Source organism: Lycorma delicatula, chromosome 5, assembly GCF_047948215.1.
Source record: "Lycorma delicatula isolate Av1 chromosome 5, ASM4794821v1, whole genome shotgun sequence".
NCBI lineage: Eukaryota > Metazoa > Arthropoda > Insecta > Hemiptera > Fulgoridae > Lycorma > Lycorma delicatula.
Window position 1 is genome coordinate 906,407 of NC_134459.1, and position 63,528 is coordinate 969,934.

Below are 63,528 nucleotides of genomic sequence, written 5' to 3' on the forward strand. Positions count from 1 at the left end.
GCTATCTGACACCGGTTGCTCCATCTCAGGTCAACTGCAGTCTTCCAGTCAGCCTGCCCCTCTCCTCTGCTGCTTTGTTTCAAATTATAGCTGACACCATAGTCGTTACTCTCGTCCAAGCATCTCTGTCACCCAACAACACACTTATGACATTAACCACATTTACTGCACCAAGGCCCATCATGGCAGCCCACAAGTCTCTCCACCTCATTCAAAAAACACTACGTGTTCAGAGGTATCCTCCTACCCATAAACACAGCAGCATCTCGTGGTACTCCTACTCATATGGTACAAGAAGTCTTGAAAGCACCTGTGCCCTAATAGAAACTGGGTGAGCTCATAACTGGTATCACCACACTTCCACTCTACCAGTTCCTAACGTCACTGTGCCGGTTTGTCCACCGTCCAGTCTCTACTGCATTCCAAGCTCTGAACATCTCATCGACAGCCACTTTCCTCTCACCCCTCAAAGTAATAGAATGTCCCAGCCTGGCCTGCAGATCAATCGGGAGCACACACCAGCTATGACTGATGTCACCTCTGTATCTATCATCCAGTACTCTGCGATAACCTGCAGACTGAGCCACCACTGTTGGCCTAACAACCTCCTTCTGTTGCATGGCCTATCAAGGGCACCAACCCAAACAGACGCCCCATAGAGCACTACTGAAGAGTATACACTGGACAGTAGCCTCCTCTTGCCAGCTGCCCTGGCATTCTGTATGTTGTGTAATCTGCTGGGTATTTTGGGTAATCTTTAGGGTATCATCAGTGACCCTAAAGATTTATAAAGTGGTTGACATAAATATTGCTCACTTGAAGTTGGTGTTTGGGCAGAAAGAAGGGCAAAATCATTTTACCACAACAAAATCTAACTTTAAACTTGAGAAGGATATTCATCTCTAATACCTTATGAAATTGGAAGAAATCACTCACAAAGTGTTTGAAACTGTTGCAAGAGGTCTGTAGTGGTCACATTCGCAAATTAGGATCTGGTCAAAACTGAAGGCAATACCAATAATTATTTGTATATCAATAGCACGATAATAGGAACCAATAACATTGGTCAACATTGATTTTTGTATCATGAGTACCAGTAGGTGTACTTATCTGTTTTTATCAATTTTCAAACTGTATTTGGAATTTCTCCATCAAACAGGTTTTTTTGTTACTTTAAATTAAAAAAATAAGTCAATTATTATCCACAATGTAGTTTTAAATTTTATTGCAATACAAATAGGAACCTTACATGTACATCATTTTTCAACATAGTCCCCTTACATTTCAACGCACTTGGTCCATCGTTGCACAAGCTTCCTGATGCCCTCATAAAAGAAGGTTTTTGGTTGAGCTACGAGCCAGGAATGCACCGCTTCTTTCACTGTTTCATCTGAGGTAAATCAACCTTAATGGCTCTTTCAATGGACCAAACAAGTGGTAGTCAGAAGGGGCAAGATCAGGACTATACAGATGAGCCAGTACTTCAAAGTTGAGTTTCTGGAGCGTTTCAGCAGTGTGGGCAGCAGTATGTGGACGAGCATTGTCGTGCAATAAAACAACACCTTTCGACAACAGTCTCGGTGTTTACTTCAAATTGCAGGCTTCAGTTTGGCAGTAAGCATCTCACTATAACGTGCACTGTTTATTGTTGTGCCCCTTTCCTCATAATGTTCCTGTACTGGGCCTTGTGAGTCCCAAAAATCCGTAAGCATCAGTTTTAGATTTCTTCCTGAAAAATCTTGGTGCAGTGAGTGATGAACACAGGGAACACTTTCAACAGGAGATTACAGCTATGGAAAACAGGTACGACATATGGAATCTTAATATGCTAGGAGGCAATGTAAAGATTGCCATCATCTTGTAAAGATTATTTCAAAGACTTCTGGCCACTAAGAACATAAAATAACAGAATCCTATAGTTATTTGGTTTAGAAAAATCAATAGCTTTTTAGCAAAGAAGGGGATATTGGTATATTTATAAATACCACTTTACCAAAGCATCAATAACTCAAGACATGTTTTGTCTACACAATTTTTCCCACTGAAATTCACCAAAATTTTATCCTCAAGTTAATGAGATAATTGGGGTGAACTGTTATGCACATGTACAATGTAAATTAATATTTTGTATAATTGTTATGTAAAATGTACATCACTTAAAAGCTGTACAGGTAAATGCAATTGGTCATGTTAAAAAACCACATGAATAAAAATAGCCTAGAGAGACCATAATTGTTAAAACTTTAACCATTATAACAGGAGGAACAAGGGCAAAAGTATTATTACTAAAGGCACTAAATTACCAAACCCTATTTATTTTATTTCCTAACATATTTTAAGAATTTTTTAGACCACAGGCAACACAAAAAAATAATTCTATTGAAAAGATCATCAGCCTGGATGGCTGATGTAATTTTTCAATTCCTTGATGGTAGAGCCAGCTAAAAATGATAATATAACCTCCAGAATGGAATGGTAGCGCCTCAGTCTTTTATCTGAAAGGTCCTGGATCCAAAAAGGCATGGCACTTTTCATAAGCTTCAAAATTCCCATTCCATATTCCCACACACAAGTTTCAAGATTTTGTGAAGAATTATTCATCAAAAAAATCTTCCAAATTACTTTGCAATAATGACATAAAGATCCTACTTACGAATAGCGAACTTGTTGGTCAAGAACAATACAAAAACAATGTTATGAGATTAAAGGGCAGTTCAATAAGTGTGTTCATTATAAAAACATGGAGATTAAAAAAAATAGAATAAGGGTCTTTGTTATCTGCATCAGAAATATCAGTAAAATGCTAAATATTTGAAATTTGCCCAGTGATCTTTGAGTAAAGGGTAAAGAATTTTATAATACATCAAAAATAAATAATTCTAAATTTCTTAAAATTATCTACCAATTTTAAATTAAATTGGTTAGATTTTTATCAGTTAAGTATGAAAACAATCTCAAAAAAAACAAATTAAGCCATAATATTATTACTTACAATCTAAATCTCTATAATATAATCAGCAAACTTTTTAGTAAATAATAAAAAAATATATATTTACGTATAAAAAAATCTAACTACTCAATTTAATAATTAAAATATATTTAGAATTATAACATTTGTTTTTCTTTTTAATAATGATGCTGAATATGAAAATTAAATTTTTCAGAAAAGATTACTATTTAAATTTCTAGCGTAAACTACTGTTCTCTCATGTTAAAAAAAAATATTATTATTTTATATTTTTAATGAAAATGGTATATGTTGTAATGCTAAAATAGGAAACTGATATTATCAAGAATTTATCTTATGTTATATATCCATAATCAGTGCAAGATGCTTTTAATGAAATACAAAAAAAAATATATACATTAGCTTAATTATTGCTGTTCCATCACCAAAACAGAACACAATTTCATATGTTACCACAGTGTTTTCGATATTAAAGTCATAAATTATCACTACGGAATGTTAAATTTCACACTGGCAGAAAAAAGTATAAAAATATTACTTAATAATCCAATAAAATCATATATCAGTATTAATAAAAAAGACAATAAGTAATATTGGATGTCATTAATGCAGAATTGTATGTACATAAAGATTTTCAACATTTAATTATTCAGTTATTATTAACACTTAATTGATCTACCTGTATTCTAGAACGTATATTAAATTATAAAACAAGTAATTGCAGTTATAAAAGATACACAGAGAAAAATATTTAATATAAAAACAGATAACACAAAATATTACTCGGGTTGTGAATGATGCAGTTACTTTACAATAAATATTCCAACCTTTAGAACAGTCTGTCAGTAATGCATTACTGACATGATAGTACATCTAGTTCATTAACATAAAAAAAAAATCTGTTACCTTCACATGAAACACTCATGGGTTAATAATGCTGTTTACACTACTGGAACTAGTTATAAAAAAAATTTTGCATTCTAGAATTTCCTATGTGCAGTTTGGAAGCAAAATCTTGTCTGCAATCAATGCAACCACCATGCTCTATAGAAAAATCATAATTACAAACTGCATAATATATAATATCTGGCAACTTGGCCACTGAAATAAAGCACAGCCATTCTTTCTGTGGACTATAATTCTCATTGGTTTATATTTATTTTATTTAAACTAATCCATATCAATTAAATTTCAACACTTTCACTTGTTACTAGTTACTTTTTTCAATTGTTTCTTTTTTGTTCTTATTTTAACAACTCTGAAACACACGATTCAATCCAAAATAAATAAACAGTTATCCAAAAAATAAATAGTTATCCAACATATATAGATAACATAAATATGTTTTTTTTTAAATTTTATTAATATAAAATGTGTAACAGAAAATTATTTCAAACTACCTATTAAACATTATTTTAATTACTACCTATTAAACTGAACAGTTTAATTTGTTCAACATTTTCGAGAACAATTATTCAGAAGAAAATCAAAATTAATCAAGAATGAGAACTGTTTAAAAGTATACAAGAGATTAATTGAATTATCTCACTATAAAATACAGTTGCCCACGCCATAATACTATAATTTTTGTTACCCATGCCAAATGATTTAAATGTAAGATCACTTTCAATTACATTGTAGACTGAAATTATTAAAAATATACCAACATACAGATAAAAAGCATCAATTTAAGGTAAATTTGATTTAGTTACTTTATATAATTTTCACTATCAATCATCATAAACAGCAAGATGCTGTTGAAGGTGATCCAAATGGAGAAGAACCATTAGGGGTAAGAATTGCAGTTTAAGTTTTCTAAAACATAACTTCATAAATTCCTATTAAGTGACAGCTATTAAGTTTGCTCTCCCACTTAATCTAAAACATAAGTTTTTTTATGATTATTCTATACCTATAAAAAGGAAAACTTAACATACGCCGAAACCAGTGGTAAATTATGATGTGCAGAATCGGCAATGACGGCAGTCAGATGTTTCATCGTCCAATCAGGATACGCAAGGATAAGGGCAACGATAGTACTTTTCACGTACGATCTTGAAGGTCCATCCGAATAACGTGGCAACGTTAGTTGCAATGTTTTACAAATACCACGTACCACATTCTCACTAATACCTTTTTAACAGAAAAAAAAGAAAGAAAACAGGTTAACAAACAACAATGCATAAATTTGAAAAAAAAAATAATTAACATCTACAATAAACAAAAGTTCAGATATTTAATCCACCGGGTTGGTGCAGTGGTAAATACATCCTCCCCAAATCAGCTGGTGATTTGGAAGTCGACAGTTCTAATCGTTCAAACCCACCGGGTTGATCTAGTGGTTAACGCGTCTTCCCAAATCAGCAATTTTGACAGTTTTGATGTGTCAAAATAAGTTTCTGACTTCAAATTCGTGTTCTCCGACACCAAAAAACACTTATTAACGTTGTCTGTAATGTCAAACATTGATTTTCCTTCATAAAAACGCTAGTTGTCAATTGATTGACAGCAATTTTGACAGTTTTCATGTGTCAAAATAAGTTTCTGACCAAATTCGTGGTCTCCGACCCCAAAAACCCTTATATACGTTATTTTTGAAGTTTTGTGATGAAACATGCAAGCGCTATATCGTCACGACATGAAAATAACCTAAAACCCATGTTAAATCCCCTTTAAAATTCAAGTGGAGTGGGGGATGACGTTTTTCGAACGGAAAGGGTTCAGCAACGCGTCAAAAATTTTGTTTTTGAGAGTACTTTTAAATCAGGAGGTGCACGTTTTTCAACAAAAAATTTGCCCTATTTGGACAATTCTAATCCATATCTATTTATTTGATCAATAAATTTATTTTAAAAAAATTTACCGTTTATATTTCATTCATCCTCGTAATAATTTACGTTACATACGTATTAACGCCACCGCAGCTACAGCTTTATTTAAAAAACAAAATAGTCAATCAGATTTCGGTGGTAAATGGGCCGAAACAGATTCAAAACAGAATATAAATGCTTATTTATATTTATTTATTTTATAAAAATAACTTTTTTCCCTTCTCCCCCAGACCGGTTATCCATTTAAGTATACTCGGTCTGGGAGAGTGTCCTTATACTCTAAGAAGGCCTACCCGTCCACCGGTTATAATTCCGGCACGGCAGGTCGCCCCCCCCCCGATCACACCGCGTTGGTCTAGTGGTTAACGCGTCTTCCCAAAGAGTTACAGTGTTCAAGTCCTAGTAAAGCCAGATATTTTTACATGGATTTGAATACTAGATCGTCTATACCGGTATGTTCTTTAGTGGTTGGGTTTTAATTAACCACACATCTCAGGAATGGTCGAACTGAGACTGTAAAAGATTACATACACTCCATGTACACGCATACGTATCATCCTCTGAAATATTATCTGAAAATTAATTACCAAAGGGTAAACAAGAAAAAGAAAGAAAGTTCAGACATTTAAGTCACCTGTTCTCAAATGTAAATTTTGTGAAAATTTTGTAAAAGTGAAAATAAATATAGGATTTTCTTCCGTAGTTTTTATTTCGTTGCAGCAAATAAAGGAAGTATTATTATTTTTTTTTTCTTCAGTCATTTGACTGGTTTGATGCAGCTCTCCAAGATTCCCTATCCAGTGCTAGTCGTTTCATTTCAGTATACCCTCTACATCCTACATCCCTAACAATTTATTTGACATATTCCAAACGTGGCCTGCCTACACAATTTTTTACTTCTACCTGCCCTTCCAATATTAAAGCGACTATTCCAGTTGACCTGTATCTTTTTAGAATTTCAATTAACAAACTAAATTCACATTCATTCTTTACATAAGTTTTGTAATCTTATAGGGCTGAATTGAAGGAACCTTTATTTATGAATAACCAAAGTTTCTGTTTTATATTATATTAAATGTAGAATTAATTCCAATTTTATACTTAATTTGAAAGCAACAGGATACTTCATTATGTTGTATTAACTTAAATTTGTATTGAAGCTTTACATATCTATGTATTGCAACTTATAAAAAACGTTTTGCTTCTCTTTTAACAAAGTTTTGTGAAAATTTGATTCTATCTAATTAATAAATGAGTAGTCAAATTTATTCGTGTAAATTAATTTGAATAATTTTTCTATTTGTCAAATATCAATGGTTTTTTTTTACATTTTTTTATTGCTGTAATATATGCTTAGTTGACCTACATCTTTTTTACAATTCCAGTTTACAAACTAAATTCAAATTCATTCCTTACATAAGTTTTGTAATCTTAAAAGGTTGAATTATAGGAAGTTTAATTTACGAATGAACAAAATTTCTGTTTTAACTTTCATTATTTTTTTTTTGTCTTCAGTCATTTGACTGGTTTGATGCAGCTCTCCAAGATTCCCTATGTAGTGCTAGTCGTTTCATTTCAGTATACCACCCCCTACATCCTACATCCCTAACAATTTGTTTTACGTATTCCAAACGTGGCCTGCCTACACAATTTTTTCCTTCTACCTGTCCTTCCAATATTAAAGCGACTATTCCAGGATGCCTTAATATGTGGCCTCTCTTCTTATAACTATACTTTTCCAAATGCTTCCTTCATCTGTTTGTCGCAATACCTCTTCATTTGTCACTTTATCCACCCGTCTGATTTTTAACATTCTCCTATAGCACCGCATTTCAAAAGCTTCTAATCTTTTCTTCTCAGATACTCTGATCGTCCAAGTTTCACTTCCATATAAAGCGACACTCCAAACATACACTTTCAAAAATCTTTTCCTGACATTTAAATTCATTTTTGATGTAAACAAATTCTTACTGAAGGCTCTTTTAGCTTGTGGTATTCGGCATTTTATATCGCTCCTACTTCGTCCATCTTTAGTAATTCTACTTCCCAAATAACAAAATTCTTCTACCTCCTTAATCTTTTCTCCTCTTATTTTCACATTCAGTGGTCCATCTTTGTTTTTTCTACTAAATTTCATTACTTTTGTTTTGTAATCACAAAAAATTTCAGTTTTCAGATTTCAACGGAAATATCCATTTTGACTAGTTTCAGCATAGACGTACGTAACATACTGTCACTGAATGGATGGCTTCAACAGCAAAAAGCACCTTAAAACCTTATTGTAACCCTGACAAGAGCTGTTTGCAGTTTCTGAAGCGGTTGCCCTGAGAACCGTTTTTGCGGCACAGAAGGGTACAGAAGCCAAACCCACCGTTGGTCTACTGGTGAACGCGTCTTCCCAAATAAGCTGGATTTGGAAGGCGAGAGTTCCAGCGTTCAAGTCCTAGTAAAGCCGGCTATTTTTACACGGATTTGAATACTAGATAGCGGATACCGGTGTTCTTTGGCGGTTGGGTTTCAATTAACCCAACCACACATCTCAGGATTGGTCGAACTGAGAATGTACAAGACAACCATTTACACTCATACATTTCATCCTCATTCATCCTCTGAAGTATTATTTAAACGGTAGTTACCGGAGGCTAAACAGGAAAAATAAAGAAGGTCGGCCCCCCGATCGAATCTTTTGTTACTTTAAATATTTGCCTGCCTCAAATCCCCAGGTACGAATCCAGGTCCAGCAAAGCTGTCCCCAGCCCACCCCAGGGACCGGTTCTGTCTTTTTTATGCCTGCCTCAAACCTCGCAGCCCCGCCTATGCCATTACGGACCTCAACTACAAGGCCGGGTCTCGGTCTTAACTTTATTATTCTCCATAATTCTGATGTCCTATCCCGTTGAAGTCACAAATTACTAGTATCCTATTCTACTACCTCCGGGTATCCTCTTTCAATTTCTCCGGGTAAATTATGCCTTTTTGAAATTCTGGAAAAGTCAATTAAAGGGCAAATACAATTGTTTCTTATGGTTTATGAGCTGAAAAATAGAAAAAAAATAGGTCCCAGAACGGTATCTCTCTTAATTTCTAAGATATCCCATGTAAAACGCCAAAAATAGCGTGAATATATATATATATATATATATGTACAGAGTGATTCAGAACGATAGGGCAATACTTTGACAACTCATTCTAGAGACTAAAAATAAGAAAATTCATATAAATATAAATCCATATTTTTGGCGTTTTACACGGGATATCTTAGAAACTAAAAGAGATACAGTTCTGGGACCTATTTTTTTCAATTTCCCAGCTCAAAAACAATAAGAAACAATTGAATTTGTCCCTTAATTGACCTTCCCAGAATTTCAAAAAGCCTTAATTTACCCGGAGGAACTAAAACTTGGGCGAAATCTTTCACCCTGTATAACTCGCTAACGAAACTTTTTTTTTCGGACCTATATTTATATTAACTTTTTTCTTATTTTTAGCCTTTAGAATGAGTTGTCAAAGTATAGCCCTATCGTTCTGAATCACCCAATACGTGTATATATATATATATATATATATATTCACGCTGGGGAATACCAACGGGGATTTAGGCCATGGAGAGGTTGCCCGGAGCAAATAATATCCCTAAATTTATGATGGACTTATATAAAAGACGGAAAAAACAACTAATAATCACCTTTGTCGACTTTAAAAGGGCCTATGATTGTATACACCGACCATCCATGCTGAATATTCTGAGAAACCTGGGCCTTCACCCTAAACTCGTAAACATGATAAAATTAACTTTAACCAATACCCAGTCCAGAGTGAAATTCAGAGCTGAACTGTCTCAACCCTTCTACATAAAAACTGGATTGAGGCAAGGAGACGGCCTCTCACCACTCCTTTTTAACTGCACCCTCGAATTTGTCATGAGAAAATGGTATGAAATAAATCCCAAAAATATAAAAATGAGTACTAAGAAAAACTCCATCACACTAAATCGCCTAGGATTTGCAGATGACCTCGCTCTTTTAGCGAACAATATTCAAGAAGCCAAAACACAAATCATGAGCCTTCAAAACCTAGCACAAAGGATAGGGCTTTATATCTCTTTCGAAAAAACTGAACTAATGGCCATAGATCCTATGGTAATAGAGCGCATTACGGTAAACAATCAGAAAATTAAAATAGTAAAACAATTTAAATATCTAGGGGAAATAATAACTTATAATTTAAATGAAAAAGTGACATGGCAAAACAGGACAAATAAAATGATTAAATCCCAAAAATTAACTCGGTCAACATATAACAAAAAATGCCTTTCTGCTAAAACAAAACTTTATAAAATAACATTATAAAACTGTAGTACAGCCAGAAGTCACCTACGGAAGCGAGACCCTTTTCAAAATCACTCAGAAAAACCGAATTGAAAAAATTCTGAAAATAGAGAGGAGAATTGTCGGAACGTGTATCAATAAAAAACACCAAAAAGAAGGCCGATGGTGGATTGTGCCAAATGAGGTGGTGTATCGAGAAATAGAGACTGTTACTGATACTATGCGGAAAAAAAGAATCTCTTTCTTTGGTCATCTCATAAGGACACAAGGAAACAAGACCGTCAAAAAATATCATTGAAAAGCTCTGGTTCCAAAAGCTAGAAGTAGGATGGATCAAAGAAATTAGAGAAGATATGAAAGAATTGGGAATTTCCCTGACCGACCTACAGAATAAAACTGGAAAAATTACAAAGCTAAAAGATAAAAGCATTAGATTTAAACAAAAGTCAGACAAACGACAAAATACAACGAAGAGGGTGTTTACGGATGAAGAAAAGAAAGCAAGATCTGAACGGATGAAGAAATACTGGGCAGCTCGGAAGAGTAAAATAACACGCTTTTCTCAGAAAAGATCCAACTAAAATTGACTTAAGTGGTCCCATGTTGGCCGTAAAAGCATAATATAATAATAATATATTCACGCTATTTTTGGCGTTTTACATGGGATATCTTACAAACTAAAAGAGATACAGTTCTGGGAGCAATTTTTTTTAATTTCCCAGCTCAAAAACAATAAGAAACAATTGAATTTGCCCCTTAATTGACCTTCAGGGTCTCGGTCTTAACTTTATTATTCCCCATAATTCCGATGTCCTATTCTGTTGAAGTGACAAATTGCTAGTATCCTCATCTTCTATCTTCATGATAGAGTAGGTGAATTTTTCAAATTTCCTCCAATTTTCATCAAAAGATAGGAGGAATTGGGCAAGTCCACGTCCGATATTCCAGCTCGTAATCTCACATCATACCAGTTAATACATCTGAAGATGGTGTGTTCAGGCGTATCCTCGTAATTCACAATACATACATTTGTGGCTATTTCTCAAGCCAAATCGGAAGAAATACGCCTGGAAATTTCCGTGACCCGAGAACAAGTGTGATATAGTATCCGATTTCTCTGAATTCCGATTCACCCATTGTCTTAAACTTGGAAAAAGGCGTTTGGTCCACAGGGCGCCCTGATATTGGTCCCATCTTTCCTGCCATTATCTGGTCCCTTTGCTTGCAATTTCTCCATACCTTGGGAACGCAACCATCTTTCTAGCGCCCTAAGTTCAATGGGTGGATCAGAGGCAAGAACAGATGCCGCTTTGTACGATATGGTACGGTATCCACTTGTTACTCCGATCAAGCCACGTCTATGAATTCCCTCAAGTCGCCTGTCATTTCTAGCAATAAGTATAGCCTAATACCATATCGGCGCTGCATACAATAATATAGATGTGCAAGCAGAAACTATGACCTATTCTTCTGGAAGCTCTAGGAGCAGTCTTGCCAGATAATATTCCAGACTTTTCTTCCGCACCACATCTGTCAGCTATATGCGGACTGAAGCTCACGAGATTTATCAAGGATAACTCCAAGGTACTTCGTTGTTTGTGTAACTCGACGTATAGGATGATTGCCCACTTTCAAGTCTAAGTTTCTGATGTGCCTTTTGCCTGTTAAAGAAATGTATTCACATTTGTCTACAGGCCTTGTTCGCCCAACCAGGCGTGAATCAACTCCAGGACTCTATCGCCACTAGTCTCAATTTCGATCTCAGTTTTTGCTGCAATTAATATAACCAAGTCGTCAGCATATGATTTCAACTCCATCTGGTAAAATTCAGCCTCAAAACATCGTCAAAGGCTATTAACCACAGCAATGGGCCCAGGACAGACCCCTGCGGTACACCACCAAAAATTTGATGTTTCAAGCTTCCCTCCAAGGTGTTAACAGTGCACCATTCAGATAATCGCCAACATTTCTCTGTAACCAATTACTAATGCCTCTTCTAGCCAGGGCATTCCTTATAGTATCCCATTTGACAGTACCAAAGGCGTTTTAGATATCGAGCGTAATTAATAGCGGTATTCTTCGCGTTCTCAATGTTCCGCTACGCGTGGAGAGGGCCCATTTATATATCCTGTCCAAAGCCTATAAAGTAGATCCGCCCTTTCTAAAACCGTACTGATTCCTGTGTAATCCATCATTACGTTCGAGCTCTTCCATAATTGAATTTGTTATTAATCTTTCTGCCACTTTTCCGATATTATTTATAAGGCTAAGCGGCCTGTATGTAATATTCTGTGTGCGACTCCCTTTTTGGTAATAAAACTACCTTGGATTCCTTCCATATGTCAGAAAACAACTTATTTTGTACTCCATAGTTCACGATATCTGTAATTTCCCAGGGAACTCTATTCACGAGTCCTTTAAGGATTGCAGCTGGTATGTTATCCGGACCAGGGCTTTTCTTGTCTTTTAATTTTCGAATAGCTGTGGCAACTTCGGTCTGAGTGAATCTTCTTCCATTACAATCAATCAAATCAGCTATAACAAGGTCATCAACCGGAAATAAGACAAATTAATTGTGCCCTAGCATTCTCCATAGAGTTAGGGTAGGCAACCGTCGCCCCAGTTTTCCTGTGACCAGCTTATATGCCTGTCCCACGGATCGTTATCGCGTTCTGTGCATAGTTCTATCCACTTGTCTCTTTTCGCCTGCTTAATTAAATAATTGAGGGTACTCCTTACTTCAGCAAATGCCACTGATGCCATTTCATGCGCCGGGCCGCCGTTCCTTAATGTCCTGTGCTTCTTTCTACGACAAAGTTGATGCTTCCTCCTCTGCTCGGAAATCCCAGCGTTCCACCAGTAGACTGGGCGACGTGTATTGGACAACGGTATTTTTGCCATTTCACCAATTATAATATCTTGTAGAACTGACGGTGTGACTACCCTACAGTCAGACAGTTTGTTGACAGCTCTGTCTACAATTTTATTTATTTATCCACTGGTGAAACGCGAATACCCACGAGGACAGGCAATAGGCGGTAAGGCTTCCTTCATTGTCATCAGTGTTACAAAGTGATCGCTGGCGGTCTACTCCCTGAGGACTCTCCATTGGAAGAGTGACGGGTCCCAACGACTCTCAATCAAAGTGAGATCAAGCACAGATCTATGTCCTCTTGCCTCAAATGTGTAGGAGTTATCGTTAAGGCATACCCAACCTACAGCCATCATCATATTTCCAAATATTTCTCCTCTTCTATTTGTACGGTTACTCCCCGAATTGAAATCTCACATTAGGACGAATCTTTTTGTTGCCGCTAATACTCTGGTGAGTTCGAAGATGTATTGCTCATATGTATCTAGAGTAATATTCGGGCTTATGTAACCAGATACCAAGACCATATCAGGCAAAAGCACAGCCAAAATTCCATCTCCTCTATAGAGAAGCTGGTATCCTAGTTTGCTACTGACGTTATGAATGGCCACATCGCCAGATGCGTCGGCAAGCTAGTCGTGACGGGCCGCCGTCCTATAATTTGGCTGTTTTTTTTTTGTTATCCTCCATCCATTCATCTATTGTTCTAAGCGCTTGGTTTGCCTTGTTCTCCAGTTCATTAATATCTCTGTCTTCTACTAATATTGAGATATCATCCGCGTATCCTACTATCGATACCCCTTCGGGGTAGTTCAGCCTGAAGATTTTATCATAGAAAACATTCCATAAGGTTGGGCTAAGGACAGATCCCTGCGGCACCCCTCCGAATACCTGAAATATCGCTTTCCTTTCTAGGGTTTTGACCTCTATGAACCTATTTTGCAGATATTGATCTATCTGATTTACTAAGTATTTACTTATTTGCATGGCTTGAAGCGCCTCAATGATGGCTGTCCAGGAGACCGTACCAAATGCGTTTCTAACATCAAGCATTATGATCATGGGTTTATCATAATTTGGCTCAGCGGTCACCACAATGTCCACTCTTTCGTTTCTGGCTATTTCCTCCACTAGAAATCATGCGAAAGGAAACTTCGATCGGCATTTGACAGCAGTAGTTTAGCCATCCGTTCTCTTGTCGCATCCTACGCCTCCATTGCTGTGATCAGAACTACAGCGATCCAGACATTTCATTTGCTCCCTGCAATCACTTATTATATCTCCCTTTGCGCCGCAATTAAAACACAACGCTGACCTGTCAGGCCCCAAACAGTCAATTTCTCTGTGGCCAGTCGACCAATATCTACGACATTTCTGGGTCTCTGTGCGGATATAGGCCCGACAGTGGACCCATCCGACTTTGATTCTTTTGGCCACAAGTCGGACCGCTGCCTTATAACTGGTAATAATCGTGGCATTTCTTGTGTCGCCATAAGCGTGTCTAATAGATGAAATTCTAAACGATTCATGTTTACCAATGATTGATGTATTGCTTCTTGTAAGTCTTCCTCAGTCTTTGATGTGTACTACCGAGCGTCTATCCCCTCTAGATCTTACGTCCACCTTAAGCACCGTGGTGAATTGCCCCGCTTTTTCCTGGCACCCTCGATCCTGACCTCCAATTCGTTGTTCCTTCCTTTTCTTAGAGAAAGTACTTCTCCAGCTTCTTCCTTGTTTATTTTACCTTTCATGGTACGGAGCAGATCCGCGTAGGACTTTCCCTGTCCCTTGATGACTACTATCTTGCTCCCCTCAACCGGAAGCGTCGAGCGACGTGCCGAGGCGGATCTGGATCGACCACGGCTTGAGTTTGATTTCCTGGGTACTACCAATGTTGCAGGTTCCTAGTTGGTTCTATGCAAATAAATAAGTATTTTTCTCAAAATATTGCCGTATTCACCAGTCGGTAGAATATAGGTCACTTTGCGTACTCTGACTAGTACCTTTCTTAATGCACTTACAATGCATCTGGCCGCAAGCTTTTCCCCTTTTTCAGAATCGAAGAAAATAGTAAATTTATTTTTCTTAGTAGCCTCCATTTAGAGACCCTCCATCATTGTAGAGGAGTCTAATGCGATCATGCCTGCTTGGATCTTCTCTGTGGCCGCTCTCTTCTATTTACTGATGTCAACAAATTGACATGTATCCCCGTCTGTCGGAAGAATAACGACTTTCGCCTTGTTCATTGCCCACGCAGACCACCTGCGCGGGAGTAACTCGATTAGTTCATCATCAGACAAATCAAGATTTAAGATTTCTGCCTGATCCGTGTCAGAAGCAGGATCCAGTCTGGGTGGACTGCGTGTTAACCTCTACGGGAAAGGGCATATCAGACAGATCAGTTAAGCCCTCGTGTATTCTCCTCAGCTCCTGCTCGTGGACCGCTATACGAGGTGCGACAATAAAGTAATGAGACTGATGTGAAAAAAATGTCGCTTACCGTTTTAGTCATGTTTAGTGTTGCCTCCTTCAAAGTAGTTCCCCTCTGATTGCACACACTTATTCCAACGGTTCTGCCATTGATGGTAACATTTCTGGAACTCTCTTCCGTAATATCCTCCAAGACCCTCGTCACAGCTTTTTGGACATCTTGTGTTGTTTGAAAATGGTGTCCCTTGACCGCCATTTTGATTCTTGGAAATAGAAATAAGTCGCACGGAGCGATATCTGGTAAATAAGGTGGCTGTGGTAGTACTGAAATTTGTTTTCAAGTTAAAAATTGCCGTACTGACAGAGCAGTATGGGATGGCGCATTATCGTGATGCAGAATCCGATTATCAGCAATGTTGGCACGGACACGAAGAACTCGTTCAAGTAGTCTTTCTAGAATTTCTTTGTAGAAATATCGGTTAACTGTTTGTCCAGAAGGCACCCGCTCTTTATGAACAATTCCCTTGGAATCGAAGAAGCACATAAGCATGCGTTTTACTTTTGATTTTGACATGCAAGCTTTTTGTGGTCTGGGTGATCCCTTTGAGCACCATTGCGAACTTTGGCGTTTTGTCTCTGGATCGTATTGAAAAAACCAACCTTCATCACCAATAATAACACGGCTCAACAAATCTGGATTGATTTCCGTTTGCTCTAACAGATCGGCTGCCACATTTTTCCGTGTTTCTCGCTGTTGTTGTGTGAGATTTTTGGGGACCATTTTTGCACAAATCTTTCTCATACCAAGATCTTCAGTTAATATTAGACGAACCGTTTCACGATCGATGTTGAGTTCTTCTGCAATCATTTTCACGGATAATTTTCAATCAGATCGTACGATTTCACGCACCCTGGTCAACTTGACATCTGTCCGTGAGGTTGATGGTCGTCCACTGCGGTTTTCATCTTCAACATTCGTTCTGCCTTCACTAAAAATTTTATGCCACCGAAAAACTTGAGCACTTGACATAACCTCCTCTCCAAAAACCTTCTGAAGCTTACCGTAAGTTGTCGTCGTGTTTTCACCCGATTTAACGCAAAAATAAATGATATACCGTTGCGCAATATTTTGCGGTTTCATTTCTGTGACGAGAGACACAAACACGTGTTCACTTATTACAGCACAACTCACGACTGAGCATTTGCATCAATGCGCCGCTTGAACTAGAAGTATCTTATAGACCAAGGTCAAAGATGGTGTGCCTACGCAAGCTGCAGGGTTGCCACATCTTGCAAAGAAAAATCAGTCTCATTACTTTATTGTCGCACCTCGTATATCTAGTCAAACCTGACCTCGTGTGCTGTTTCAGGGTATCAATCGCTTGTCCAAGCTGGTGAACCAGACTGCCAAATGAGTACGGCGACCCATCCTCTTCTTTAGAGGAGCCCTGACGGGCTCTCTTTTTCCCTTTGATGTCCATTTTCTTGACTATAGACGATTTCGTCGTGCCACCACTTTCGGAGGATGCCCCTTACAAAGGAAGTGACCCACGCCATCTCATGGTGTAGTACTGGACTAAGAAGATCATTCCGACTCCAGCGAATACCCACACGCCCTAGTGACCCAAACAATTTGGTAGGGGGGGGTTGGGGAGGGGTGTCGAAGTTTGGGATTTTTTGTGATCGGGATTTATATCAAGGAAATTTTTGGATAGGGTAACTATAGCAGAAGTTATGAAGGAAAAGGAATTGCCCCTACTAAATTCACTTCGTAGCACTTAGAAAAATTTCCTAAGTCCTTGTTTACGGAGAGTTGAGTAGTGACTCGGTCCGATAAGCAGCTAGATTCGGTGTATCCCGTACGGGTGATAATATCAGTGGTTTTTCATAGTTTTCGGTAGTTATTAGTGTTTAGTGATAAAATATAGGTTTAGACGAGTGGATTAAGGCATAAAACGTTCAAATCGGTTAGAAATGACAGTAGATATAAGGTTTTTTAGTTTAAATATGGACCGCATGGCGGTCGTATTAAGTGGAATTTTAAACAATGCCAATTAGCGTAGAATAGTTTGTAGTTGTTAGTGTTTGACAAGACGATCATTTTAAGACATCAACCGTGGAAATCGGTTCGTGGGAAGGCGTGATATTAACGTTTTTCCCTCACCAAGTGTCCACGTGGCGACACTTCGGCGCCAGCCCTTTAAGTTAATTTATACATTAGTAGTGACTCTTTTTTAAGTGATAGATTATCAACCTTGTTTGTTTTGTTGATGATAATAGTAGTTTAAGACAGTTAGATATAGTTTTAATTAAATAATAAGTGTTTTTAGGAGGTAACCTAAACGGGATTCTCGCCACGTGCTTTGTGGAGGGAAAAATACTAGCATAGCAGGCGGGATACTGTATAGTGGTATCAGCCGCCATTGTCCGCCATTATTAGGACAAGTTAAAGACAAAGAGGTTGCAGCAGTGTTGCCAACCTACTTAGTGAATCAGTTAAGACTCGTTTAAGTGAACTAGACTAATAATTAGTTTTAGGACCGTAATCTTATTTAATTAGTGTGTTATTTTTGAGTGGTGCGAACTCTAGGGCGTAAGTCCTGCATCATTTAGGTTATTTTGTTAATTATTTTATTAACGAGCTACAGTAAGTGTAGTATAGGACTAGTAAGTGGAATCTGTGGGGTTTTCCCGTACCAACCGGTGCTGATGGAGCGAGCAGTCGATATGGAGCAAGAGCTGATGATTGCCGGCGATGCGGGGTGTAGTGCAGCAACGACAGAGGAAGAGAGGGCCTTCCGACGGTCAAGGAAGACGTTGCGCTCACCGCGCCCCCCGCTGACTTCCTCCACCGACCAGTCAGAGGAGGAGGCAACGGACGAGACGGTTTTGGGCAAGCTCAGGGCGCGGAAGCGCAGGAAGGAGGTGAGTGAAGACGCGGAAGAGGCCCACCACCCGACCATGAAGTCGCTTCTGGAAGAAATTCAGGTCCTGCTGCTTCTATGTGAGGCGAGCCCAGAAGTGAGCGACATTTTCAAGGAGACGGCCGGCAGAGTCATGGAAAAGGCGCAAAGGGTTGCGACGACGATGCAGGGCACTCAAGGGACTGCGAACCTGGACAATAAGCATACCCAGACGGCAGGGTCGGATCTCGCCGCGATCCAGGCAGCGCTGAAGAAGGGGGAGGTCCAAGACCTGAAGGAGCTTGCTGAAAAAAGGTGGCCCCAACAGGCCTTCGAGCTAGTCGAGGAGGTGCGGGGCTTACCCAAGGCGGATGACGAGCGTGCATGTGTCTATGTGCTGGACCTTGAGGGCGACAAGAAGTCAAAAATAGCTTGCCGGGTCTGCGACCTGGCACCCGGTATAAAGAGGAAGCTGAACAGTGGCGCTATGCTCCCAGGCACTGTGGTGCGACATGTCGCGGCCACAGACGTTATTGGGGAAAAAGAGGAGATCGACCCGTCGGGAAACCTGTACGTGATACCAGTTAAAGGGGAAGACATAACTGCTGTCGACTGGTTGCTATCTGGTCTGGAAACCGTTTCAACGTACGAGGTACACCCGGTGACTGTTGCGGCGCCAGGGGGTAAACTGGGTAGCATAGTTAAAAACACCCTGGAATTCTGGGCAAGAAAGCATAAAAGGAAGGTTACTATGTTTCACTCAGGGGACCCGACCGAGGAACGGCGTGAGAGGCAGACCGAGACCGTGGTCCTACGGCAGACGGGCAAGTCCTATGCAGAGCTACTACGCCAAGTGAAGGTAACAGTGGGAGAGGAACTGGCTCCTAACATACTCTCAGTTCGTAAAGGCAGGGGCGAGGATGTCGAGGTACGGGTGCGGGCGGGGACCAACTCTGCCCAATCCCTACGAGAGAAATTGGCACAGAAGGCGCCATAGGTGAAGATTGGTGGGAAAGGGCAGTTGGACAGAAAAGAGGTTGTCCACATTAGAGACCTTGACGCTGAAGTGACTAAGGAGGAGGTGATGGCGGCGGTACAACGCGCGCTGGAGGGAAAGACGTCTGCTAGGATCACGTCGGTCCGCCAAGCATATGGACAAACGCAGAACGCCACTGTGGTGCTGCCGTTGGAAGAGGCGAAGAGGCTTACGTCCACCGGGAGGCTCCTTGTAGGGTGGCAATCGTGTCGAGCGGAGATACGAAGACCAGATGTTAACTGCTTTCGCTGTTGGGAGACGGGTCATGTTGCGGCACACTGCACGGGTCCCGATAGGAGAACCTGTTGTTACAATTGCGGGGCGACGGGGCACAAGAGGGCAGAGTGCCGGGAACCCACCAAATGCGTGGGTTGTGGAGTGATTGGGCATAGACTGGGTAGCAGGGACTGTAAACACGTTCGGAAATGAAGTGTTTACAGCTCAACGTAAACAGAGCCGTGGCTGCCCATGACTTGGCATGGGCGGCAGCGCTGGTTGGAGGATACGACCTACTGCTGGTCGTGGAACCTAATCAGCGACTGGTTAACTCAGGCCACTGGTATGTTGACCAGGATGGCGATGCTGCTATACGGAATGTCACCGGCAGGTTTGCAGTCACGAAGGTAGTTAGAGGTAGAGGGTTCGTGGCTGTAGACATCCATCAACTCACGGTGATCAATGGGTACATCTCTCCCAACAGCGGAATGGATCGACATGAAGAATTCATCGGAAACCTGGAGGAATGCATACGAAGGGCTGGGTTCCCGGTACTTTTGACCGGGGACTTCAACTCCGAATGCACTGAACTCGGAGGGTGCCGGTCCACGCGGAGAGGCTACACCCTAGCTACAATGCTTGGGGCCGCGGGACTGGTGGTCATGAACACGCCTAGGGTGCCTACATACGACGCAAGGGGTGATGGATCGGTGTTGGATCTGACAGCGGCCTCAGATAGGGTGGCAAGAAGGATAGTGGGCTGGCAGGTAGTAGAAGATGATTTTGCCAGCGACCACAAGGCCATAATTTTTGAAATACAAGGAGGCGGAAGGGGTCTAGAGGAACAGGACCCTATCTGGAGGCCGTCGGAACAGCAGGCTGCGACGGTAGCGGATAGGACGGCGGCAGAGGTGGCCCGTAGGCGTGTTCACACCCCCGAGGAATTCATGGCCATCCTACAGGGGGAATGTGTGAAGCAGCGGCCACAGCCTGGAAGACGCGTAAAGAATGTTTACTGGTGGAACAGGGACATTGCGAGACTACGTGGTGAAACCAAAACAGCAAGGCGGAGGATGCAGCGCGCACGACGGAGGGACTCTGAGCGCCTACAGGAGGAAACGGAGGTGTTCCACGCGGCACGAAGAAGCCTTTGTAGAGCCATTAAGGCTGCCAAACAAGAGGCGTGGCAACACCTCGTGGAAGACCTGGAGCAAGATCCGTGGGGCAGGGCCTACCAGATCGTCACCAAGAAGTTTGGTAGGCGCCTGACCCCATTGACAAGGGAACAGTCTCTCACAGCGATAACTGAGCTCTTCCACGTCGAAGAGGAGGAATGGGAACCGATAGCTGGTGATCAACAAAGGCGCTTCACTGTAGAAGAACTACAGTGGGCGTCCAAGAAGATGAGCCTGCGGAAGAGCCCGGGCCCAGATAACATCCCTGGGTCCATCGTGAAGGTGTTGGTGGATAGGCACCCGTGGACGGTGTTAGACATGTTCAGTGGGGCATTGTCCACGGGGAGTTTTCCCGGCTGTTGGAAGGAGGCCAGGTTGGTCCTCCTCCCGAAACCGGGAGCCGAAGAAACCAGGAAATACCGGCCGATCTGCCTCATCAACACGATGGGAAAGCTGTATGAGAGACTGATCGCTGAAAGACTGCGGTCGGAGATTGAGGCGGGCGGAGGTCTTTCCCCAGACCAGTACGGCTTCGTTCGGGGAAGATCGACCGTCGACGCCGTCCGACGGGTGCTAGAGTGGGCCAGAGTTCAGTCGGCAGGCACGTGGCGACGAAGGAAAATCCCATTGATCATTTTCCTAGACATCAGGAATGCATTTAACAGCGTGCCATGGGGAGTGATCATGGGAATACTCCGGGAGAGAGGGATCAGCGGCTACTTGCTCGCCGTAATAAATGACTATCTGCATGAGAGATCTCTGCGGGTACGCACAGAGGAAGGAGAAGATGACTTCAACATGTTTGGAGGCGTTCCGCAGGGGTCGGTGCTTGGGCCTCTTCTCTGGAACATCGCGTACGACGGCCTTCTGCGGGAAGAACTCCCGGAAGGATGCCAGTCGGTCGCGTACGCAGATGACCTCGCGCTGATGGTGTCGGGACGGACGGAGGAGGAGGTAGAAGATAAGGCAAACTTGGCGGTGGCAGTCGTCAGCAGATGGCTGGGGGAGAGAGGACTACGACTGGCACCGCACAAGACGGCAGCTGTCCCGATCACCGGCAGAAGAAGACTGAGAGGAATGTCCTTCATGGTAGACGACGTACGGGTCCACACGTCCGGTTGCGCTAAGTACCTGGGCGTGTGGATTGACAAGAATGGGCTGTCTAACACCCACCTCAGAGAGGTCACTAAGAGGGCCGAGAAGATACAAGACGCTCTACAAAAACTAATGGGCAACAAGAGCGGACCACGGGCGAGCAAGCGACGGCTGATCCTTTCAGTGGTTTCCTCCGTCTTGCTGTACGCGGTCCCGGCCTGGAAGGACGCACTTTCGAGAAAGAAGAACGTACGGATGCTAGCCTCCCTTACCAGAAGAGCGGCGATTCGCATAACATCGGCGTACCGCACCGTATCTGGATGCGCAGTGGCAGTCATCGCAGGGGTGCCTCCCATCGAGCTGCGGGCCACGCAGCTGGTCTCCACATACGAAGGAACGCCGAAGGCGGAAGCCGGGAGGCAGCTGATGGTCAACTGGCAGGAGATGTGGAGAACGGCTACGGCTGGGGCATGGACCAGGAGACTGATCCCGGACTTGGGACCGTGGGTCAGGCGGAGGCATGGGGAGGTAGATTACTTCCTCACGCAGTTCCTGTCTGGACACGGGGAGTTCGGGGTCTACCTACATCGGTTCAAGAGAAGACGGACACCGAGGTGCTTCTACTGCGGTCAGGATGACACGCCGGAGCACACCTTTTACGAGTGCGAAAGGTGGGCTGTGGTCCGGCAGAGGCATGGCACAGATGGCCTCACTCCAGAAACAACTGTAGCTCACATGCTGAAAGGGAAGAGAGAATGGGATGCGGTACAGAGCATGGTGGCTAGCATCCTGAAGACGAAGGAGGTACATGGAAGAGAGTGGGGAGAAGACTTCTAGGCGCGGGTAAGCAGCAATGTCCCTAGCAAGTATACTGTGTGTTTCTTCTACTATATATATTATTTTTGTGTTGTATGGTATTGTGAATTCATTGTCTCCATTGTCACTGTGGTTGGTACTCTACGGCCGGCTCGAGATGACAAGCACGATCGCTTCGACCGTGTGCAGGAGGGCCACGGCTAGAGGTGACATCGCCGAAGAGACAACATGAAGTGGGTTTCATTTATTATGTATTTTCCTTGTATTGTATGATTGTGGTATTATTTTATTTTATTGATTGTGTTCCTTCTAACGGTTACGAGGGCACTCACAGCGAACGTGCCCGCGGATTGCGGAAGGAGGAATAAGTTCAGACGCCAACGTGATGGGCTGCAACTGAAGGGAGGAAAAATAAATAAATAAATAAAATACAGGGGGCGAATCGTGGTCGCCGTGCAGGGCCAGGGAGGCAGCCTGGATGCAGAGGACGCTTTGGCTCCTTCATATGCAAGAATGAAGGTCAGTTGGGGTGCTCCAATGATGCATTTGGGACCCTCAGGTGTGAGAGGGGGACGCGGCGGTTTGCCGGCTTCGCGCAATGCGTAGCCGGCAACCTAGTGTAGGGACGGGAAGGGTAGCCTCTAAGTGGAGGGATGTAGTGGTTGTCCAGAAGGGAGGGCTGCTGCATCCTGATGAAACTGAGAGGACCCCGATGGGACGCCAAAGAAAAGGCAAGACAGGGGGGCAGTCGACTGCCACGACACTCCGACATTCCTGCGCATAGCCTAACGGCGGAGGCCGGGGATGTTGGGGGTGTTTAAGAAAAAAAAAAAAAAAAAAAAAAAAAAAAAAAAAAAAAAAAAAAAAAAAAAAAAGTCCTTGTTTACGTTAAATGATTCGCCTGTCGAATCTTGTCTTTCGACTTAGAAAATTTCAGTATAAAAGTAGTATTCATAACCAAAAAACCAAGTTGTTATACTTGTTTATAAAAAAATCAAAAAACAAGGGTTGAACTACACAACCTCATCTAGGAACTCCCACACAGTCCGACAATGCGGCTCTCGCCACACTGACTCGCCGTCAGTGTAAAGAGATTTCAGAAAGAACACTACACCCACCTTGCGATACTAAATGTAGGTTATCTTGCAGTGATAATATTTCACATTTACATAGGCAGGAGTTATTACAGTCCTATTTAAGGTTAGGTGATGTTATTCGTCAAAGGGATTACATATATCAAAACAAATGACAATAATTGAGCCAAAATATAGATATGCCAGAAGCGAAAGTGCTAGATCGTTAAATTATGCATATTCCTTCATAGTTGAAGATAAATATATTAGAGTGAGTAAATTATTTTTCATGAATGCTCTTAATATAAGTAATAAAGTTATTCAAACAACCGTAAAGAAAACCAAGCCAGATGGTCTTTCTTTTTCCTGTTTAGCCTCCGGTAACTACCGTTTAGATAATTCTTCAGAGGATGAATTGAGGATGATATGTATGAGTGTAAATGAAGTGTAGTTTTGTACATTCTCAGTTTGACCATTCCTGAGATGTGTGGTTAATTGAAACCCAACCACCAAAGAACACCGCCGGTATACATGATCTAGTATTCACATCCGTGTAAAAATAACTGGCTTTACTAGGACTTGAACGCTGTAACTCTCGACTTCCAAATCAGCTGATTTGGGAAGACGCGTTAACCACTAGACCAACCCGTTGGGTTAGTTTATATAATCTATCAATCGCTTCCTCACCTGCACTGCACAGTTATTCTGTCTATTCCAGAAGCCTTTTTGCCATTCAAATCTTTGGCAGAATAATAGTTTAAAATTATAACCAAATATTGGAATAATAGGTTACAAAATTTAGTTAATAGTTTATTTGTAATAGATTTTAAAATTAAGTAGGGTTTTGTGAACAGCGGACAACCCTGCTTATTTTATACTGTGCCGTCAAAATGAACTCTACTACAAAAACTGAACTGTAATAAACTGAAAATTAAAATTAAATGCTAGATGAAATTTTGATTATAATAGACTGCAGAATGTTTAGACAGTTCCTTAAATAATCTTCTGTACAAGTTATACAATAAGTAGGTCTCAAGGATGGACACCAGACATCATTGACTGATGATTTAAAAGGCATTTACTCTATTTCCATAAGTATTATTTTTTTACTTCTTTGGTACTTTTCAACTAACAGATGACAGTGGAGTAACAATTTTGAACATAAAATTAACAGTTTGAGCTTTTTGGCAATCTGGTAACTATTTCTTTATAATACTTTTTATGTTGTTTGATTAGGTTTTTTGCTGTTTTATTGAATCGCAGTTAGTTTGTAACCGATAAACAGTAAAGGGTTTAAAGTAATAAGATTTTAATATGCTCTGTTAGGTCTTTGATTTATAAAACTCATTAAAATAGCTTTTTCACAATTGTGTAGACCTTTTTAGTTCCAAAATCCCAAAAATTAAAAGCTAGCCGTGTAGATATTGACAGATATGAACATGCGTGCATATTAGGTAAAACCACCAGTAGTTGACACCTTAAGGATTTATTTGTCTGTTTGTTAACATTTCTTCAACCGAATTCACGGTAGGGGAAACTTAAAATTACTCATAGCTGCACAAACTATTCTTCTATCATATTGTCACAAGAATAAAATTAATAAAATGAATGTGAAAAATTTATTTTTTTTTTAAAACAAAAGAGGACAGGTTCAGTAGTTGACACCAAGCGAAAACAAGAATATTTAGTAGTTACACTTTTTATTTTCAGTAGTTGACACTCTATACAAAACTCTTTATTTTTTTACACTCTTTATTCATTTTACATATAAAATTATTATACACTATTATGATACACTCTTTAGTAGTTTATTTGTGTTCTGAAATGAAAAAAAAAAGGTTCAATAAGTGAATTTATGCCTACTTTGTATAAATACAGGAATGAAATGTATGGAAGTTGTAGAAAAATACAAAAATTAAATGTTAACATATTAGGTAACTTATGCCTATTCTCTAGTTAATTAAGTTAAGCAAAATTAAGATAGGTTGTGCAGGTTATTGGAATGCAAGAAGTAAATTCCATATTATAGAGGTAGAAGAATTTGTTTATTTGGGAAGTAGAATTACTAAAGATGGACGAAGCAGGAGCGATATAAAATGCCGAATAGCACAAGCTAAACGAGCCTTCAGTAAGAAATATAATTTGTTTACATCAAAAATTAATTTAAATGTCAGGAAAAGATTTTTGAAAGTGTATGTTTGGAGTGTCGCTTTATATGGAAGTGAAACTTGGACGATCGGAGTATCTGAGAAGAAAAGATTAGAAGCTTTTGAAATGTGGTGCTATAGGAGAATGTTAAAAATCAGACGGATGGATAAAGTGACAACTGAAGAGGTGTTGCGGCAAATAGATGAAGAAAGAAGCATTTGGAAAAATATAGTTAAAAGAAGAGACAGACTTATAGGCCACATACTAAGGCATCCTGGAATAGTCGCTTTAATATTGGAAGGACAGGTAGAAGGGAAAAATTGTGTAGGCAGGCCACGTTTGGAATATGTAAAACAAATTGTAAGGGATGTAGGATGTAGAGGGTATACTGAAATGAAACGACTAGCACTAGATAGGGAATCTTGGAGAGCTGCATCAAACCAGTCAAATGACTGAAGACGAAAAAAAAATTATTATTATATTCTCATAACTATGAAGTACAAGGATGTAGGGAGCTGAATTCCGGCTAGACAGGAACATTGAATGAAGCTACCTCTGACCAGCTAGTCTTCCATAATTTCTTGACTTTGTAATATAAAAGGCTTGGTTTCCACAGTATTTCAAGTAATTCTTCTTTAAGTAATTTCAAGTAATAGTTGGAGGCATTTGAAAATGAAAGAGGGAGTAATTCAGAAGTTGACACATTGTGACTCCAATAGTTGACAGGCGGTGTCAACTATTTGGTTTGAACATTTTTTAGAGGTTATAATACACGATTTTGCTTTGAAAGAAGTTAAATAACACTCAAATAAAGCAGAACTATCAAATTATATTATTACCCACAAGTTGACACCAAGTGTCAACTACTCAATATTATGTCATGTAAAGTTTCAGTAGTTGACACGACGCCCAACAGCCATTTTTTAAAAATTTTTTGGTTATTTTAAATAACTGTATGTACATTTTTGAGTCTAAAACAAAGTACTAAATACCTTCTTAATCAAAATTACAATTGGTGTTTAAATTTACAACGCTTATTTTTCAGCCTGTTCTTAGCAAACTCTACAACAAAATCGCAACAATCAATTAAAACACATGCACTGTTATCATCAGATGATTGTGGTGAGACTGCTGCTAAAGATGGTGGGTACAGTAGTTCACATACACACCATTAGAGAGCTACACTACACAGACAGACAAACATTAATCATCTAACACCTTTGTTTCTCTTGTTATTGTATTTTTTCGTTGTAGGTGTCAACTACTGGTGGTTTTACCTTAGAGGTTCCAACTTGATGTGTACATGCTTTTTGTAATTTGGTCTGCTTGCATAATATTCAGTGTGAGCTTCATGTTCAAACTATGATATGTTGGAACACGTCCTCTCAGCAATAGTCATAATGGGAATTACAGAAAGTCGGAATGGACTCATTGCTTCCTTCATAGACATGCTCTTGCAACAAAAAATATACTGGAAAATCTCAAAAAAATTCTTTGTAAAACTGTAAAAGTAGTTAATTTTATTATGATCAAACCATTACAGAACAGGCTATTTGGTAAACTATATGATGAAAAGTGCGAAAAGAAAAAATATCTTCTTTTCCATAGAGAAATCACATGGTTATATCAGGGGAAAATATAAATAAACCCGGTTATTGAAATTGGAAGATGAATTATAGTATTTTTCCAGAATGGCTGGCTTACTTACCTGATGTATTTTCGCATTTAAACCACTTGAATAAGAATTTACAAGGACGTAATTAAAAAATTCTATTAACCAAGTTCACACTTTTATTAAGACGCTTGATATCTGCATTATTTGTATTCAAAGCCAACATTTTCATATGTTTATACTCACTTCTTATAATACTGAGAAAAATTTGGATGAAGATGCATTTGTGTGAGCTAAAACTTCAGTTGGCAGAATATATCCCAGAAGATAAAAATGATTTCTCAAAGAGATCCAAACATGGCACTGCTTGGTATAATAACTATATATATATTTTTTTAAAAACAGCTTACCAAATTCCAATTTGTTTTCCTTGAGTACTTTTGTGTCAAAAATCTTAACTAGAATTCTATACAGAAGAATTTAGAGAAGAGTGGCAAAAGTATTAGGAGAAGACCGATTTAGTTTCAGGAATAGTATAGGGACAAAGGAAGCAATTTTAGGCCTCAGATTAATAGTAGAAGGAAGTTTTAAGAAAAACAAACCAACATACTTGGCGTTTATAGACCTAGCAAAGGCATTCGATAACGTAGACTGGAATAAAATGTTCAGCATTTAAAAAAAATTAAGGTTCAAATACAGAGATAGAAGAACAATTGCTAACATGTACAGGAACCAAACAGCAACAGTAACAATTGAAGAACATAAGAAAGAAGCCGTATTAAGAAAGGGAGTCCGACAAGGATGTTCCCTATCATCGTTACTTTTTAATCTTTACATAGGATTAGCAGTTAATGATGTTAAAGAACAATTTAGATTCGGAGTAACAGTACAAGGTGAAAAGATAAAGATGCTACAATTTGCTGATGATATAGTAATTCTAGCCGATAGTAAAAAGGATTTAGAAGAAACAATGAATGGCATGGATGAAGTCCTACAAAAGAAAATAAACAAGAACAAAATAAAGGTATTAGAAATAACAAAGATGGACCACTGAATGTGAAAATAGGAGGAGAAAAGATTATGGAGATAGAAGAATTTTGTTATTTGGGAAGTAGAATTACTAAAGATGGACGAAACAGGAATGATATAAAATGCCGAATAGCACAGGCGTATCAGAAGTATAATTCCTTTACATCAAAAATTAATTGAAACGTCAGGAAAAGATTTTTCCTGACGTTAAAGTATATGTTTGTTGTGTCACTTTATATGGAAGTGAAACTTGGACGATCGGAGTATCTGAGAAGAAGCTTTTTGAAATGTGGTGTTATAGGAGAATGATAAAAATCAGATTGTGGGATAAAATGACAAATGAAAAGGCGTTGCGGCAAATTGATGAAGGTAGAAGCATTTGGAAAAATATAGTTAAAAGAAGAGACAGACTTATAGGCGACATACTAAGGCATCCTGGAATAGTCGCTTTAATATTGGAAGGACAGTTAGAAAGAAAAAATTGTGTAGGCAGGCCACATTTGGAATATGTAAAACAAATTGTTAGTAATGTAGGATGAGGGGGTATACCGAAATGAAACGACTAGCACTAGATAGGAAATCTTGGAGAGCTGCATCAAACCAGTCAAATGACTGAAGACAAAAAAAAAAGAGTACCTTTGACTATTCTGCCATCTTAAAGAGAAGTATAATTATGATTAATATATATATATATAAATTATAAACCTACATAATTAAATTATATATATATATATTAAAATTGATTGTCATTTTGTTAAAATTCGTCAGAAGGTAAAGTTTGAAGTCTAAGTGACTACGTCTGTTTTGTAATAGTTTCTCAATTGTTATTTCTTCTAAATTGTTATAGATATCAATTGACAAACTATTAAAACACAGTGAAGGAAAACACTTACGGATAGTGCTATCGAAGAACGCATTACTTATCAGTAGACGCGTAGGTAGATGACTGTATTTCTTATCTACGAAACAAATTACCACACGGTTTTGCTTTTTTTGAACACAGTAAGTTTGAAGTGTGCAACTCCTTGCCCATATCCAAGATTCATCACCAGTAATAACATATTTTAGAAAAACAGCAACGGTTTCAATTCGCCCTAGAAGATCGCGTGACACATTTCCACCCTATTGTTTTTCTGTTCAACAGTGAGATTTTTTTGGGATCTTTTTTGCAGAAACATCTTTCACGTCCGATTTGTTTGTCAAAATTTGATGGACTGTGTTGTAAGGTTGAAATTCAATTGTTCAGCAATCATTGTCGTCACTTTTTGTCGTTAACGGGTCTTACAGTGCGTGGATTGTCTGTAAATGATTTCCGGCCATGCTTTAAACCGCCTAAAAACTTGGGGTAGTCACAGAGCATCATCTCTTCATTTCAATTTTTAATTTTGTTAAAGTTTCAGTAACATTCTCATACAGTTTAACGCATAACCTGATCGCACAACGTTGCTTATAACTTTACAGCGTTGCCAATTTGGCTGCCAAAAAAACTAGTCTCATTATTACAGATGTTTTATATCGCTTAACTTTTTTTTTTAGGGTCAGAATAAGAAGCTTGTTGACCCGGTGTCAAATGAAAAACTAGAAAATAGTAAAAGATCTTTCTGCAAGGTTCCTTTTTGATGGCTATACAATAAGCCAAATAGTTAAAGAAAATATAAAAATATTTACCTCGATAACTCCATATTCGTAACTGATTTCCATAGGATAGAGTCGGTGATGAATTCTACTCTCATCAACAGCTTCTTTTAACGTTCTGTTAAACCACGTGTAACTAGTAATCACCTATTCAATAAAATACAATTAATAACCGAATAAAATTTATTTAATATTTTATAAAATATACGTTAAAGCTAAACCTAGTCGACAGAAATTGTTACGCAATCATCATCAGTAGACTGATGGAAAAGTACATGTGATACGGTCTATGAAACCTGAATTCTGTAAGTCGGCACGCGTTATTTTCCAGAACAGCAAAAATTAACAAAAAAAAAAAATTGATTTTTAGGTTTTAACATCTGTCAAACGAATTCAATAACTAAATTCAAATATTTCCGCTTTTAAAATACCAAAAGCGGATCTTGAAGTACACACGGTGCATTTTAGAAACCACGTCACAAGTCAGTAATGTGACTTACTGAATTTTGTTTCTTCAAAGCATGTTGCGATGAAAGTACCGTAATATTTTTATTATGTTAATCCATTTATACGAGACTTATTTTTTAAATAAAAAATATTAATTACTAGTTTCAGTCGAATTATTTAACACAAATTTTACTACTATTTTTATAAAGTTGGTAATGACAGCCAGATGTCTTCATTTCTTCAAAATTTTTACAATTTTGTGTTTTATTAGAAACTGTGAAAACTAGAAATGTGAGTTTTCCTACTTACGGCGTGGTTTCATAGACTGCATCACATTTACAGGGTTCGGCTTATAAACCTGACGATTTTTCAGGGATAATAATAAACTGTGTTTCGTACTATTTAATACATCTAATTAAGATCAATTTTTCAATTTATAGAGAATTTATATATATATATATATATATATATATATATATATATATATATAGAGAGAGAGAGAGAGAGAGAGAGAGAAAGGGAGACAGTGACAGAGAGAGACGTAGATTTTTTTTATTTGAATATTATGTCATCCAAATATTTTCCATCACTCCTCACACACACATAACCTTGTACTAAAATTTGACATTGCACGCTCAATCATCGCGATGATTGAGCGTGCGAAATAAACGCTGTGTTACAATAACTGAGTCATTAAAATAGACTTCAATCACAAACGTTTGTTGTTTACCGGACCATGACATACCGGCTACTGAAACAGCATGAATAGACCTGTCGATGTACAACACTTCCGTCTTCTCATTGACAGTGGTGCCAACATAACAATTACTACAAAATCGTCAGATTTATATGCCGGACGCTATAAAAAACCTATAAAAATTGAAAAACAAATAATTGCTCTTGTTCTAGACAAACCCGATACAAAAAATGTGAATATAGTTTAAACATATCTAAACAATTTAAATCACTAATCCAGATACCCTTCTTCTTTTTCCTGTTTAGCCTCCGGTAACTACCGTTTAGATAATACTTCAGAGGATGAATGAGGAATTGTTTACATACAATTCAGAAGAGTGAGTAGAAGATACTTTTTTGTGTTTCATTATATACTATTGAGGTTATAATAGTATAATATTATAATATTTCTTAGCGAAATTTTTCTAAGTTAATATACAGGCTCATACAGGCGTGTTTATTGTAGTAAACAAGGACTTGTAATTATTCTCTCGTATTACCGTCGTACTAGTAGAGATTTTTTCTAAGTCCTCAGAGCTGTTTTAATAGGGAATTACATTTCTACTAATATCTCGAGAACTACCCACTCGATTTCCTTCCTACCTGGACATAAATTCGTCCCAAAACCTTCCCTAACCCCCTACCACCACGACCCCCCCCCAAATTTTTTGACCCCATTTTCGGTCACATACATTTTTCTTACCCCCTCAACATCCCCCAAATTTTTTTTGGGGGGCCCCTTCCCCGAGTGGGTACTCGTAGAACTTGGGACGGCCGCCTGAGTACAGTACTATATCATGCGAAGACGCGGTTCACTCCCTATGGATGGGACATCCGCCCAAAGTAGCAGCAGCATGACAAAATCGGCGACGGTCAAGAAAACTGATCTAAAAGGGAAGAAGAGGCTCCGTCAAGGATCTTCCGAGGAGGAAGAAGAGGCACCCGATACAGTGAGCAGTCTAGCATACCGATTGGGTCTGATACTGATATCGTTGAAACAGCATTTAGGCCCAGGTTTGAATAAGTACATTGCGACCCATGAACAGGATCTAAGGCGAGTATACGAGGGACTGAATGCGCTTTCCGAGCTGTCCTCTCCAGACACAAAGACTTCCCAAGCTACCCAAACGGACCCTATTGCGGGTGACGATTACATGGAGTATATTTTGACCAGCGATTTGAGTGATGAAGAACTCATTGAGCTCCTTCCTAAAAGGTTGCCTAACTCACTTAGGGGCAAGCTAAAGTTGGTTACTGACCTTCCACCTGAAGTCAAAGACATTTGTACTCTTAGAGATTTAAGGAGAGTAGGTGAGCAGGATATAGGTAACAAGCTCGCAGCTGGTGACATCATAAAAGACGAAATAACTCTAATAGGAGACCAAACCGTTGAAGAAAAGAAGAAGAAATTTAAGATACATTATGACTCGGGAGCCCCGGAAAAGGAAACCCTTTCTTGTTTATTGAAGGCGTTCAAAAAGATAGCTATACAGTCACCAAATTCAGCGTACATACTGCCTTCGGGCAATATGGGAAATTTTGCCAAGAAGATCATATCCTATATCTTCAGAGCAAGGGAAACACCTGTATATGTGTTAACTCTCCAAGGGGATGGTGGGACCAGGCACATCGGTAATAATCAAATCCCGATAAAGAAGGCTACTCCACCGGCGGAGCAAAGCCGAACAGTGATTGTTAAGGCGGAAGGAAAAACGTACGCGGAGCTCCTCCGGTCCATGAAGGATGCTGTCACCAGCGAGGAGGCAAATAACGTCATCTCATTGCGAAAGGGCCGTAACGAGGAGCTCCACGTTAGGATACAGGGTGCAGAGAAAGCGGAACAATTTACATCTATCCTGAGGGACAAGGCTGCCGACCTTCACGTTGATATAAAAAGCAGAGCTGGAAGGAGAACTGTTGTGCACATCCGAGATATCGAGCATGACACAACAGAGCAAGAGGTTATGGCTGCCATTATAAAACGCGTGGGTTCTAGCGAGGAAGTCAAGATAACATCCATGAGGAAAGGTTTTGGCGAGACACAAAATATTACGGTCATGACCTCTTATAGAGCGGCATGCAAACTGGTCGAGGAAAGAATAAGAATCGGATGGATTAGTTGCCAGGCGTACATCCGGGAAGATGAAGACAGGTGCTACCGTTGTTGGGGCACGGGCCATAGAAGGCACGAATGTAAGGGCCCAGATAGGCTCGATTTGTGCTTCAACTGCGGTAGCAGAGGTCACAAGATAGCGGATTGTCTTGAACCTAAGCAATGCCTCGATTGTAAGAGCGGTGAACACAGGACTGGAGCATGGCAATCTAAGAAAAAATTGCATGATTAGGACTATGTTAGCGAATGCCAATAGGAGTATTCTCGCTCACGACTTAATTAGTCGTGTTGTTGCAGACAAGAACGTAGACCTCCTTGTGGTCACCGAACCCAATAAATATGAAGCTGCCAAACTTGGATGGACTGTTGATATGTCGGGAGATGTTGCCATTATGGATGTAAGTCATAGTATACAATGGAATTTCAAGGTTAGAGGTAGTGGCGTGGTGTCTGTTGAAACCGAAACAACTCTATTCGTGGGTGTGTACATTTCGCCCAACATTGCGATCGCGGACTTTACTAACTTCATCGACACTTTACAAGGTGTGATTACTAATTCAACCAAGAGGATCGTAATGTTGGGTGATTTTAACAGCAAAATGGTGGCGGCTGGCAGTCGACACACCAACAGGAGGGGACAGATCCTTGCCGATCTCCTGGAAACTGCCGGCTGCATCTGCATTAATGACGATACGCCCACGTACGTAGCGAGAGGTCATCGGTCGGTGCTTGACCTCACCATCCTGGACTGTAGGTGGAGGAGGAATCAGTACCAGTGGATGGTTCTCTCAGAAGATATAGCGAGCGATCACTGCGCCACTATCTTGGATCTGAAAGACGTAGATTTCAGGCGTGAAGTGCACTCCCCCCCCCACCGAGATTCTCATCAGTACAAATAGAGCAAATCGTCAACAGGACTGCAAGTAGACTGTCTGATAGACATCAACAATCACCTGAGGCTTTATCTAATATAATAAAGCAGGAAATGGACAGAATGGCAGCTAACAATACAAGGAGGCGCTCCGTATATTGGTGGACTGCTGAAATTGAAGCAATGAGACAAGAGCTCCAGTCCCTTAGGAGAAGGAAACAACGTATTCTTAGAAATAACAGAGAAGGGTACCAGGAAATAGCCAATAGATACCTCGAGGCAAGAAGAACGCTCAATAAGGCTATTAAGAGACGTAAAAAGGATTGCTGGATCAGGCTCTGCGAAGAGCTTGACAGCAATCCCTGGAGCCAGGCATTTAGCGTAATTTGGTTAGCTGGCATTTCTCCCGCCACCACCCCATTCGGTCGCCCTAGAGCATAGACCAAATGTACTGTGCCAATAAACGGCTACTGAGCCTCGAAACAGATTTGCGACCTCGTTATCCTAATTGCTCCTAATGAGCTCCTATCTTGCGTGAGCGGTTAAGCTGGGCGCCGTACAGCACCCGCCTATGTGTCCCTACCGCTCACTTGTCACATTAAAACTAAATCGGGGAGGCGCACCCCTTGTTACAATTAAAACAATAAAAGTTACAAATTAAAAGACGGCAATTTAAGCCGCCACGCCTCGGTCGCTGTTTGCCAGCTAGTGTCTGTCCACCATTTAAGCGCTTGGAGCTTTATTGGCTGATGGCAGCCATTATTTCCAGGAAGGTTTTCACCGACACGCCACAGGAATCAATTATTCCCCATTAAAATTAACTTATACTACCGATGACGGTTGAACATCGGAACCTCATCGAGGAACTCCCACACGGTCCGACAATGCGGCTCACGCCACATTGACTCGCCGTTTATGAGCGGCCAGTTTTCCCCCTGACCTCTAAGTTCCAGGGTGGCCCGGTCTCTGGCCCCCCCAAGAGCAGGGCAGTCGAACATTAGGTGTTCGTTCGACTGGACCTCCCCACAGACGCACAACTCATCAGGCGCTAGGCGAAACCTGAACAGATATTGCATCAAATTCACGTGGTTGGTGAGCACTTGGGCACCCGCCGCCCTTAAAAATGAACTTGAGGCATACCATCCCCCCAGATCCTGTATAAATCTATACAGAGATCTTCCCTTAGACGTGGTGTGCCATTCATGCTGCCATGCCTCCATCGCGAGGCCCCAAAGCCTCTTCCGCAGGCGGGAAATGGGCAACTGTTCGAAATTTAGACCCGGTGCATTGTGATCACCGTTCCGTTCCGGTTCTAGCCCGGCCCGAAACCGTATCCCAAATACCTCGGTTTCCCGACCTCTTCGCAACTTCCACATGGCTGCTCGAACTTTCACCACTAAATCGATTGGGAGAGCCTTTCCCAATACGGTAGTAGCATCGTAGGAGGTTGTTTTAAAAACACCAGTGCATACAATTAAGGCTCTGCGCTGGGCACTCCTTAAATTTAGAAGCAGTGCTCTATTTCTATCCAACCTATGCGCCCAAACTGGCGCCGCGTATGCAATCATAGACTCGAAGACACCTCGGTACACTAAGTACATTTGGCGACCAGAAAGCCCGTAGTCTTTCCGAGCAATCCTTCTAAGTTTGTGCATCACAGAGACGGCGTCCGCCGCAACTTGTCTAATGTGGTTGCTAAAAAGCAACTTATCATCAAACAAAACACCTAGGTACTTATGAACCCTTACTCGGCTGATTACACAGCCTTTATACTTAATGTGGGGGTTTCGACTGCATGATAATTTGTCTGCGCCCTTTAGAAGCATAAACTTCGTCTTGGGCACAGAAATCTTTAAATTTTGCATGTCCATCCAGCCTTCGGCGGTTGACAAGGCCGCCTGCGCTCTACTTTCCAGCTGTGGTCGTGAATTTCCACGAACTAAAAGGAGACAGTCATCGGCGAAAGCCTGGGCCGTGACTCCTTCTGGGAATGTCAACCCCAGAAATCCATCGAACACCAGGTTCCACAGCAGGGGACCGAGAACGGAACCCTGCGGGCTTCCCCTGGTGACGGATTTTTCCACAACTAGGTGCGCATCTTTAAACAGGGCCGTACGGTTAGACAAATAGTCTCGTACCACGGCCTGTATGGCTTCGGGAACATCGCGGCGTTCCAAAGCATAGAGGACAGAACTCCAACACAAAGAAGGAAATGCTGCCTCTATATCAATAAAAATAGCCAAAACATATTTGCAGTCGGCGCTTTCCACCTCGGTAAGAGCATTTAAGATGCAATCCTCGGTGCCAACCCCTTTCATGAAGCCATATTTAGAATTTTTAGCTGTAATTTTTGAGCTGTATTCTAAATCGAGGCCTTTTATGAGGCCTCGATTTAGAATACAGCTCATATCGATGCCTTCCTCGAGCCGTTCCACAACCAGCCTTTCCAGCAACTTGCCGAGAACCGGCAAGAGGCTGATGGGTCGATAACTGCCGACCTCACCAGGATCCTTTCCAGGTTTCAGGATTACCCTTACCAAAGCCACCTTCCAGCAAGCCGGAAAGCAGCCCCAGTTTAGGCATCCCGTGAACAGTCTGCCCAGTGGCTCTCTTATGACAGGCAATAAATGATGGAAAATATCCGGGTCAAGTTGGTCAATCCCCGGTGCCTTCCCTAGTGCCATTCGAGAAACCACTCGGTCTATATCTTCGGGTTCCACGGTCCGAACGCCAGGGAATGGTGTTTCACCCGCCCTAACGCCGATTTCCGCTTCCCCCTCCGGAGCATCTGGAAACAGAGTATCCAGGAACGCCCGGTAAGTCGCCACAGATGTTAATGTGTGGTCACGACCACCTAACCCGCACCGGACACTGGACAACACGTGCAATGGCTTCGGTCGGTAACAAGCCTTCGCGAGCTGCCAGGGATCGCGCTGCAATTCCCGCATGGAGTCTTTCCAAAACTTGAGTTTGGCTTCCTTGATGGCGTGAACATATTCGTTACGGGCGCGCCGGAAGGCCCGCAGACGCTCAGCGCGCACGTCGTTGACAGTGATCCCCGTTAGGGGGCAACGCTGGTATCTTGCCCGAGCGGACCTCACTCTTGCGCGCAGCACACTAAGGTCAGAGGACCACCATTTCTTGCCGGGCCTCCGTCTGCCTTCCACAGACGACCCCCCGGAAAATGGGGTCATGACGGCTCCAGGCACGCTCAGATCAGCGGACTGGCTGCTTGTGACGGGTCCGTCCATTGGCCTAGGCCGCCGTAGGACCACGTCGCAACCAGTCTTGATGGCCCGGCCGATTAGCTCCGCCATCAATTCCACCTCCTCTCTCGACTCCATGCTCCACCGCAACCCCTGCAATGCAGCATCGCACACCCGCCTAAGCCTGTGTCGATCCAGGCCCCTTAGGTTGTAGCGACCTGGATTTGGTGCCCTTGGACCGCCTCCGTAAGCGATTTCATAGGTTATAAGCCTATGGTCGCTCACACTGGCCTCGGGCCAGACAGTCCAACTACCTATCCTTCGAAGCAGACCACCCGTCACCAAGGTGACGTCTATATAACTTTCTCCCAGTTCGCTAGAGAAAGTTGGTGGCTGTGGAGCCAAGTGGCAATGGAGCCAGGCATATCGTATTGTGACCAAAAAGTTCGGGAGACGTATGCCTATCCTCAATAAGACCAGTGTTGCAAGGGAGGTAGCCAGGTTGTTCCCGCATACAGTGCCTGATATCGTGAGATCCACACCTTGCGACAATAGAAGATTCACCATGGAAGAGCTGCAACTTGCGGCGAGGAGTTTGGCAACCAAAAAGAGCCCTGGCCCGGACAAGATTCCCGCGGCAGTGATCAAGGGGCTGGTTCAGAAGGCTCCCTGGGAGATGCTCGAGATTGCCAGCCATGGCATGGAGAACGGAGACTTCCCCGACTGCTGGAAGGAGGCCAGAGTGGTATTCCTACCTAAAGGCACCTCTTCGGAGGAAGATATAACCTATAGACCCCTGAGCCTCCTTAACATGATGGGGAAGCTAGTAGAAAAGATGCTGGCTCGCCGCATCATCAAAGAACTAGAAGAGGGAGCCGGAATCAGTCCTAACCAGTACGGGTTTATGCGGGGGCGATCCACCGTGCAGGCTATCTGCCGAATTTCGGGATGGGCCGACGAGGTGAAGAGAGGCACTTGGCGAACCAGGAGAATTCCACTGATGCTATCACTAGACATAAAAAACGCGTTCGGGGCTATTGGTTGGGGTCATATTAATGACGCAATTGCGGCTAGGGGCCTCAGCCCGTACCTGCGTAGGCAAATTGAATGTTACTTGTCCAACAGAGGATGTCTGGTGGAAGCACAGGAAGAAACAGTACATTTTCAAATGCACGGTGGAGTTCCGCAGGGCTCTGTTTTGGGGCCGTTGTTGTGGCTGGTGATTATAGATGAACTCCTTCAGAAGGAGTTTCCTGTCGGCGTTCAGGTTGTGGCTTATTCAGATGACCTTGCAGTCCTCGTAGAGGGAAGGACGGTCTTGGAGGTGCGGGAGAGGGTGTATGCGGCCATCGACACTATACAGGAGTGGTTGAGGTCCAGGGGGTCTGCAACTGTCTACGGAAAAATGCCGGTGTATTGCCTTTACGGGTAGAAGAGTGCTAGAACCGTTCAATATTTCCATCAACGGTCATGCTATAGAAGAAGCGAATAACATCAAGTACTTAGGAGTTATCCTCCAGAAAAACGGTAGATTCACCGAGCACATAGTCAATGTATGCAACAAGGCAGAAAGGATGATAAAAAGTCTAAACATCATTATGTCATCGCAGAATGCCCCTCGGGCCTCAAAGCGCCGTTTACTGGTGACCACCGTCGTGTCTTCGCTTATGTATGCCGTTCCGGCCTGGTGGCGCTCTATCGCCATCAGGCGCAACAAAGAGAGACTGGCGAGGACGCACAGGTGTGTGCTCCTAGGTGTTGTGTCCGCATACAGGACAGTGTCCTATGCCGCCCTGTGCGTGTTATCGGGTACACCTCCTATTGACCTAATCGCAAAAAAGAGGGTGGAGAGGGCACAAGGCAAGCCAGAACAAGAGGTCAGGGATGCCGTTTATAATATCTGGCAGGAAAGATGGTCGCAGGAAGCTGTGGGTCGATGGACGAGAACCCTCATCCCCAACATCAAGCCGTGGTTGTCGAGAAGATTTGGTGAGGTTGATCATCACCTATCGCAGTTTTTTACAGGACACGGTTCCTTCAATAACTACCTGCACAAAATAGGCAAGAGAGAAGAGCCGATTTGCAACTACTGCAACGAGATAGATGATGCTGAGCACACCTTTTTTGAGTGCAATAGGTGGGACACACTTAGACATAGTAAGGCACTCACAGGTATAACTCCAGAGACAACAATAGACTACATGCTAAGAAGCGAGTCAAACCGGAATAATTTTGCTAGTTTTGTTAGACAAGTTGTTCTACAGAAATACTCCGATGAGAGAAGACAAGGTGTTGGCTAGAATAGGACCGGGTGGACAGCCTTGCCGGTGAGGTCCAGCATGCTGCGGTGCGTCGGCACTGATGAGCCACCAAGGACTCCACGGGTAACAGTCAGGCAAGAGCACACTAAATACTGAAGGGACCCGGTACCGCGTCGCGGTGAACTGGGTCTGGCGTGGTGTATTAGTATTGCCCTTTTGGGTCCCCAAGGGGCCAATATTGATAAAGAACTCTCAAAAAGAGCTAACCGGTAGGCCGACCTGCCTTGCCGGTATATAGCCGGTAGGTGGGGAGGCCTATTTGAGTTTAAAGACACTCCCCTGGGCGGCGTAATACCAACAAGTCGGTCCGGCCCAGGGGAGCTGAGAGAGAAAAAAAAAAAAAAAAAAAAAAAAAAAAAAAGGATGAATGAGGATGACATGTATGAGTGTAAATGAAGTCTAGTCTTATACAGTCTCAATTCGACCATTTCTGAGATGTGTGGTTAATTGAAACCCAACCACCAAAGAACACCGGTATCCACGATCTAGCATTCAAATCCATGTAAAAATAACTGGCTTTACTAGGACTTGAACGCTGGAACTCTCGGCTTCCAAATCAGCTGATTTGGGAAGACGCGTTCACCACTAGACCAACCCGGTGGGTTAATCCAGATACCTACCATGACTTATTGGATACACATCTTTTATAGATCAGGTAAGTAAAATTATTGAATTCGGATGCATTTTTAATAAAATTTTTCTTTTATGCGGTTTAAACAGGAAAACTAAATTAATGAAGATGTGTGGAGAACGGTTTCCATTACGCACTTTTAAAGGGTTGTGGCGTATTCCTGCTAGCACCGAAAGGACTTCAACGGACGGTCAATTGAAGGGCAATTACATCGGGGGCAGAGGTTTTAAAAGCCCAGTCTCCCGCGGTCGGACCCAGAAATGGGTTTGAGAACGCTGGTCCAAGTGGATAGGAATGCCGTACACAAATCCGTCCATAAAATATAACAAAATTTGAAACTTAGACCCGTCATTAAAATAAACCTTTGAAATACGTCCGATTACAGAATCATACAGCAGCAAGGGACACTGTCCAGGCACTGCGATTCGAAGGAAAGATTTGTAATATTCCCGCCAGTTTTGCATTCCTTTTAAAGACTTGCATAAATATAACTTCTTTAATAAATTCATTTTTTTTAATTTTCTATAACAAAAAAAAACACGCATGTACAAGAATTCAAGCATTCATACAGAAATAAATATTTTTTTTTTTTTAGTTTAATAAACTTACACTGGCCGCAGCTGTAGTAATTTTAGTGCCGCCAGAAGCTCCAATAACCATTGTTACATTACCATCTTTATCAACAATTATTGTAGGGCTGACCGATGACAATGACATTTTTCCAGGCTCGATAAAATTATTCGGTGACGGTTGTAAGCCGAAATAGTTTACATTACCGGGAACTGAGAAATCATCCATACCGCTGTTAAGTATTATACCGGTGCGTTATGATGTAATGCCGGCTCCAAAACTGAAACAAGTATTAAGAAAAGCGAATATTAATTATTACTCATTACACCGGTTAAAAATCTGCGATTATAAAAAATAATCGTATAATTCGTACCAAATTATTTTTTTGTAGAAATCGACAACTATTTGTTATAACACGGAGGATATATTGCAGCTGATGGATGGACGTAGAATATATAAGAGTGCTAGTGATGGAGAAAATAAAAGGAACTATGGAGAATTAAGAAATATTATAAACGGGAAGTGCAAATTAGCGAAAGAAGAGTGGATTAAAGAAAAGTGTTCAGAAGTGGAAAGAGAAATGAACATTGGAAAAATAGACGGAGCATACAGGAAAGTTAAGGAAAATTTTCTGAAAATGATAGAGACAGACATACAGTGTGAAACAGAGGAAGAGAGAGAAAAAGACTGACAGACAGAATGAGAGAGTGAGACAGACAAGAGAGACATTGGAAGGGGAGAAAGAGTGAGAGAGAGAGGGTGTGAGACAGAAAGGTTGAAGAGAGAGAGAGAGACAGACAGAGTCACAGAGAGAGAGAGAGAGAGAGAGAGAGAGAGAAAGTGAAAGAGAAAGACTGACAGAATGAGAGAGACAGACATACATACAGTGTGAGACAGAGGGAGAGAGAGAGAAAAAGACTGACAGAATGAGAGAGTGAGAAAGACAAGACGAAGGACAGAGGAAGGCGAAAAAGAGTGAGAGAGAATGAGGGTGTGAGAAACAGAAAGGTTGGAGAGCTTGGAGAGAGAGAGACAGAAATTAAGACAGAGGGGAGAGAGACAGACAGTGTGAGAGAGCAGAGAGAGATGGACAGACATACAGATGGATACACTGAGAGGTGAATGTGAGTCACAGAGAGAGAGAGAAAGAGAAAGACTGACAGAATGAGAGAGTGAGAAAGACAAGAGAGACAGAGGAAGAGAGAAAGAGACGGATGACAGTCTGAGAGAGCGAGAGAAAATTTTAGGGTAAATAAATTAGAATCTAATAATGTGTTTAACAAAGATGGTACACAGATTTATAATACAAAAGATAAAGTCGATAGGTGGGTGGAATATATTGAAGAGCTATACGGAGGAAATGAATTAGAAAATGGTGTTATAGAGGAAGAAGAGGAAGTTGAGGAGGATGAAATGGGAGAAACAATACTGAGATCTAAATTTAAGACAGCATTAAAAGATTTAAATAGCAGAAAGGCTCCTGGAATAGAAAGAATACCTGTTAAATTACTGCCCAGTGCAGGTGAGGAAGCGATTGATAGATTATACAAACTGGTGTGTAATAATTACAAAAAAAAAGGGGAAGTTCCGTCAGACTCCAAAAAACGTGTTATAGTTATGATACCAAAGAATGTAGGAGTAGATAAATGTGAAGAATTACAGAACAATTAGCTTAACTAGTCAAGCATAAAAAATCTTAACTAGAATTTTGTACAGAAAAATTGAGAGGAGAGTGGAAGAAATGTTAGGAGAAGACAGATTTGATTTCAGGAAAAGTATAGGGACAAGGGAAACAATTTTTATCGCTCAGATTAATAGTAGAAGAAAGATTAAAGAAAAACAAACCAACATACTTGGCATTTATATACCTGGAAAAGGTGTTCGATAACGTAGACTGGAATAAAATGTTCAGCATTTTAAAAAAATTAGGGTTCAAATACAGAGATACAAATACTTACAGGAACAGTAATAATTGAAGAACATTAAGAAAGAAGCCGTAAAAGAAAGGGAGTCCGATAAGGATGTTCCCTATCCCCGTTACTTTTTAATCTTTACATGGAAATAGCAGTTAATGATATTAAAGAACAATTTAGATCAGGAGTAACAATACAAGGTGAAAAGGTAGAGATGCTACGATTTGCCGATGATATAGTAATTCTAGCCGAGAGTAAAAAGGATTTAGAAGAAAAAATGAACGGCATTGATGAAGTCCTACGCAAGAAAATTAACAAGAACAAAACGAAAATAATAATATGTAGTAGAAATAACGAAGATGGATCACTGAATGTAAAATTAGTTAAAGAAAATATAATGGTGGTAGAAGAATTTTGTTATTTGGGAAGTAGAATTACTAAAGATGGACGAAGCAGGAGCGATATAAAATGCTGAAAAGCACAGACGAATCATAAATATAATTTTTTTACATCAAAAATTAATTTAAATGTCAGGAAAACATTTTTGAAAGTATACGTTAGAAGCGAACCTTTATATGAAAGTGAAACTTGGACAATCGGAAAAGAAACCGGAAAAGAAAAGATTAGAAGCTTTTGAAATGTGGTACTATAGGAGAATGTTAAAAATCAGACGTGTGGATAAAGTGACAAATGAAGAAGTGTTGCGGCAATCGATGAAGAAAGAAGCATTTAAAAAAATATAGTTAAAAGAAGAGACACACTTATATGCCACATACTAAGGCATCCTGGAATTGTCGCTTTAATATTGGACGGACAGGTAAAAAGGGAAAATTGTGCATGCCGGCAACATTTGAATATGTAAAACAAATTGTTAGGGGGGTATACCGAAATGAAACGACTAACACTAGATAGGGAATCTTTGAGAGCCGCATCAAACCAGTCAAATGACTGAAGACAAAAAAAAAATTGTTATAAATACCGTACATCTCTACTAATCTTCTTTCGATTCAATCTAAATCATCGGCTAGCAGGTAACCATGTTAATCTATCACAAGCCATCTGTTCACTGCTAATTCCAGCAGCTTTGGCGACTTAGATTAAAACTTGTAGTCAGGGGCTTCCTCCAATTAATCATCTAGTATTATTCAACTAGAATATTAACCGTAAAATCATTTGACTCAAACTAATCCCTTAAGTGAGAGTTTGCCTTCTACTTTTTAAGAACAATCTGCGTTCTTCTACTCTCTGAAGTAATTTGTCATTTATTAATTTTTCTGTCTGATTTATCGGCAGTAATTTGTCAAATACTTAACCGGAGTACTTGTTTGATAATTACATAGTTACCGTAAAATGTTGTAACATTACAAATCTTAACGCGGTATTTTCATACCAGATAGGTTTTGACGGCTTAGCATCTTTTGTTCAGCCCAATGTACATGTTATTCCTATAAAAACTAAAGGACGATCAAAGTATGAAAAAAATCTTTTGCTAAATGAGAGATGAGAAATGTTTAACAAATTTTTTTAAAGTAAAGATTATTGCAGTAACAACTGTCAGCTTCTTATAAGGCAAAGCAAAGTTTTTAAAAATTGGCTGCAGATCAAATGAAAAAATTTCACCAAGAATGGATTCTTATGCAGAATTTAAATAGTTAACAATTTCTGCAATTTTCTTCTGAAGTATGAGGTCTGTAAATAAAGTAATGAGACTATTTTTTTTTTTTGGGCAGCCAAATTGGCAACACTGTAAAATTACTAGTAAACATATGGTTATATGAACAGCGGATTTATATTAGTTATTAATATTTTTAGTCGCCACATGAGACGTAAACTTTTTGTATACATTTTTTACAAAAATGAGCGATACTAATTATGAGCAGCATTGCACAATCAAGTTTTGTGTGTTAAACTCGGTAAGAATATGACCAAAACGTTTTCATAATTGAAAATGACGACGCTCTGTCACAAGTCAAAGTTTTTAGGTGGTTTAAAGCATTTTCAAACGATCAGGAATCAGTTGCGAACAATCCACGCTCTGGATGACCAAATCAAAACCAACCTAATTTGTTTCTTTGATAGTAACGGCATTGTCCATAAGGAGTATTTGCCTACAGGTTAACTTTCTTTTTCTTTATCCTGTTTAGTCTCCAGTAATTACAGACGACCAGAAATCAGTTGGGAACGACATACACTCCGGGTGACCAAATCAAAACCAACCTAATTTGTTTCTTTGATAGTAACGGCATTGTTCATAAGGAGTATTTGCCTACAGGTTAACTTTCTTTTTCTTTATCCTGTTTAGCCTCCAGTAATTACAGACGACCAGAAATCAGTTGGGAACGACATACACTCCGGGTGACCAAATCAAAACCAACCTAATTTGTTTCTTTGATAGTAACAGCGCTGTCCATAAGCAGTATTTGCCTACAGGATAGGCTTTCTTTTTCCTGTTTAGCCTCCAGTAATTACCATTCAGAAAATACTTCAGAGGATGATATGTATGAGTGTAAATGAAGTGTAGTCTTGTATATTCTCAGTTCGACTGTTCCTGAGATGTGTGGTTAATTGAAACACAACCGTGAAAGAACACCGGTATCAACGATACGTGTGAAAAAAAACTACCGACTTTACTAGGACTTGAAAGCTGGGACTGTCGTCTTCCAAATTGGCTGATTTGGGAAGACGTATAGACTAACCTGATGGGTTACCTACAGGACAGACTGTAAATGAATATGTTTTTCTGAGAAATTCTTTAAAAGAGTTGCCCGCCTGAGACTGCCATCAAAGATATCTGGGTGCTGCATCATGACAATGCGCCTTATTGCACTGCATTATCAATCAATTAATGAGTTTTTGGCAAAGAAAAAACCATCCCTATAGTTCCTCAACTACCTTATTCGCCTAACTTGAGTCCTTGCGACATTTCCCCTGTTTCCGACTTAAAAAAAAACACCTCAAAGGACACCGTTTCGAAAAAGTAGAATATATATTTTAAAAAATGTAACCGACCGGTTGAAGGATATTTCCATTTCTGAATTCGAACACCGTTATGAAGGTTGGGAAAACCGTTTGAAGCGTTGCCGTGGCTTCTGAAGGAACTATTTCAAATCGGATTGTAAATAAAAACGTTTTCTGAACCGGTCTCATTACTTTATTTCTAAACGTCGTATATACTGACATCAGTGCCGATAGTATACAGTATAGTATAATAGTAGTTATAACTTCAATACTAAACTGATAAATGACAATATTTTTATTGCCCGTAAGGTGAAATTTTTGGAATCTTGTGTTTTAGCCACACCACCCTCCATTGCTTAGAAAATCACAAATTTTGGAGTAAAATCTCAATTTAACATAATTTAGATATACGCTTCTTTAACATGTTGTAGCTTTATTAGAAGATATTAATTACATAATCTTATGAAAATGATGCCTTTAGCAAGGCGTCAAATAACCGATTACAAAATGAAACTTACTAAAGATTAATGGTGCTAGTAACAGAAACTGCATCTCCATCTGGTGATATAACTGAGATATGAGCAGTTCCATGATCTTCTTGGTTATAAAATACAGCTCCATACGTACGATCATCTCTTATTTGTTTACGTATATAATCGGCATACTCTTTCGACGTTAACTCATTTACGAACTGAAATATTTAAATTCTATTATAAAACAAACAAAATAAAAAATAAATAATAATTAATTTGCAATACACTAGGCAACAATTTATTGTTAACATGAATAATTCCCATTGATCTAATACTTTTGACAGTCGCTTTAAACACAGGTTCAGTTCCAATTAAATCTACAGTGACAAATTCCTGATACCAAAGAAGGCAGGAGCAGATAAATCAGAAGATTAAACAGAACAATTAGTTTAACTAGTCACGCATCAAAAATCTTAACTAGAATTCTGTACGGAAGAATCGAGAGGAAAGTGGAAGAAGTGTTACGAGAAGACAGATTTGGTTTCAAGAAAAGTATAGGGACAAAGGAAGCAATTTTCTTTAGCACTCAGATTAATAGTAGAAGGAAGAATAAAGAAAAACAAACCGACATACTTGGCGTTTATAGACCTAGAAAAGGCATTCGATAACGTAGACTTGAATAAAATGTTCAGCATTTTAAAAAAAATAGGGTTCAAATACAGAGATAGAAGAACAATTGCTAACATGTACAGGAACCAAACAGCAAAAATAACAATTGAAGAACATAAGAAAGAAGCCCTAATAAGAAAGGGAGTCCGACAAGGATGTTCCCTATCTCCGTTACTTTTTAATCTTTACATGGAACTAACAGTTAATGATGTAAAGGAACAATTTAGATTCGGAGTAACAGTACAACGTGAAAAGATAAAGATGCTACGATTTGCTGATGACATCGTAATTCTAGCTGAGAATAAAAAGGATTTAGAAGGAACAATTAAGTCCTACGCAAGAAAATAAAATAAGAATAAGACGAAAGTAATGAAATGTAGTAGAAATAACAAAAAAATGGACCACTGAAAGTAAAAACAGGAAGAGAAAAGATTACAGAGGTAGAAGAATTTTGTTATTTGAGAAGTAGAATTAATAAAAATGGACGAAACAGGAGCGATATAAAATGACGAATAGCACAAGCGAATCAGAAGTATAATTCCTTTACATCAAAAATTAATTTAAATGTCAGGAAAACATTTTTGAAAGTGAAAGTGAAAGTTTTTTAAAGCGTAGCTTTATATGGAAGTGAAACTTGGCGATTGAAGTATCTGAGAAGAAAATATTAGAAGCTTTTGAAATGTGGTGCTATAGGAAAATGTTAAAAATATGACGGGTGGATAAAGTGACAAATTAAAAGGTGTTGCAGTAAATCGATGAAGAAAGAAGCATTTGGAAAAATATAATTAAAAGAAGAGGCCATATATTAAGCCATCCTGGAATAGTCGCTTTAATATTAGACGGTCAAGTAAAAGGAAAAAATTGCGCATGCCGGCAAAAATTGGAATATGTAAAACAAATTGTTAGGGGGGGTTATACCGCAATGAAACGACTAGTACTAGATATGGAATCTTGGAGAGCTGCATCAAACCAGAGCTGCATTCAAATGAATGAAGTATATATATATATATATATATATATATATATATTTATATATATAAAAAAAAAAATATATATATATATATATATATAAATATATCTTATATATAACCGATGATGTGGATTCCGACGAAAGTGCTTTTGGAATAAAAAAAATAAGGTGTTATTTAATTTATTTTGTAATTATATATATATATATATATATATATATATATATATATATATACGCCTTTGAAGGTTTTTGGGTCTGAGGGATATGAAACGTTCATGGTACCCATTACAATAGGTAGTTTTCTTATGAAATCTACCTAAAAAAAATTTTCACATTAGAAGGAAAGGAGGTAAAAGAGAAAGAGAGAGAAATGAATCTCTGGTAAGGTAAGATCAACATTCGTTACGATGATAAAACTTTCAAATCGTTAAGTTCTCTTTACATTTGATCAATGATTATTAACATACATAATAAATGTCACACACACACACACACACACACACACACACACACACACACCGGTAAAACCACTTTTATTTTAGGGTTTTTCTTATCATTAGAACTCTAAAATTATTCAATTTTAATGAACAAAATACAGTTTCAAAATATTATCTATCAAATCGTTCACAGCAACTGAAAGAAAACTGTAAGGATAGTTAAGCGTTCAATCCGTAATAAAAAAATTACTATACAACAAAATAACTGGATTTGAATCGGTTACAAGCAATTTAAAAATCTTACCGATGTAATATTGACAAAATCTGGATCGCCGAGTTCTGTTCTACGAGCGAAAGCATATTTAAAGGCTTCAACCATCCTATGTGTAGTTAATATCGTAGAATTAATGTTAGAAACGCTGGAAGCATCCATTTTATATCCGTCAATTATATTTTTTAAAAAAACTAATAAAACCGTGCTGCCAGGAGGTGGAGATGCGTACACGGTCTGTTCTCCATGTAAAGTTGTTCGGGTCGGTTCTCTCCATTTCGGCCTGAAAATAAAAAAAAAACAAAACAAGTCATATATAATTGTACTGAAATATATAACCATCTATAGTTATGATACCAAAGAAAGCAGGGGCAGATAAATGTGAAGAATACAGAACAATTAGTTTAACTAGTCATGCATCAAAAATCTTAACTAGAATTCTATACAGAAGAATTGAGAGGAGAGTGGAGGAAGTGTTAGGAAAAGACCGATTTGGTTTCAGGAAAAGTATAGGGACAAGGGAAGCAATTTTAGGCCTCAGATTAATAGTAGAAGGAAGATTAAAGAAAAACAAACCGACATGCTTGGGGTTTATAGACCTAGAAACTGGCTACCCTTTTTACTCCGGGTAAATTATGCCTTTTTGAAATTTTGGAAAAGTCAATTAAAGGGCAAATACAATTGTTTCTTATGGTTTATGAGCTGGGAAATTGAAAAAAAAAATAGGTCCCAGAACGGTATCTCTCTTAATTTCTAAGATATCCCATGTAAAACTACAAAATAGCGTGAATATATATATATATATATATATATACATGTACAGAGTGATTCAGAACGATAGGGCAATACTTTGACAACTCATTCTAGAGACTAAAAATAAGAAAATTCATATAAATATAAATCCATATTTTAATAGGTCCCAGTTCTGGGACCTATTTTTTCAATTTCCCAGCTTAAAAACAATAAGAAACAATTGAATTTGTCCCTTAATTGACCTTCCCAGAATTTCAAAAAGCCTTAATTTACCCGGAGGAACTAAAACTCGGGCGAAATCTTTCACCCTGTATAACTCGCTAACGAAACGTTTTTTTTCGGACCTATATTTATATTAACTTTTTTCTTATTTTTAGCCTTTAGAATGAGTTGTCAAAGTATTGCCCTATCGTTCTGAATCACCCAATACGTGTATATATATATATTCACGCTGGGGAATACCAAGGGGTATTTAGGCCATGGAGAGGTTGCCCGGAGCAAATAATATCCCTAAATTTATGATGGACTTATACAAAAGACGGAAAAAACAACTAATAATCACCTTTGTCGACTTTAAAAGGGCCTATGATTGTATACACCGACCATCCATGCTGAATATTCTGAGAAACCTGGGCCTTCACCCTAAACTCGTAAACATGATAAAATTAACTTTAACCAATACCCAGTCCAGAGTGAAATTCAGAGCTGAACTGTCTCAACCCTTCTACATAAAAACTGGATTGAGGCAAGGAGACGGCCTCTCACCATTCCTTTTTAACTGCGCCCTCGAATTTGTCATGAGAAAATGGTATGAAATAAATCCCAAAAATATAAAAATGAGTACTAAGAAAAACTCCATCACACTAAATCGCCTAGGATTTGCAGATGACCTCGCTCTTTTAGCAAACAATATTCAAGAAGCCAAAACACAAATCATGAGCCTTCAAAACCTAGCACAAAAGATAGGGCTTTATATCTCTTTCGAAAAAACTGAACTAATGGCCATAGATCCTATGGTAATAGAGCGCATTACGGTAAACGATCAGAAAATTAAAATAGTAAAACAATTTAAATATCTAGGGGAAATAATAACTTATAATTTAAATGAAAAAGTGACATGGCAAAACAGGACAAATAAAATGATTAAATCCCAAAAATTAACTCGGTCAACATATAACAAAAAATGCCTTTCTGCTAAAACAAAACTTTATAAAATAACATTATAAAACTGTAGTACAGCCAGAAGTCACCTACGGAAGCGAGACCCTTTTCAAAATCACTCAGAAAAACCGAATTGAAAAAATTCTGAAAATAGAGAGGAGAATTGTCGGAACGTGTATCAATAAAAAACACCAAAAAGAAGGCCGATGGTGGATTGTGCCAAATGAGGTGGTGTATCGAGAAATAGGGCCTGTTACTGATACTATGCGGAAAAAAAGAATCTCTTTCTTCGGTCATCTCATAAGGACACAAGGAAACAAGACTGTCAAGAAATATCATTGAAAAGCTCTGGTTCCAAAAGCTAGAAGTAGGATGGATCAAAGAAATTAGAGAAGATATGAAAGAATTGGGAATTTCCCTGACCGACCTACAGAATAAACTGGAAAAATTACAAAGCTAAAAGATATAAGCATTAGATTTAAACAAAAGACAGACAAACGACAAAATACAACGAAGAGGGTGTTTACGGATGAAGAAAAGAAAGCAAGATCTGAACGGATGAAGAAATACTGGGCAGCTCGGAAGAGTAAAATAACACGCTTTTCTCAGAAAAGATCCAACTAAAATTGACTTAAGTGGTCCCATGTTGGCCGTAAAAGCATAATAATAATAATATATATATATATATATATATATATATATATATATATACAGAGTGTCCCATATAAAACGAAACCCAACCTTATATTGGTAGGTATTGAAATAATAAAAAGGCATGTGTAAATGTAAATGTAATTTTTATTATTACCTTACATTTAGAGTAAATGTTGGAAGTGGCCGGAATCTTCTTGAATACAAGCTTCGATTCTTTTTACAGCGTTTCTTGCAACGTTTTTCAAAGTATGTGGTTGGATATTTAATACAGCCTGTTCAATATTGATTTTCAATCGTTCAAGTGTTCGTTGTTTTGTTGCTGTAGGCTTTTTCTTTGAGGTAACCCCGTAGAAAAAAATCCGCCGCAGTCCAATCTGGAGATCTTAGTCGCCACAAGATCTCGACCAATAACACGATTACCAAAGAATTCCTCGACGAAATCAGAAGTTGAACCTGCGTAGTGCCGTCATGTTTCAGCCGGCAGTGTCTGTCTTCCTCTTCCAAAAGTGCGATGAACTTAAATAAAATATCCTGATATCATTTTTCATTAATGGTGTACTCGAAAAAAATAGGACCGATTATTTTCTTCCGCGATATCGCTCACCACACGCCCGACTTCTGCGGGTGTAATTGATTTTCGTGATAAACGTGGGGATTTTCAGCTCTCCAAATTGTACTGTTTTGGCTGTTTACGTAACCATCCGAATGAAACCGTGCTTCATCTGTGAAAAATAACGAATCCATAACGTTAATTCCCTCACGCAGAAATCGACGGAACCGTTGACAATATTGTAGCCGTTTTTCTTTGTCGGGCTCAAGAAATCGATGAACCGTTTGAACGCGATAAGGTCGTAACTGTAATCGTTTGGTCGCCCGATGAACAGTCGATTTAGACAAATTAATTTCAGCAGACAAACGTCTGATCGATTTATTTGGCGATTCGAGTAATCGATCTCTGATTTCAGCGACTGTATATGTATTCAACACCGACGCAGATCTTTTGTGTACCTTGTTATTAACCGAACCGGTCGCTCTAAATTTTGCTACTAACCTTAATACTGATGTTTTGTTAGGAGCTGGTTTATCCGGGTACTAATGGCGAAACAAATCTTGCACTGCAACCGCTGATTTCGTACTGAAGTACGACTCGACAATGAAAACACGTTCATCTAGGGAAAACACCATCTTGTCTATAGCAATACACTGAACGTTATGATTGCATTATTGTTACTATCGGTAGTGTTCTACTGCGTCACCGCGATGTTCAGATGTTGGACGAGTCCATTTCAGTAACGAGTAGGGGAGTAAGCTTGACTTTTGAAATTTCATGGATGAGTGATTGATGTGTTGCGTTTTATATGGTATACTCTGTATATATATATATTTTTTTCTCTCTCTCTTTCTGTGTGAGTGTGTTTCTCTCTCTCTCTCTCTCTCTATATATATATATAGATTATTATATATATATAATAAATATATATATATACATTATTTATATTTAAATCGATGTATTTCTATACTAATACTGTCCTAAAGATAAGAAATAATCGTAAATTATCGTATCAGATAATTGAGATATCGAATTACATGTATCTATTTGTTTTTAAGCGATAACTTATATATCAAGAAGAAAATAATTTTCTTACGTGGTTTTAATTATGTAAATTTATATATAATATTTAATAAAATTTTATTTCGAAAACATATAGAAATAAGCTGTCCTACGGAAAAAAATGTTTGATATATTATTGGCTTCATGTTATTAAGTTAAGGAATATGCGATGATTTTTTATAATAAAATATTATTTTGATCGATTTAAAAAACTGTATATCAGTTGAACGAAAAGAGGTATTTAAATGTTAAATGGAAAACTTAGTTTTAATATTTAAAAACTGGTAATTTAAATATTAAAACAAAATTTCCCATTTAATATTTAAATACCTCTTTTCGTTCTTAAGGGATTTAGTCGGTATAATTACTGGTTTTTAAATCTTAAATCAAAGCTTGCCATTTAAAATTTAAATACCTCCTTTTGTTGTTAAGGGATTTAAATCGGTATAATTAACGGCTTTAAATCTTGGTATTGGTATTTTCGCTAGATGAACGTGTTTTCATTGTCGAGTCGTACTTCAGTACGAAATCAGCGGTCGCAGTGCAAGATTTGTTTCGCCAAAAGTACCCAGATAAACCAGTTCCAAACAAAACATCAGTATTAAGGTTAGTCGGAAAATTTAGAAAGACCGGTTCTGTTAATAACAAGGAACGCAAAAGATCTGCGTCGGTGTTGAATACAAATACAGTCGCTGAAATCAAAGATCGATTACTCGAATCGCCAAATAAATCGATCAGACGTTTGTCTGCTGAAATTAATTTGTCTAAATCGACTGTTCATCGGGCGACCAAACGATTACAATTACGACCTTATCGCGTTTAAACAGTTCATCGATTTCTTGAGTCCGACAAAGAAAAACGGCTACAATATTGTCAACGGTTCCGTCGATTTCTGCGTGAGGGAATTATGGTTATGGATTCGTTATTTTTCACAGATGAAGCACAGTTTCATTTGGATGGCTACGTAAAAAGCTAAAAACAGTAGAATTTGGAGCGCTGAAAATCGCCACGTTTATCACGAAAAATAATTACACCCGCAGAAGTCGAGCGTGTGGTGCACGATTTCGCGGAAGAAAATAATCGGTCCTATTTTTTTCTAGTATACCATTAATGCAGAACGATATCAGGATATTTTATTTGGGTTCATAGCACTCTTGGAAGAGGAAGACAGAAATTGCCGGCTATAACATGACGGTGCGACATCGCACTACGCAGGTTCAAATTCTGATTTCGACGAGGAATTCTTTGGTAATCGTGTTATCGGTCGAGGCTTGTGGCCACCAAGATATCCAAATTTGACTGCGGCGGATTTTTTTCTACGGGGTTACCTCAAAGAAAAACGCCTACAGCAACAAACCACGAACACTTGAACGATTGAAAGTCAATATTGAACAAGCTGTATTAAATATCCAGCCACAAACTTTGAAAAAAATTGCAAGAAATGCTGTAAAAATAATTGAAGCTTGTATTCAAGAAGATGGCGGCCACTTCCTAAATTTACTCTAAATGGACGGTAATAATAAAAATTACATTTCCATTTTCACATGCTTTTTTATTATTTCAATACCTACCAATATAAGGTTGGGTTGCGTTTTATATGGGACACCCTGTATTTGTGATCGATTACAACTTCTATTCGTTCTTTTCCATACCATTGCGGTTTATATGTTTTTTTTTTTTAATCTCATTTTATTTAAATATAATATTTCTTCGTTTACTTAATTCAATGATTGTAACTAAATCGCGCGCGCGCGCGCGCGCGCATATCGTATTTAATTCACGGGGTGTAGCGTTACTAATGACGACAAATTTATTTTCACTATTTACAAAGAAAAAATCTCTCTTGACCGATCGGCATATTGATTTAGCCGCGAGACTTAACGCATTAGGTTCCGAGAACCGACCGATCAAGATCCGGCCAAACCGTTTTCCTTTTTTTTTTTTTTTACATTTAAAATATTATTAATTAATTTATTTACTTTTACCCTTCACCTATGACATCCATAATATAACAGTAATTTAGAATATTTTTTTTAGGATGTTTGTACGAATTTTGTTAATTTTTTTTTTATCATATATATTGTTATTTTTTATCCGTTAAAAAATATGTTAATTAATAATATGATCTTCGATGTAATTTTTAGATATTTAAAGTGTAACCTTACCTTTTATTTATTTTAATCGGTCCAGTAGTTCTAAGGATATAAAATGATCAAAATGAAATGCTTTTTTTATTTATTTTTAAATCGATTAACAAATACTCGAGTTATAGCAGAAAATATCGATGTTGTAATTTTCTACTTGTTTTCATTTCCTCCACTATATGATCAATTTAATTAAATAAATATTAATTGTTTTTATTTATTGTTCATTCTATTATTGTATATTAAAACAAATTTAAAAGTGATTAACATAAAATTACGGCAGTTATTTTTGTTCACAAGAAACTAATATATATATATATAAATATAAATAAACTTTTGAACTGAAGATGGTTTTGGTGTGTGGAAGATGTGAAACGCGTCGAATCATAATACCAATTATAATATGTAGTAGTTTTCATATGAAATCTACTCTTAACAAATAATTTTTTTCTAAAATATTATATTATCATCGCAAAACAGATTTTTAATTATAATAATTCGAGGCAGATTTCGCCACTTGTAAATTTTTCATTTTAAAAAAAATTTTCACGATAATGAATCCCAAATATTTGTAATCGGTTATAACTTTTATTCGTTCTTTTTTCATACCATTGTGGTTTTTATTTTTTATTTTTTGATTTCCTTTTGTTTAAATATAATTTTAAAATTAAAATGTCTGGTTTTTAAATATTAAAATAAAATTTGCCATTTAACGTTTAAATCCATCTTTTTGTTCTTAAAGCATTTAAATCTGTATTATTATTTAAACATGTATTAAGAATAAAAATATATATGTTAAATGTCAATCTTTGTTTTAATATTTAAAAAACCAGTAATTATACCGAAGAATAATGCAAATTTGTTTTAATGCAAATTAAATCGCTTATTTTTTTTTTCGAATTTGATAGGTTTTAATTAACTACACATCTAATTAGTTTTATTCGGTATAATATTCTAATTCTATGGTTATTTCTGCTATCAACGTTTTATTATTTTAAAGGTTAAATGATAACTCAACTGAAAAAAAAAACAATTAAAATTTATAATATTATAATTTTTTTTAATTTCTATAATAGTCGTAATAAAATATTATATTTTAATATAAATTATTTATACCTGATTGTAATCCAACGTACAAAAAACAAAATACGGCGGCCGGATTCGCCGGTTTGCGGTAGGACGATACTGTATAACAGATGTTGAGACTGTTTGAAAATGATGTTGCCACTGTCGACAAACGACACATAAAGATGTGTGTGTGTGTGTGTATGTTGTATGCAAACCGCGTACGAACACTCACTCGCTGTTGTAATGACAGCGGTATCGACACTCAGTCGGTTTACTGAATAGGAACGGAGAGGTCTATTATTGTTAGTACCGTACTGTACAACTACTAACGAAGGGATCGGCAGACACGCGACTGTTCACGGTTACCTCGTCATTCATTCTCGCTCCCACTACGTACCTCTCTCTTTCCCGCGCAAGCTCTTTAATCTTTTTTTTTTTTTACTAGCAGCAGTCTATGCGAACATCATCTCTACATATCTCTTTCCTAAACTTATCTTTCAATTCGATTATATCGATATAAAGATGATATGAAATACCGTTCAAGAAATAATTTTTCATTATATCTTACAGAATTATATATTTATTCTTCGAAACCGAATATAATTAAATTATCGATCTTCCTTTTTTTTTATATCTTCCATCTTTTTTTTTTTTTTAAATCAATCTTGGTAGACCACAAAAAAGTTTCCGGTTGGCAGAGTATTTGTTTTATACTGTTTTTATGTTATTTATTTTTGTACGGGGGTATATCCTGTCAACCCTTCATTGTCATTATAGGTTTTAACAATTTACATATCGAAGGCTGTCATTTACTCATATGTATATATATATATATATATTTGTCTTCAGTCATTTGACTGGTTTGATGCAGCTCTCCAAGATTCCCTATCTAGTGCTAGTCGTTTCATTTCGGTATACCCCCCTAACAATTTGTTTTACATATTCCAAACGTGATCTGCCTACACAATTTTTTCCTTCTACCTGACCTTCCAATATTAAAGCGACTATTCCAGGGTGCCTTAGTATGTGGCCTATAAGTCCGTCTCTTCTTTTAACTATATTTTTCCAAATGCTTCTTTCTTCATCTATTTGCCGCAATACGTCTACATTTGTCACTTTATCCACCCATCTGATTTTTAACATTCTCCTATAGCACCGCATTTCAAAAGCTTCTAATCTTTTCTTTTCAGATACTCCGATCGTCCAAGTTTCATTTCCGTATAAAGCGACACTCCAAACATATATTTTCAAAAATCTTTTCCTGACATTTAAATTAATTTTTGACGTAAACAAATTATATTTCTTACTGAAGGCTCCTTTCGCTTCTGCTATTCGGCATTTTATATCGCTCCTGCTTCGTCCATCTTTAGTAATTTAACTTCCCAAATAACAAAATTCTTCTACCTCCATAATCTTTTCTTCTCCTATTTTCACATTCAGTGGTCTATCTTTGTTATTTCTACTACATTTCATTACTTTTCTTTTGTTCTTGTTTATTTTCACGAGATATTTCTTGCGTAGGACTTCATCTATGCCGTTCATTGTTTCTTCTAAATCCTTTTTACTTTCGGCTAGAATTACTATATCATCAGCAAATCGTAGCATCTTTATCTTTTCACCTTGTACTGTTACTCCGAATCTAAATTGTTCTTTAACATCGTTAACTGCTAGTTCCATGTAAAGATTAAAAAGTAACTGAGACAGGGAACATCCTTGTCGGACTCCCTTTCTTATTACGGCTTCTTTCTTATGTTCTTCAATTATTACTGTTCCTGTAAATGTTAGCAATCGTTCTTTTATCTCTGTATTTGAACCCTAACTTTTTCAAAATGCTGAACATTTTATTTCAGTCTACGTTATCGAATGCCTTTTCTAGGTCTATAAACGCCAAGTATGTCGGTTTGTTTTTCTATAATCTTCCTTCTACTATTAATCTGAGGCCTAAAATTGCTTCCCTTGTCCCTATACTTTTCCTGAAACCAAATCGATCTTCTCCTAACACGACTAGTTAAACTAATTGTTCTGTATTCTTCACATTTATCTGCCACTGCTTTCTTTGGTATCTTTCACTTTTTTTGAAGTCTGACGGAAATTCCCCTTTTTCATAAATATTACACACTAGTTTGTATAATCTATCAATCGCTTCCTCACCTACACTGCGCAGTAATTCTACAGGTATTCCGTCTATTCCAGGAGCCTTTCTGCCATTTAAATCTTTTAATGCGCTTTTAAATTCAGATCTGAGTATTATTTCTCCCATTTCATCCTCCTCAACTTCCTCTTCTTCCTCTATAACACCATTTTCTAACTCATTTCCTCCGTATAGCTCTTCAATATATTCCACCCATCTATCGACTTTACCTTTCGTATTATATATTGGTGTACCATCTTTATTTAACTCATTATTCGATTTTAATTTATGTACCCAAAAATTTTCCTTAACTTTCCTGTATGCTCCGTCTATTTTACCAATATTCATTTCTCTTTCCACTTCTGAACACTTTTCTTTAATCCACTCTTCTTTCGCCAGTTTGCACTTCCTGTTTATAGCATTTCTTAATTGCCGATAGTTCCTTTTACTTTCTTCATCACTACCATTCTTATATTTTCTACGTTCATCCATCAGGTGCAATATATTGTCTGAAACCCAAGGTTTTCTACCAATTCTCTTTATTCCGCCTAAGTTTGCTTCTGCTGATTTAAGAATTTCCTTTGTAACATATATATAACATATATATATATATTTATATATGTTTATTTATATATTTAGTTTAATATTTATTATTTAATATATAATATATTTATATATTTAGTTTCTTGTGAACACAATAACTGCCGTAATTTTATGTTAATCACTTTTAAATTTGTTTTAATATACAATAATAGAATGAACAATAAATAAAAACAATTAATATTTATTTAATTAAATTGATCATATATTGGAGGAAATGAAAACAAGTAGAAAATTACAACATCGATATTTTCTGCTATAACTCGAGCATTTGTTAATCGATTTAAAAATATTAAAAAAATCATTTGATCATTTTATATCCTTAGAACTACTGGACCGATTAAAATAAATAAAAGGTAAGGTTACACTTTAAATATCTAGAAATTACATCGAAGATCATATTATTAATTAACATATTTTTTAACGGATAAAAAATAACAATATATATGATGAAAAAAAAAATTAACAAAATTCGTACAACCATCCTAAAAAAAATATTCTAAATTACTGTTATATTATGGATGTCATAGGTGAACGGGTAAAAATAAATAAATTAATTAATAATATTTTAAATGTAAAAAAAAAAAGAAAAGAAAACGGTCTGGGCGGATCTTGATCGGTCGGTTCTCGGAACCTAATGCGTTAAGTCTCGCGGCTAAATCAGTCTGCCGATCGGTCAAGAGAGATTTTTTCTTTGTTAATAGTGAAAATAAATTTGTCGTCATTAGTAACGCTACACCCCGTGAATTAAATACGATATGCGCGCGTGCGCGATTTAGTTACAATCATTGAATTAAGTAAACGAAGAAATATTATATTTAAATAAAATGAGATTAAAAAAAAAAAAACATATAAACCGCAATGGTATGGAAAAGATCGAATAGAAGTTGTAATCGATTACAAATACAGAGTGTCCCATATAAAACGCAATCCAACCTTATATTGGTAGGTATTGAAATAATAAAAAGGCATGTGTAAACGTAAATGTAATTTTTATTATTACCATCCATTTAGAGTAAATGTTGAAAGTGGCCGCCATCTTCTTGGATACAAGCTTCAATTCTTTTTACAGCGTTTCTTGCAACGTTTTTCAAAGTTTGTGGCTGGATATTTAATACAGTTTGTTCAATATTGACTTTCAATCGTTCAAGTGTTCGTGATTTATTGCTGTAGGCTTTTTCTTTGAGGTAACCCAGTAGAAAAAAATCCGCCGCAGTCAAATCTGGAGATCTTGGTGGTCACAAGCCTCGACCGATTACTAAAAAATTCCTCGACGAAATCAGAAGTTGAACCTGCGTAGTGCGATGTCGCACCGTCATGTTGTAGCCGGCAATGTCTGTGTTCCTCTTCTAAGAGTGCGATGAACTGAAATAAAATATTCTAATATCGTTCTGCATTAATGGTATACTCGAAAAAAATAGGACCGATTATTTTCTTCCGCGATATCGCGCACCACACGCCCGACTTCTGCGGGTGTAATTGTTTTTCGTGATAAACGTGGGGATTTTCAGCACTCCAAATTCTACTCTTTTGGCTGTTTACGTAGCCATCCAAATGAAACCGTGCTTCATCTGTGAAAAATAACGAATCCATAACGATAATTCCCTCGCGCAGAAATCGACGGAACCGTTGACAATATTGTAGCCGTTTTTCTTTGTCGGGCTCAAGAAGTCGATAAACCGTTTGAATGCGATGAGGTCGTAATTGTAATCGTTTGGTCGCCCGATGAACAGTCGATTTGGTCAAATTAATTTCAGCAGACAAACGTCTGATCGATTTATTTGGCGAAGCGAGTAAATCGGTCTTTGATTTCACTGACTGTATCTGTATTCAACACCGACGCAGATCTTTTGCGTTCCTTGTTAGTAACAGAACCGGTCTCTCTCATTTTTGCGACTAACCTTAATAATGATGTTATGTTAGGAGCTGGTTTATCTGGGTACTTATGGCGAAACAAATCTTGCACTGCGACCGCTGATTTCGTACTGAATTACGACTCGACAATGAAAACACGTTCATCTAGCGAAAACACCATCTTGTCTCTAGCAATACACCGAACGTTATGATTGCATTGTTGTTACTATCGGTAGTGTTCTACTGCGTTACCGCGATGTTCAGATGTTGGACGAATCCATTTCAGTAACGAGTAGTGGTGTAAGCTTCACTTTTGAAATTTCATGGATGATTGATTGATGGGTTGCGTTTTATATGGTATACTCTGTATTAATCTTTATGTGACGAGCAAATAGTTTTTTACTTTTTAAGAATTTCATAACATTTTTTCACTGGATAGAATTATTTGTTTCTCTTCAAATTGAATTAACAAATTCAACAATTTTTTAATTTGATAATTAACGAATTATTCATAATTTTCTGCAAATTAATGTACACTTTTCATATTGTAAGATATATTACAAAACTAATTTTAAATTTGAATTGAATATTCAGAGAGAGAGAGAGAGTGAGTGAGTGAGAAAGAGTGAGAGAGTGACAGAGAGAGAGAGAGAGAGTGAGACAGACAGTGAGAGAGAGAGAGAGTGACAGAGAGAGAGCGAGAGAGAGAGAGTGATAGAGAGAGAGATAGAGAGAGAGAGAGAGAGAGCGAGAGAGTGACAGAGAGAAATAGACAGAGAGAGAGAGAGAGAGCGAGTGAGAGAGAGTGAGTGACAGAGAGAGAGATAGAGTGAGACAGAGAGAGAGTGAGAGAGATTCAGAGAGAGAAAGATAGAGTGAGAGGGAGCAAGACAGAGAGTGAGGGAGTGAGAGAGAGATAGAAAAGTAATCACTATTCATTTTATGACATTTTTGTTTCGATTATAATAAAAGACACAAGAAGAAAATTTTTATGGATTAACACGATAGTTCAATTTAATAATTTTGAACGATAATTGTAATTTTATAAAGAAAAAATAAGGTTTAAACATATTTTCTGTTTATTGTATTTATTGTTTTATTTTAAATAAATTTAAATAGTTATTTGTATTCTGATTTTGGTGGTTTATTTTTTTTTTACTAATTTGCCAGGTTAGTCTAGAAATAAAATTCATCATCACCAAAATCAACTAATTTTCGAAGTCGAAGTTCTAAGGTTCGATTCCTTGTAAATGCTGCTTTTATATGGATTTGAATGCTAGGCTGTGGGTACTAGTGTTTTTTACTTTCTTTCTTTTTCCAGTGTAATCTCTTGTACAGTGTCAATTCGTGACCATTCCTAGGATGTGTAGTTAATTGAACCCCAACCATCAAAAAACATCGGTATCCACATGATATAGTATTCAAATTCATATAAAAAAATAACTAATTTTATTAGGACTTGAACGCTGTAACTCTCGACTTCCAAATCAGCTGATTTGGGAAGACGCGTTCACCACTAAACTAATCCGGTTGGTTGAAGAAATGATATCTTTTCTTTTATCTGTTTAGCCTAAGGGATTACCGTTCAGGTATTACTTCAGAGGATGATATGCATGAATGTAAATGAATTGTAGTCTTGTACAGTCTCAGGTCGACCATTCCTGAGATGTGTCGTTAATTGAACCCCAACAACCATCAAAGAACACCGGTATCCACGATCTATTATTTAAATTTGTTTGAAAATAACTGACTTTACTAGGACTTGAACTCTCGATTTCCAAATCAGCTGATTTAGGAAGACGATTTAACCACTAAACTAACCCGGTGGGTTACACAAACATAACCTTTCTTTATCCTGTTTATTCTCCGGGAATTACCGTTCACGTATTATTTCAGAGGATGATATATATCAATGTAAATGAAGTGTAGTCTTGTACATGCTTAGGCCGATCATTCCTGAAATGTGTCGTTAAATTGAAACCTAACAACCATCAAAGAACACCGGTATCCACGATTTAGTAATCAAATACGTGTAAAAATAACTGGCTTTACTAGAGTGTGTTATGGAATATGGTCTTGTGTATTCTCAGGTCGATCATTCCCTGAGATGTGTCGTTAATTGAACCCCCAACAACCATCAAAGAACAGAACTAGATCGACCGGTGTTCTTTATCACTGGTTGGTTTTCAATTAAACACACACTTCAGGAGTGGTCGGCCTGAATGTTTTCCTAACCGGCGTTTCATGTGAGGAAATTGATGAAAATCGAATTCCGGGCTGTATGGTGGGAGATCAGACACTTCACCGATGAAAACGCTGCAGTAGTTTCTTTGTTACAGCTACAATGTGCGGCCGAGCATTGTCATGGAGAAAGATAATATCTGATGATAGCATTCCTCTACGTTTATTCGGAATTCTTGGATTTTTCATAAAGTTGTTTCCTAACCGGTGTTTCATTTTTTGTGAAACAACGATGGTACAGACATCGAGCTGTTGACCAACGTAGAAATATGGCTGAAAATACAGGTGGCTCCTTTCTATGACGGAGTGGTGATTGAATTGAATTAAGTTGACACACTTTATCAACATTGATTTGATTAAAGTTTATTTCTATAACAAATTGCTCATAATTATTTTTGAACAAATAATTCAATTTAAATGAAAAATTGAATATTAACGTGTTTCATTAGCTAATTAAACAATTACTTCGATTCAATTTGTTTCATAAAATCTTTCATATACGAGGTGCGACAATAAAGTAATGAAACTGATGTGAAAAAAAATGTTGCTTACAGTTTT

At 38.5% G+C, this 63,528-nt stretch overlaps 1 pseudogene; it reads right to left on the reverse strand.

Moving 5' to 3' along the window:
* Positions 1 to 4,913: 4,913 nt before the first annotated feature.
* On the reverse strand, positions 4,914 to 54,937 carry LOC142324664 (glutathione hydrolase 1 proenzyme-like; annotated as a pseudogene).
* Between the last annotated feature and the right edge of the window lie 8,591 nt (positions 54,938 to 63,528).